Source organism: Bemisia tabaci, chromosome 4 (genome assembly GCF_918797505.1).
Source record: "Bemisia tabaci chromosome 4, PGI_BMITA_v3".
In the NCBI taxonomy this organism is placed as follows: Eukaryota; Metazoa; Arthropoda; class Insecta; order Hemiptera; family Aleyrodidae; genus Bemisia; species Bemisia tabaci.
Window position 1 is genome coordinate 27,532,119 of NC_092796.1, and position 72,089 is coordinate 27,604,207.

Genomic DNA, 72,089 nt, shown 5'->3' on the forward strand with positions numbered 1-72,089 from the left:
GTAAGGCGCAATGATACAACTATTCGTACTCTCCGGAATGCGGGAGGTATCACGCCACAATTGAAGGCGTTTTCAAGTCTGCCAAATTTCGATATGCCGCACCATGTACGGAGCATAAGATCGATCGAATGATTTACTCTTATGAAATTTCATTTTCTTACCTGCACCTAACTAGAGGAATAAACTTTCTTGCAATTGACCTCTAAATTCTTTTTTATAACTCTTCTTACTAAGTTGCCCCGCACTAACTTAATTTAAATGTAACCCACTTCATTTTTAAAAAAAATATGTGTTGACTTGATTTCATAAGTTTACACAAAATTCAAATATTATTTCTAAATTTATATTTTACAGCGATATATAAATATATATCTAAATAAAATTGAATAGATTAGGGATGGTCAATCATAGAGCAGATTCCTCTAGTTAGATTAAACCCATGGACGAAAATTGTTTTGGAAATTGGAAAATTAAGTAGCTTAAACAGTACTTACAGTAGGTTACGAATTGTAAAGCCATATATAAACTTTGACACAAGACATAGCTCACCTGGAACAGAAAATAAACATTGAATTATTTTAGTTTGAAGAAAAAATGTAACTATTTTCAAAAAAATATGAAAAAAGGTTTCGCTAATGCTTGCCTTGAAAAACGGAAATCAATTGACGATCCAGGTTAACATATTTTATTGAACATGGGTGACAATTAGATTCTGTAGCTGCAAGTTTAAACTAAAAATATCTTGGTCGTACATTTCCTACTAACCGAGTAACCTTGTTACCTCATCCTTTTTTCCGCTATTGATGAATGGAAATAGTTATGGAGATGTCTTTAATGCATTTCTCTAACATTTGCATTTCATGAAGCTACACTTTATACTGCTGTGCTAGGAAAAAACAGCGTATGAACATTCGAGAGTTGCCAAATTACCTCCAATAAAGTCTTCATCTCTGAGGAAAGTTAGTAATATTGTTTATCGACATTTTCAGAGACTTCAGATCAAATTACGAAAAATTGTCTGAAAAATTGGAGGGAAAATTTTCAAAAATGTTCCTGGATATTCATGATTTGACAAAGGGAATTTAGACACGACTGAAGACCCATATGGCGTTTTTCCTTAGTGCGGCAGTAAAGGAGCTTGTTTAACGCTTTTATATCCCGATGAAAACATTCATTCACGAACTACGTCACAAACAATGGATGGGGTGAGAATGGGAAAACTCTGACTGCGTAATGGGCAATGTGTCAGGAAGAAGTGCTTCGCATAATTTAAGGTAGTTTCCCCAATCTCTTTTCACCGATGCAAGGGTCTGACAAAATACAAATTTACGTAACCATATGTGGTTGCTGCACTTTCCAGATATTAGGAAGACAAATAGGGTCACCTGACTACCACTTATATTTTCTAACTCCTCGTACATCTCCAGCTGCCTTTCTCTTGACAGCTGAATTGCTCATTCGCAATGGAGCAGACCTAAATAACCCGCATTCAATTTCCCAAATGGGTTCATTTTCATTAGTACCATACCTAAGTATTTATATTCAAGATTCAAATTTTTTTTTTGGGCCTCCGTTATTGGCGCCGAAGCACGGTCACCAAGGTTCCCTGTGATGTTTCCTGTCGTGGAAATCATACATAGTGAAGATTAATGTGGGGGGGGGGGGGGGAGAAAAGGATTTGCATAGACTAATTGGACCTAAGAAATACGTCCAATTGTGCGGTTGATTTCGATACAATTAATGATTTGCACAGGCACGGTAAATGCGATTTTATTGTCACAAAGGCTGCTTTTAAAATGTAGCATTGAGCTGCATAAAATGTTTACATCCTCAGAAGTTCTTACCAACGTTGGAGTAATAGATATGGAAACTTGAAGTGAAACTATTTATTTGAGCAATAAAAAAACGCGACCAAATCAAAATTACTTGTTCCCTTTTTGATGCCAATCTATTTTCTATACTCTCGATGGATACATATTAGATAGTCAACACTTTGAAGCCATAATTTGTCTTATAAATAATAATGCATCATTGAGGTGAACCTGCAGTGATGCTACACCACTCACCGGTGCTCCGAATTTGCCATGATAGACGCAAACGCTTTGCATGCGCAAAGTGAACATTCTTCGTAGGCACAAATAATAGTTGCAGTGGCGTGGCGTGCTTTGCGATGTATAGATTGATCGACCATTTAAACCTATGGAAAAGTATCGATAAACAGGGTGTTCGCAGCGAACACCTTAATAATCGATTATCTACCACAGCCTCAAATGGGGAAATATCGATAGATCGCAAAGCACGCCATGCCACTGTAGTTGCTAATAAGCGTCACGATTACGGTAGCGGAAGCGTCTGCAATCACGTGTGTAGGCAACGCGCATTTCCTTTGAGCCCAAATAGTTGCATCCAAGCTTTACCGTTAAAAAGACTAAGCGCCTCAATATTTTCCATTCACGTTAACTAGCACTGATGTTCTATGGGGAACGTCAACTTAAATGCATTTCCATTTTGCAAAGTTGCAGATTTTTTCCCATATTTCGTTTTTAGAGAAGAAAATTAATGATTATCATTCCTTTAGATTTGTCTCTTTTTAACCTTCTAGATAATACGCTTTGAAAATTTCAAAAGAAGGCGGCCACGGAGTCACGGTTGAGGATGACGCCAAAGGTGTCGAAACTCCTCCTAAGTTTTAAGTACAGCGCAAGTGAGTTCAAATTTCGACCCTAAGTAAAAATCCGACTCGACTAAAACCCTGATAATCGATCGTTTTCCGTAGGTTTATATGGCAGAACATTAGATATATCGCAAATCACGCCAAGCCACTGTACTCTACATATCAGCAACCTAACGTATTGACATTGATCCTCGAATCAAGAACACTAACATTTGGTCAGCTCGATTTCGTCGGCGTTAAGGTCTAATCGATGTAATAACATTAATATTTCAATTAGTCCACTTAATGGAATGACGCCTAGCACTTATGAATGATTTACTGTTCCGATTGTACTGTATCCGGGGGCGAAAGCAAATCGTAAATTTTGAATAGCAACTTACCAGTGTCACCCGGATTAAGTGATGCCTTCACGGAGAATCTAGGTTTCTGAGCGTTGCAACGTTTACTCGAATACAGAGATGTTCCGCTGAGACGGACAGTTTTTGAAACTTTCAAAAAACCTTCAAAAGTCTTTGCGTTTCAGATTTCGTCGTTCTACGAACGAGTTTCATTAGTGAGTGGAAACAATTAGAGATTTTACTACAAGTCAGCAAAATTTTGAAAAGAAATTGCGCTGTCATTTTCGTGTAAAAAAAGTATTGTGTGAGTGCAATTACAACCACGGAATAGAAATACGATCACTCGTCTAGAAAATGACAATTTATATAATCAGAACCATGAAAGCTCAAAGCTCCGATGTATTTTTCAATTTCTGCCGCATGAACATTCAAGAGTTGCCAAATTTCCCTGATTAATCACGTACTTTTTAGGAAAGTTACCCGTATTTCTCCTTGAAAATTTCAGGTATTTTAGATCAAACTGCGAACAAAATTGTCTGTAAAATTTGAAGCAAAACATTCAAAAGTTAAGTCGGTTTTTATTGAGGAGAATCTGGCAACGCCTGAAAACTCTTAGGGCGTTTTCCCCCAGCACGGCAGAGATGTGCTTGGGGACTGAAGAACGGTGATGCAGTGAGGTGACGAAGCAGCACGGAAATTGGTGGCGATTAAAAGAAAATAAACGAAGGGCTGTCTGTCATTGGGCGATAATAATGATTCTTGGACACACTGAAAAAAAAAATCTCGGTGTATTTACTAAGAAAAGGGTAAAATTACCAAGAATTCAGGGTTCTATTTGATCCCACTTTTTTCTTGGTAAAATTACCATTTTTGGATTTGGTAATTTTACTGAGAAATCTCGGTAAAATTATTGAACTTTCTCGGTGATTTTACCTTGGTAAAAACGCCAATATTTTTTATCGACTGTGGTAGAATTACCGAGATAAAATGGCAAAGTTACCGGGAATTGATCACCAATAAAAGTGGTATTCTTACATGAAAAAAAAGTAAAATTACCGGTTTTTACGTAAGCTTACTAGTTTGTCTTGGTAAAATTACCAATAATTTGTAAAAAAAGTGAGATGGTAAAGGTACCAACGGACCTTGGTAAAAATGCCGAGAATTCTTTTTCAGTGCACATTTTCCGGCCGCACAATGGATCGAGTCAATTGGAGAGGTCGGACAAAATTTGGAATCTGCAAAAGCTTAATTCCGTTCATATCAAACTTTGAGGTTTTAAAAGTGGTTCGATTGGTTTCCACGTAAAATTTTCTTGTACAGGCAGCCCTCAAAATTTGAAACGTGACGAACTTAACATGAATATTTGCAGTTTTATAGTTAAAAATTTCGTGTTCGACCTCTCCGATTCGATTCGATCCATTGTGTGCCAATGAGGACTTTATACGCTCTCACAATTCGGAAGCGTTCGCGGATAATTGAATCTGTACCGTGGAACAATAGTCTGATCCTGCGCTTTTCCCCAACGCTTTGGAGAACTGATGCCAAAGCGGAGGAGAACTTAAATCACAGCATAATAATTTTTCTATACGGCCATTTATTTTTTAAAAACTCAAAAAAATGAAATGACAGCAAAATATTTCGATCTTTAAATCGATGGTGTAAGTCGGCAATCACATAACTCGGTTTGCGACGTCGCAGACTTCCTGTCATGTTTTATTTTTTAAACGGAAAACCACTCAACGACAATTCTTTAAAACTGCCGTGATTTTTCTTTTCTGTGCGAAGAAAATTCTGTGAAAACTTCAAGGAATGATGTCAATTTGTTCTCCTTTTGAAAAAATAACATAGAAGCGGAGATTTTCAGACACCGCAAACGAGTTATGTGTGTTTGCCGACTTACACCGTCGAAATGTTTCTAATCAATGAGCAAAGTGTAAAAACAAGTATCTCCATTGTAATGTTTCAAACTTTCGGCTCCTTTTTTTATTTTTTGGAGAGAAACAAGCTAATTTTGTACGGCAGCTCTCTCACCATAATACCACCCTTTCTTCGCAAACCGTTTGTTCCCCTTAAATCAACCCCGCAGCGTCATCAAATCTGATTATATTCTCTCCGTTACTGGTCATGACGTCAGAATGGGCTGCTGCTTAAACGCAGAAGGCCCCCAAGGCTCGCGTGGCTATCAATTCTCGAGCGCTGACGATGTTTAAGTGTTCTGAAAACCCAAGTCGTCCTGCCGAAATTTAACAAGAGTTGCCACATTTCAGAGGTTCCCATTAATTTTGGTGAGGTGAAGTGAAATTACTCATTTCCGAGACCAGATCGCATTCAACAGGGGGACTGGCTAGATTTCAATGTTTTCGACATTCTTTTACCTCTTTTTACTTTAAAAAAATATAAAATATTCATGTTCAATGACAAAATTCATAAGATCGGTTTTCTTTAAAATCAGCAATTCTTTAATAACAAAAACAACAACTACTACTACTTTTCTTTAAACAAAAACTTTTTGCTACATAGTCTTTTTTATGTCTGGAAAGAGATGAATATGCACGATTTTTACAGCACTGTAATTGAAGTTATTCCTTATTTTTGAGGCGATTCGACTCGATGCATTGATTGTGGGTGAAAATATCACACTTTCAACCGGGAACGGATCATGTATTTTAAATGGAATAAAAAAATGGATGGGTATAATATAATTTAATCAGCTATCTTATACGCTAAGTCAATTGAGAATTCATCAATTATCATTCAAAGCACTTCTCATTTAGAAGGAAGATTACGGACCACTGATATAAAATCCATGACATCGCTTTTGATAGGCTTCTACACAGAGGACTAGGATGTTATTTTCAATTTAAAAATAGGACTCACCAAAAGAACTCATTTTAAAGCAACAAGCGTTTATGGAACTATACAATTTCAAGTACTGGACTCTCATTAAAAATGCATTTCTCTCTGAGCTTCCGAGGGAAGTCTATTTCACTTGGTTACCCTCCAGCGTCAATAATACCTATTCCATGCATAATTGTAAATACAATGCCCACTCAATCGCAATGAAAATGATTTCAAGGCTCTGACTTTTAATTCATTTATTTTTTAACCGATGTGTATCTTACGTAGATTGTATTGAAAAATCCCTGCAGAGTGTAATCAGTGCGAAAAGTTGTCAACACTAAAAACTTGCGACATTGTCAACTCGGGAACCTGGATACCTTTTGCAATCAGGAACTACAATTCTGGCTCAACCGTAAGATCACTTGGACGTTTTTCTATCAAACGGAAATATGTGCAATTCCTAAAATATGGGAACCAATCAGAAACGGATTCACATTGTCTTGACTCTCAGTATAAAGGGACTCTAACTCTGATTATCTAGACAGAAAAGTTGAGCGTTCGACTCGAAGCGAAGTTTCATTTGAATGGGTAAGGTGGCAACGGAGGGAGTGTTTAGTTGACTCTCTTGCATTGTTAAAAACCATTAATTAACCATTAGTTTAAATCTAACTGCAATTATACGCGGCACAAAAGCTACCCGGCCTGAGGGGCGGCTAGGCGGCCCGCTGTTGAAAATAAATTCCTAGTTGACGCCCGCCGCCGCCCCGCGTACCGCCTTACTCAGTTGGACGCCTAATGGGCCTGAACAAGGAGAATTTATCACTGCAGTTAAAGTGGGTCTCCAGATGCACCCACGGTTAGGATATTTTCCGTCTTTGTACTGTCCGATTCCGCGTATTTTTTCAAGAAAACGAGCCACACGACATGCTGAGAAATCAACGACTACAATACTGCGTTGCTTAAGAAAAACGCTTTATGAACCTTCAGGCGTAGCCAAATTTCCTTCGACAAATTACTAATATAATAAATCACTAGTATAAATATAAGGGAAAATTTGTTAAGATTTCCCTTCCAATTTCTCAGATATTTTGTTCGTAATTTGATCTACAGTGTCTGAAAATTTCAAGGAAAAATATTCAGAAGTCTCCGCATAAATAAACATTTCATCGGAGAAAATTTGGCAACTCTCAAATGTTCATTCGGCGTTTTTCCTTAGCACGGCAACATGGAACAAACCAGAGCACAAGAATAGACGCGCGTTGTCGACGGCGCAGAGAAACAACTATTCGCGCTTGATGGATGTCCGTGTTGCGTCCGCACAATTTGAAGGCGCTATGGCGTGAGGCGTGAACTGGCAATGCTCTCCCGTTCTTTTATCCTTCCTCGACAGGGCTTGTTGCACAAGATATTTCTCCGCAATCTTGGGGGCTCTTAAGTGTTTAATAGGGCCAATAAATAAATCAAGACAACCCGAAACCTTAAAATGACTGAAGAAAAGAAGAAAAAAACATCGAATGGAAGTATTTTTTTTATTACCTCACTGTGATATTAATCCACATTAAAAGAATACTCTCCGCACTAGAGTCATGAATGTGACGAAAAAGGAATGCACACCTCATCAGCTCTCGGATAAAACAAAAATTATTTGATCTTCCTTTTTCTGCAGTTACATACAACTTTCCACACAAAAAAAGAAAAAAAAAAGGAGAAATGAAAAAAAAGTAAGGTCGTGACTATAAAATGGGATGAGATAATGTAGCCGTTGAAATTCCAGGAATCAGGGCTACAAACCATTCTACAACTCCACAAAGAGGTTTTTTCCATACTTTTGCTAAGCGAGGAAAAAATACGGCGGCAGACAACGCCAAAAGTAGGGCTCCATATCACGGGAGCCAAGAGCCCGATTACCACGCAGATCTGTAAAATAACTTCCGGAGGCGGTGGCGGCTCGGTTGAGGGGGAGGGGTGGGGGGGGAGGGTTTGAAACCAAATCCAAGCCTAGTCGTGGAGGTAAAGTTTGTAAGTCACTGACCTACATCCACGTTTGCGGCTGCGAGCTATTCGACGGAGGGAGAACCTGAGCTAAAATATTTTAGTGCTTTGCCAACTCGTATCCAGAGACAATATATTTTAGAGACCCCACACTAACGCCTGAAATCATAATCGTTCCTTATTAGCTCCCTTCTGTGGAAAGCCCACAGACCGTATTCGATAACGGTTCGATGAATCGTTTGGTTCAAAACAATAGAACATAACCTCAAATCAATCAGTAAGGATTTAAGTTGAAAAAGCTGAAAATGAGAAACTTCCCGACAATTTCACTTTGCATTGGCATTTGGTACATACTCAAAGGAATAAAAAATCTGTTACAAAAGACCCGTTCTCTCAGATTTCTGAATTTACTTTTGAGGCTATGTTTATGTTTTGAACAAATCGATACCGATACAATCTCACCCGTTTGATGTATCGAATACGATCTATGAGAACATTCCTGACAATTTCAAATTTAATTGTCATTTGGTAGGTACTCAAAAGAATTAAAAATCTACCATAAAAACCCCGTTTCCTTGGATACCTCAAAACCCCGTTTCCTTGGATACCTCAATCGAATTTTAGGCTATGTTTACATGTTGAACCAATCGATATCGACACAATGATGTATCTAATACGGTCCATATGGTTTACATTGTGACTGAGGAGGCTTTGAGGAGGATTTTATGCCAGCGTCATGAGAAGGACGGTTTTTCCCAGACTTGGAGTTATATTAAAGAGTGAAACACGGAAAAGGGACCCTGGCAGGAGTTTAAATGGTTTTATGCTACTACAACAAATACAAAATGTGGCAGAAAAAATTCCAGTTTCTACAAAAAAGTAGTTAAGGACCAAGCTGAAAATTTGCAAATTCCCAACATTTTCTCTATAACGCAATTTGTGATTTTTATAGTGACCAATCATTCTAATCCCTTGCGTGGCTCTATCTTCAAAGTTATACTCTAAAATGAACTACTAAAATTTGCGACGTTTTCAATTGGACCTCGTTTAGCAGAATGAAACCAAGCCACATATGCTACTGCCCATGACTGGGCGATTCAATTTTCTGCATGAAACCGGCGGTGCGAATTTTTGTGCGAATTTCAGTGAATTTGCTGCATAGTGCTAAGTAAATTTCCTTAAATTTTGAAAAAGAGTCCGCACAAATGTTTCCTTCTAGAAAATGAAAACGCGCAGTTGCATTTGGCAATAGCTTATAAGAGCCTTGGTTTCTTTCTGCTAAACGCGGTCCAATTAAGACATGCACGTCTTTTTAAAGATTTTCGGATGATGCGATGTGGCACGTCGATGATATGAACGCGAAACCAGAATATTGAGGAATATATTAAGATGTCAATATGAAAGCGCGTCATTCTATTTTCGTCGATTTTAAGATAGCTGCATACGTGCATAATATTGTGTGAGGATCAATGGCGTGGCATGCTTCACGATACATCGATTGATTTGTGATTCGAACTCATGGAAAAGGATCGATAGACAGGGTGTTCGCAATGAACATCTTAATATTCGATTCTTTACCATAGCTTCAAATGGGGAAATATCGATAATCGATTCTTCACGCCTCGCCACGGGTGAGGATGATGCTTTCTATTCGTGCTCAAAGGTTGAAAAAAAAATGGAGCTCTCGCACAATTCATTTGTTTAATACATTTTTTGGAATTTTTGATTTATCATTAGGAATATATTTTTCCTAAAAATTTTAGAAACTTTGGATCAAATCAACAACAAAAGTCTTGTTAGAAATGGGAAGAAAAATATTTACAAATTTTCCCGAAAATTCGTGAAGAAAACTTGACGACGCCTGAAGGCTCATACGGCGTTCTTCCTTAGCACTGCAGTACAGTCGGTTGTGCTGTTACGATTAAGTCTACTCCGAGGAAATTTTTGAGAGGCATTTAGACTAAATCTGTGGTTCAACCAAAATCTATGTCTGTCCTTGAAATGCTAACGGTATAGGTGTTGGCGCCGACGATATTTCATCTGTTGGCCGGACGAATAAATTTAAGCAAACTGGGTCGTTTCACATAAAGAGACGGAAGATGAATGATGCTGGCGGGACTGGGAATAGCCCCCGATCGATACATCAAAGTGCACGCGGGTAATTTACACTCAAGTGCGGGTGAAATAGAACACAAAGAATAATAATAAAAAAAAAAATCGACCGAAGAAATTAGGCATGAAATGCGGAACATAAATTAAAAAGGCCTACAATCAATGAAACGATGAGGTAAATACCGGAGGCGGCTCGTTAGCAACCCCAATCTTTGCGCTGTTGTCAGACCATTCTTTCCATTCTACAGAAATTCTGCAATACTGCCGTGCTAAGGAAGAACGCCGTATGAGTATTCAAGGGTTGCCAAATTTCTCTCAGCAAAATGTTTATTTTTGAGGAGAGTTATGAATATCTTTCCTTGAGATTTTCAGGAACTTTAGATGAAATTGCAAACTACATTATCTGGAAAATTGGAAGAAAAATATGTATAAGGGAAAAAACCTCAGAAAATTCGTGTTTTGGAAATGGAAATTTTGCAACGAACCTCTTCTTTCGGAAGAAAATTTCAGGAACTTTGAACTTCATGCAAAAAACGATCGCGGTAAGCGCCTGCAAAACTGTAGGAATACTTCAAGCATTACGCGGTCTGGTCTCGCTCTTCCACCACCGGGTTTCAGAATGAATGCGGCATTCGGTTGGCGCATGGCGTAGAGGACAAATTTTGCAAATTTTAGAAACTTCATACGGCATTTTTCCTTTGCACGGCAGAATATGTCAAAGGATCCTTTTATTCAACGACCGGAAAAAGAGTTTTAAAACTGGAAAGCCCATAAAAACTGGAAGCTGAGTTTCCGAAATTAGGGCATACAAGAAAGCTCCATGAACAGTTCGTGAGAGAAAACGCTTACAGAAGTCAAACTGAACGTGAAGTATAGCGGCTTGAAGTTAGCAGTTCAAAAAACACAGTTTCGAGAAAAACCTATTTAAAATTCTAATCTATGAAAGTTCTGAGTTATTTACTAAAGCGCATAGGGGAGGGTTCCAAAAGAAATTCGGGAAGAACACCTTTGAATATTTAGCCGAAATGTTCTTAAGTATGAGGCAGTCTTGAAGATTCCGTTTCAAAAATGTATATTTTTGTGAAAATAATTTGAATTTAATGTAATTTTACGCTTTTGTGATGTAAAAATGAGCTGAACGGCTTGGAACTGATTCTTTGGAACTGTGTATAGGCAAAGTTTTCCGTTGATAATTCAAAATTCAGTTTTTAGATTTAACTGCGGCCTACCTACGGAACCGTCCCACCCTAAAATGAAATACAAAAAAGATCAGTTTTATCTCATCTAGTTAAACTTCGACCTGTAATTAGCGGACTCATTCAGTGTTTTGGGGAGATGTTAGTCTGGCACGCTCGTATTCAAAATATGAATAATACAAGTTTTACATAGGGCCGTTGGAACTGAAGTAAACCAAAATTATAATCCGAGGTTAAAACGTCTAGCAAGTACTCAGACCGTCTGTTAAAGTTTCAGAGATATTTCAGATGATAGAACCGACCGTTACTGGGATAAACATGATATATTAAGTGTGCTAGCACCCATATATTTTGCTCAGATATAAATATTACACACTCATCCTAGGGAGAAAAATTTCCAAAAGCACTTGTAAGTACGTCTTGTCAGTAAAATCCTCACGAAATTTATTTAGTCAAGTAAAAACAGATCTCCTATTGTCCGAATGGGATTTTGGTTGCCAAGCAAGAATCCCATCAGGGCAACGGGAAGTCCAGTTGTCACAAAAACTAATCCAAAAAGGGAAAATTTTCTTCCGCGCGAGTTTAACGGTCGTTAATCCAACTTTGAACTTTGATTTTGCGAAAAATATTTGCCGGCACAAGTTGGCAGAGCTCGACTTTAAAGTACAAAGTCACCGCTGGCTTGGGAGCATGTCGCTCCCCACCATCGGCTCTCACCAGCCTCCCCGCCCCCTCTCCTCTCCCCCCCCCAAACACACCCGCCCTTTCTCGATTGTCTTGTTCCCCGCAGTTTTATGGAGGCTCATCAATCATCTCGTTTTTTTATCATGTTAAACTGATTAATTGACAGACGAGTTCTGCTGGGTGGAACATGCGCCCAAGTTCCCGAAATCGCGTTTTGAACCCACTTTAATAGTGGATTTTCGTCAATTTGCCGCAACCCAGAAGAAATATCGTGACTCTTTTTTTCTTCTTTTGCGTGCGGTTGGATCAACCATACTTCAGGCTCGTGCAACTTCTTTTATATGGCGCCTAAATCAGCCAACATGATTGAGAATTCGATACTTTCTTTTCGATGTAAGAGACTACCATTTTTGGAACAAGGACGTACCTGAATGGAGAATTTTAAGTACTTGTTTTGCGTCTGACATGAGGCAGGAATAGTACTTACTATTAATTACAAAGTGTTCTCAATTTGCCTGAATTCATCAGATATTATTGCAAGTTGCGATGCGCATTAAGCAGTCGATGCAGTTTAGTTGCCGACCAGCTACTGCCGTGCCGAGGAAAAACGTCGTATGAACCTTCAGGCGTTGCCAAATTTCCTATGATAAAATACGACTTTCCCGGTAAATCTATGAAGACTTTTCATCCAATTTTGTTCGCAATTTCGCCCAAAATTCCTGAAAATTTCGGGGGGAAACATTCATAAATTTCCTCAAAAATAAACATTTTAGTGAAGGAAATGTGGCGACTCTCGAATGTTCATAAGACGTTTTTCCTTAGCACGGCAGAACACTAACTATACTCTGCCATGACTCCAAGAGTCGAGTTTTGAATAGAGGCAAAACAAACGCAACCCACGCTGCTGTGGCCCCTTTCTCTATTTGGTTGTGGGACTGCTCGTCTAAATTCCACTGCATTAATTATAATATACGCGTCACTTATGAACGCTCCTCCACCCAATGTGCAGTCCAAGCTCGCTCACGTAAACTGAAGTTTTAATTACAGTGAAGAGTTATCCCATTACTCCCGCAAAAAATGAAAATGGTAACACTGAGAAGTTCGCTCGCACAACGAGGATGCAAAGTCGCATCGTCGTATTGTTGTCGGGTCGGGCAATTGAATGTTTTTTTTCTCTCTCTTTTTTTCTTTTTTTTCTATTTTTTCTTTTCTTCTTTTATGCGCTCAGCCGATAGGCAGCGCTTTTTGATTTCGACTTGCCTCTGAGTACTAGTATACTAGTGCTAATGCGTTTAAATGACGCACCAGCTCATCGATGTGTAGGCTTTTTTTTTGGGGGGGGGGGGGTGGTCCATTTTTAAAATAAATAAAGCTGTAAAAACTGTATTTTATGCTTTTAACGTAATGCGCAGGTAGTTTCGATCGTTTGTCTATAAGAAAATTTCTTAGCGGTAGAGTAATTCTTATCGAAATTGATCGTTGAGCTCAAATGAAGCCTAAAAAAAACGCGCCTGATGAGCTCAACGGTGAGCTCATTTTCGGGAAACAAAAATACGCGTTTACGGTTTCCTTGGTAACCTTTGTTTGCTATCAGCTGATGTTTTATTTCCATTTCCCAGCCAAGTCGACGGAGTTTATACGTCCTTTCTTCACTGAATACATTTACTAACACCTGAGCGCTTTTCTAATACGACGGTATTAGAACTTTCCCGCTTGTTTTTATTTTATTTTTTTATTATAGGTATTTTACAAACAAAAAACAAAAAACAAACAAACAAACAAAAATTGGCATTTTCATTGTTTTTAGCTCTAATCTCCCGTAAACATAGAGACAATGGAGCTAAAGCCAGTCCAGTAACGCTGCTGAGTATTTGGAAGCAGTGTGAGCGAGGACTTGCCAACATTATCGGAAGAGCTTTAGTTTATATATACTAGCTCGCCGAGGAAAGCTAAAGCTCGGAAACAGAGATCATCGGAAAAAAGTTGAAAGTTCCCAGCCAAATCACGACTTTACACTCCCTGGCGAACAAATGATAATGCAAAAACGCCATCTCTTCGTCCTACACGACAGGAGCCAATTACGTGGAAGAAAAATAATTACAAGCCCCTTGAAGAGTTGCCTCGCCTCGGAAAAAATACCCGATTTCTCATATACTCCTCACTACAAATGCGATCCTAACAACTTGGCAAGGCTGCCCCAGATCTAGTTCCTAAACTTGTCAGCCGGAGCTGGCTCTGCTAACGAGATAAAAACTTGGCGGAGGTGCCCTCTGAATATTCGGTTGTGCGATTGCCAGGTATTTTCGGAAAATCGCGGGATTTCCATTTTAAGCTGTTCGGACGTGACCGAATTTCCTCAGACAAATTGGCAAGGTCCGGGGATCAGTGTGTACAATATTGGCGCGCTTTGAGTTACGGCGTTCTCTCGCCGCGACGCGACGGAACTGTGTACGGGTGTTTTCCTCGGCGGAAACCCAGTTATCTTGAGTGAAAACTTTCGCGGAACATTCTTATTTTTTATATTTACCTGTCGCCGGGGCCCTTTAAAATTTTTATCGCGTCCTCTTTGCATTATTAACCTTTTGTGAAACTCGGTGGAAAAAGAAGAATTAAAGCCGGGTCGCGCGACGCATTTAACCCCGGATGGCGGCGGCGGGGGGTGGCAATTTCATTCAATGTTCTCTTTTCAAGTGCATTATGTGCGACGGCTCAGAGTTTCTGGTGTGAGAGCTTACAGCCGAGTTCCTTGATGTAGCACGCAAAATATCTTGTTATGCCAACTTTCCGGAATCAGCTCGCTTCGGATAAATTAAAAAGAGCAAAGTGCTCCGAGTCCAGGGAACAGTGATCTCTTACAAAATATATGCGTTTAAGTATGCTGCCGTGATAAGGAAAAACGCCGTATGAACCTCCAGGCATTGCCACATTTCTTTTGATAAAACACAAATTTCCTGGTAAACTTATGAATATTTTCTCTCCAATTTTTCAGACGATTTTGCTCGCAATTTCACCTACAGTTCCTGAAAATTTAAAGGAAAAATATTCATAGCTTTTCTCAAAAATGAACATTTTATCGAATGAAATTTGGCAACTCTAGAATGTTCATACGCCGTTCTTCCTTAGCACGGCAGTTTGCATCTATATTTTCTTTGTAATAGGATTTCACTCGGAGATGATTCTCGTCCTCTTGCAAAAAGATTTTTTTCCACAGAAGTCTAAGCAGATATTCAAGGGATAAACTTCTCAATCGTAGAAATCTAGAAAGCTTTAAAAACGATGAAAAATTTAAGGGGATTTTTTCCTCGCTCTTATTGCGAAACAATGAGTAATCTTAAACACTTCAGCGAAAAAGGTAGCCGAGATCATCCTCATGCTTTGCCTTTATACTTGGAGATATAAGGGCATTGTTAATTTTCTTTTTAAACCACGCGAGAAGGATACTTTTTAACGCGTATCTCTCCGTACCACCATCAGGCAACGTTGCTAAAATTGCCGCAGCACGGTGAAAGTTTTCCCATCGAATTTCGAGTGGAATCAAACTGACCAAAAGGGAGGGAAATTTTTCTAAATCTTGATTCCAGCACTTCACTGACACTATTAATTTATTTTGACTGGCAATACTTGAAATTATTCTCGTTTCTTCGCACAAGCGGAAAATATAAACTGTCTCTTACTTTAAAGTAGTTCATTTAAAATATTGATATTCTAAGTCACTGAAACTATTTTGTTTAAAATATCAGTAAGAAGACGATTATTTCTAATTTAAAAAATTAGTATTTTAGATTTAAATTATTTAGTGATTGCAACATTCAAGTTTTTTAATTGTTTACCTCGATAGTGTGTGTTCATATCTTGCATCAAGTCCATTTTAAACATTTAATGTAGTCTAGTGGGAAGAAGGGGGATAATCGGACTAATCGTTGCGTCATTTCTCTTTTAAACTGATCATGTGACGCTGAGATATTGACGATAATATGAATAGTATAACCGGGGTCTTTGTACCAATGGCATGGCCAAAGGCAAGGAAGCACAAGACTTCCGTGCTAAGGAAGAACGCCGTATGAACATTCGAGGGTTGCCAAATTTCATTTGATAAAATGTTCATTTTTGAGGAAAGCTATGAATATTTTTCCTTTAAATTTTCAGGAACTGTGATTAGGTGAAATTACGAGCAAAATCGTCTGAAAAATTTGAGAGAAAATATTCATAAGTTTACCAGGAAATTTGTGTTTTATCAAAGGAAATTTGGCAATGCCTGGAGGTTCATACGGCGTTTTTCCTTAGCACGGTAGAAGAGCACTCGCTACATTCCTTGGCCTCCAAAGAACAGCTTTTTAATATGTTCCACGAGGCTTATCATGAAATATTCAGATATACTCTTTCAGCAAAAAATATAAGCCATAAAATATTATCCTTTGGTGTGCAGCTCTTTCTCTGTACTTCCTGATTTTACACGAAGATCTAAAGATTCGATGTTTTTATTACGAGTTTGTTAGAGCCCGCACCGAAGAAAAATTCTCGGCGTTTTTACCAAGGTCCGTTGGTACCTTTACCATCTCACTTTTTTACCAATTATTGGTAATTTTACCAAGACAGGTAAGCTAACCTAATAACTGGTATTTTTACTAGTTTTTTTTTCAGGTAAGAATACCACTTTTATTGGTAATCAATTTCCAGTAACTTTGCCATTCCATCTCGGTAATTCTACCACAGTCGATAAAAAATAGTAAAATTACCGAGGAAGTGCAATAATTTTACGCGATTTCTCGGTAAAATTACCAACTCCATAAATGGTAATTTTACCAAGAAAAAACCGGAATCAAATAGAACCCTGAATTCTTGGTAATTTTACACTTTTCTCAGTAAATACACTGAGATTTTTTTTTCAGTGCGGTTTTGTATGCGGATGCACATTGCACTCGGCGTACGAGACTGAGATTAATCCTATTGGCGGAGGCTTCAGGGCTGAAACAGCTTGTGGGGCTGTCCAATTATGAACTAGCATCGATTAGTCGGCTCTTAGTGTAATTGAGTTTGTTTGAAACTCCTCTGAATTAATGCAAGAGATGGAGGCAGGGACATACTCGAGGAAACGGCATTTTTTCCAGTGGCGTGGCGTGCTTTTCGATAAATCGAATGATCTGCCATTTAAAGCTATAGTAAAGAATCGATTATTAAGGTGTTCGCTGCAAACACCCTGTTTATCGATCCTAAGCCATAGCTTTAAATGGCAAGTAAATCGATACATCGCAAAGCACGCCACGCCACTGATTTTTTCCCCGGCGAAAATTTTCCGGAAGACCGGAGCTAATTTTGGAATCGAAAAGGAGAGGAAAAACCATATTAAATAATTTCCAGCCGGCTTGGAATATTAAATTGGCCCGGCTGACTCGCAATATCTTCTTCATCTGACCTATTTCGACCTCTCTGAGGTAGGTTTACAAATGTTTATGCCTTTGTGGATCTTCCTTACGCGGGCAACATAGAATGAGCACCATTCATAGGAAGCGATTTCCTTTTGTCGGATAAGAGTAAAACAGCCAATGACGAAAGCGCGATAATTGCATTATACTCACATTTCCCTCTTGCGAATACCTCCCCCCCTTTTCTGAACCTTTTTCCAGTAAATCGTGTCCTATCCGTCTATCCTATCCGTGACTCGAACAATTCAAATTTTCACAAGAATGTACTCGTGCAATTATTCTGCCGTGCTAAGGAAAAACGCCGTATGAACATTCGAGAGCTGCCAAATTTCCCTCGATAAAATGTTTATTTTTGAGGGAGGTTATAAATATTTATCCTTTAAAGCATCAGAACTAGACACATACTTGGCCATGTGGTCTTTGCTTCAAAAACTATGTAAGGAAATGAAGATATCTGATTTCATAATCCACGAATCAATTTTGGAATTTGAGAAGGCCACCCATAATGCTGCCACTAAATTGTTCCCCAATATCATCATCCAATGCTGCAAATTCCCCCTGGGACAAAGTTGGTGGGGAAGAATGTACGCATTGCCGCTGCTGCAATACGCTTATTATTACAATCCGAAAAATGAGTAAGTAGTAACGAGTAAGGTAAGAAATAATTATTTCAATCTTTGTTCACTCATTTTTCTTAAATATGCCCTTAATTCTTCTCAACGTTGCCCTTTACTACAGACAATTCTTTGTGCGAAAATGATTTTGTGCGCAACGATAATCGGAAAAATTACCACAAATGCACTTTGTGCGGAAAAGATAGTCAGCCCTTAGTCGGATACCTGGATGTTTGCTGATTCCCGCCATAGATTCACCTTAATGGATACCCATCGAGACCTCAGCAACGTCATGTCTGAATGAGTCCGACGGACAACCGATGTACAAACAAGAATTCGGCAATTCGTAGCTACCCTCGCGAAAAGGCGCACCTCAACCTCCACTCGAGCAGCGTTTTACACATAAATCCCTGCTTCCTAGGTCTCATCCGGAAATGAAGATAGACCCTCTAGCCAGAGGAGTGAGGAATTGCGGCGTGTCGCCCTGAATGAAATTCAATCTGAGCCTCGCGCCACAAGCACAAGCGCAAGCTCGGCCACCCAGACTTAAAGTTCAATGGCTCCGCAACACCTAACAAGCGTCGAAAACACCCTGCTCCGTCCCCTTTTCGCGTCAGTCGGGACGATGGAGGGGGAGGTGGGGGGCGAGGAGGGGGGGGGCGAGGGGGGAGGGGGGCGAGGGGGGGGAAGGGGGTCGATCAGCGCCCGTTTCATAATCAATTTACCCGAAATTCGAGACGGCCATTGTCCTGCGGGATCGGCACTTGTGTAATACCATTAGAGGATGGTGTGTTTCCAAACCTGGACCTGGAGGGGAGGCCGCTCTGAATGCAAGAGGAATTGGGATTGTCCAACGAATTAATCTGTTGCAATGAAGCGATTTCAAGGCGTTTTAGGGTCGCGCAGCCTCGTATGACAACAGTTGTGGGGTCACTCAATTGTGTGTTGTCATAAAAACTTTACAAATGGAGCTTTCCGCTGGTAGCCCAAATTTGTGTTTCTTGACTCATTGCGGCAAAATTATAACCCTTCAAAAAATCTCCACTGTTTGCTTCCACACACGATGTCCTTTTTTGTGGAGGTCTCTAATTGAATCAGTGAGAACGAAAACACGCCAACTCTGTGACTTGAAAATGCTTAATTTTCATTAAAGACAGACAATTTTCACGACGGTCATTGAAGTTAGCGCATGTGTTCCAGCTTAGACCTTTACAGAATCCTTTAGTACTTGTTCTTCGAAACCAGCAATCTTCTTCTCCGACGAACTTCTTCACCTGCTGTGCAGTTTTGTGTGGGTCTTGATTATTTTCATTTTTTCGAGTTGATGTGTTTTCGTTCTCACTGAGTCAATTATAAAAACGAAGGGAAGAAGTGTTATTTTATGAAGAGACAATCTTCAAATTTTAGTAAGCGTATGCTCATTTTTCAGGTGTGTACGTTGTTCACCTTTAGAAAATGTATTGCACTTTACGAAATAACAGCGTGACATTTTTATCATCTTCAAAATTTCATTTCAATGCATTGTTCAATAAGAACAACTCATACAGTGGCGAAGCGTGAATGGTCGATTATCGATATTTCCTCATTTGGATTTACGGTAAAGAATCTATTATTAAGGTGTTTGTTGCGCACACCCTTTTCATAAATCCTTTTCCAAAGGTTTAAATGACAGATCAATCTGTATGTCACAAAGAACGCCGCGCCATTGAACTCGAATCTGTTCATAAAACTTCAAAATTGGACATATTTCTATCAAACGGAACTATGTGCATTATGACGTGAGTTCTGTTACGCATATATTCTTATGGGTCTCAGGGCTCATGTCTTAATGCACATAGTTCCGTTTGGCAGAAATACGTCCAATTGTCTCCCCTCCCTCCGCCGGGGTTAGGGGAGTATCCAGGGTAGTTAATTACCGACGATTTTCCGAAATCCGATACGGCACAGTGATTTTGTCATGTAACTCCGTGAATTATGAAAGGGGTTCAAATAAGCTAAAAATATTAACAAAAACAAATGTCTAGTCACCGCCGGTAGCCTACATTTTGTGTGGACTACTAGATATTTTTTGTTGGAATCCCAAGAGTGGAGATGTTGCATGTGTGAGGGATTTGCGATTTGACCATTGATTCTCATGTAAAAGTTCGCGAGAAACACGATGGTGCCACTGGGTTTCTCTGAAATCAACATCCAAGCTCAAAAAAAGCTCTCAGGTTGAGGCCAAAATGGAGGGGATATCCCACCCTACCCTGAGAGTCCACCTCTACATCAAGACAAACTCTCCATGCAAAGATGGGGAGCAAATACATTGACAGGTCTGCCACTTTATTTGGGGACTCAAAAACTGAAAACACGGCATCACTGCTAATGTATTTACTCCCTATCTTTGCATGGATAGTTTGTCTTGATGTAGATGTGGACTCTCAGAATAGCGTGGGACATCCCCTCCACTTTGGCCTCAACTTGAGAGCTTTTTTTGAGCTTGGGAGTTGATTTCAGAGAAAACCAGTGGCACCATCGTGTTTCTCGCGAACTTTTACATAAGAATCAACAGTCAAATCGCAAATTCCTCACACATGCAACATCTCCATTGTCCACGAGGAAATGTTGAATGCCCGAAAGCAGAAGCTTCCATCCGTGGCCAAGAGGCCAGTGGAGGGTTTCTTGTCTCCGATCTACCCGCAAGGGGAGGGAGAAGTAAAAAGTAGAGTCCCTTTATACCCAGAGTTACGACAACTCACTTTTGGTTGGGCTGAAAGTGGCCTTAAAAAAAATCCAATCCTGATTGGTTCTCGCTCATGGAGTCTCAAACGAGCGCACCAAGATGGCGGTGACTCGAATGCGGACAAAAATAATGAAAATATTACCTAATTGTGGTTTATCTAGAGTAAATTGTTATTTCCATCGGTCCAAAATGAAAATAGATTGAGAAATTATTCACAAACCAATCTCATTTTCTTTTTAATTGATAAATTTTGTTGATGATGTTGTTTTTGGATGACAGACATCGCAGGATTCCTTATCCTTATCCCTCAATATCGTTCGTTTGGGTGCACTCGTTTGTGCCTCAATGGCCAGCCAAGGCCGGCTGCCAGTCAGCTGATAATCGAGTTGTCTTAACTCTGGGTATAAATGGACTCTAGTAAAAAGAAGGGGTGGATGTGGGTGCTTACCTTTTCGAGGTATCCGTTGAGGGCCTGTCCGGTGGTCCACAGGACGGGGATGTTGAGGGACTGGGCGGCGAGGGTGACGCCGAAGCCGGAGTGCTCGGCGCCGAAGAGGAGGACCCCGAGGACGCTCTTGTTGCGCCAGACCTCGAGGAGGCTCTCCACCCAGGAGAGCTTGAGCGTCCGCGGGAGAGGCGAGAAGATCGGGAGGAGGCGCAGCTCGGAGGGGCTCCGCGACGCGTACGAGCTCAGGATCGGCCGCAGCATCTCCTCCATCGAGCCCCCACCCCCACCCGCCCACGGCTCCTCCTCCGTGTACACGATCCCCAAGTAGAGCTCTTCCCTGGAACAAACAATTCAATTGAATCAGTGAAAAACACACCATTCGAAAACACACCAACTCGGAAAAAAAATTGGTCAGGAAACATCTAAAACTGCGCAGCGGACGAAGAAGTTAGTTAAAGAAAAACCTTTTTGGTGCGTTGAATCCTTACCGAACAGAGTGGCGTAGCGTGCTTTACGATGAGTGTATCGAACATCGATTGATCTGCCGTTTAAACCTTGGGAAAAGGATCTACAGACAGGGTGTTCGCAACGAACACTTTTGTAGTCGATTCTTTACCATGGCTTCAAATGGGGGGAAAATCGATAATTGATCGTTCACGCCTCGGCACTGCTATCGAATGATCGATAAGTGAATCAGTGAGTTCGAAACACACCAACTCGGAAAAAAAATTGTTCAGGAAACACCTAAAACTGCGCAGCGGGCTAAGAAGTTAGTTTCAGAAATACTGAAAAAAAAATCTCGGTGTATTTACTAAGAAAAGGGTAAAATTACCAAGAATTCAGGGTGCTATTTGATCCCAGTTTTTTCTTGATAAAATTACCATTTATAGAATTGGTAATTTTACCGAGAAATCTCGGTAAAATTATTAAACTTTCTCGGTAATTATACTGGACCTTCGTAAAAACGCCAATATTTTTTATCGACTGTGGTCTTGTTGACGGCGCAGAGATACAACAATTCGTGCTTGATGGGTGTCCGTGTTGCGTCTGCAGAATTGAAGGCGCGAGGCGTGAACTCCCATTAATCCGCTCTGCACTGCCGATGTGGTGGTGCTGGGATTCGGGAAAAGTTAGAGAACGAGGCCGGATTACGTCTCGTCCAGCTTCGGCTGTGTTGCTAACGTACCCGTAGTCGGGGAACGAGTGTTTTCATTTTGAGTATGCATAAAACGCCACTGAAATCCGCGAGTGAAAATGAAACAGTGAGTTCGAAAACATACCAACTCGGAAAAAAAAAAAAATTGTTCAGGAAACACCTAAGACTGCGCAGCGGGCGAAGAAGTTAGTTTAAGAAAAACCTTTTTGGTGCCAAAGGACAAGTACTCAGAGACTTTGGAAAGCACCAAGTTGAAATCGATGCACAATGTTTGATGACAGAGAATTAAGCGTTTAAAAATTTCCGAGTTGGTGTGTTTTCGTTCTCACCGACTTTCAGATACTGATTTTTCATAGTCTGCCCTGATAAATTTATATTTTTCGACCTGAATAACGCTTGAATATCTATCTATATAACTTATCAATTAAGTCACAATTTCATGCACGATGTTCTGCTCGGCGTTCATGATCTCACGCACTCTTTCGTTCCTTACGCGATCTCTCCTCGAGATTCCGGCTGATCTTAATGTTTACACAAATTAAAAAGACATTTTAGATAAGAGCATCTCTCTGGCCAAGGTTATTGCCACAGCAAATTTTCCTCATGGTTTTGTGTATTTTTAAACGGAGCATTAGAACTAATGTTCCTTGATATTAACCGGCATGAAAGTATTAGGTCGAGGCACAGGGCCTTTATTAAGACACAGATCAATCATTCGTCAGAGCCTCGTAAATAAGTATTGACGCACGGCATAAAGTATCTGAGAGATCCTCGGTAGATAAGCCGGAAAATGGTACAGAGTGAGGCAAATCGACGGTTTCAACACTGCCGTGCTAAGGAAGAACGCCGCATGATTATCCGAGAGTTGCCAAATTTCCCTTGATAAAACATTTATTTACGACGATATTCATGCATATCTTTCCTTGAAATTATCAGGTATTTTAGATTAGATTGCGTGCAAAATTGTCTGAAAATTTCTGGGGAAAAATATTTGCAATTTTCCTAATTAAGTCGGTTTTTATCGAAGAGAACTTGGCAACGTCTAATGGCTCATACGGCGTTTTTCCTTAGCACGGTAGAACAGCTCACCCTTCACGTGCCGGCCAATGAGGAGCGAATAGAAGCATAAACCATTCGCATTCAAACTCGTAAAATGTGAGAGCTTTTATGACCAATCTATACCCACTAAGTTCCTCCGAGGAAGCTGTAGATGAAAATTGCTGATGCAAAGGGCGGGAAGAATATAGACATTTATTCACCATGAACCGCGGGGGCTTCTTGACCTGGAAATATTATTCCACCCAGTCCCAATTATCCATCGACTTCCTACCATCTCGATGCTCACTGTCGCAGATGAACTTTTTCCGATTTTTTTTTTTTCAACCGCTTTGAAACATTGAAATCTCTGTAAATGAAAACTATAGGGGTTGATATGTGCGAGTTATTGACGCGCCTTATCAACACGTTGTGTTGGAGTTCACTGCTTGTTTTACACTATTTCCCATATCAGAAAAAAAATATGAATAACACTGTGAAATTAGCTCTTTAAGCACATTCAGACGAAGCAATAAAACAATTGCATGAAAATTCTCCACTGGTTTGAAAAAACTGTTGATTGGTCTTCTTTTACCCTTTAGATGAACAAGCCGAGTTAAATTTACTCGAGCCTTGCTAAAAACACGTAACCCGTGGGTTATATGGGGCCGGTGCATATGAACTTAGATATTAGTGTACTAATACATACTCAAAAAAAAAAAAAGGATCAATCATCAAGTTAAGAAAAAAGAAAAGAACATCGAGTGTCAGCACAGCCAAAGATAGGAGAGCCGTATTCGAGCCTCGTTTTAAAACTGTTTTCCCGAATCAGAGCGACACCTTTCATTGGTAGCGAAGAGCGGAGCATTGCCAGTTCACGCCACACGCCATGGCGCCTTCAAATTCTGTGGACGCAACACGGACATCCATCAAGCGCGAATAGTTGTATCTCTGCGCCGTCGTCAACGCGCGTCTATTCTTGTGCTCTGGTTCCATGTTGCCGTGCAAGGGAAAAACGCCGTATGAACATTCGAGAGTTGCCAAATGTCCTTCAATGAAATGTATATTTTTGAGGAAAGATATGAATATTTCTCTTTGAAAATTTTCAGGCACTTTAGGTAAAATTGCGAAAAAAATTATCTGAAAAATTGGGAGGAGCCTACGAACATGCCACGTTTTTTTTAACTTTTCTCCCGAATCAGAGTGACACCTCATGCCAGCATGGAGTGAAGCATTGCGAGTCAATTCGATCCAACTTGAGACTTGTTGCACGAAGAAAAATCTTTTGGCATTTCCTTTTACTTAAGCCATTGATATTTTCCTTTGAAAATATCAGAAATTCAACCGCGCTTGTACTGTGTAACCCTGTAAATATGACTCTAATGAACTTATAAGAACACAAATTAAATTCCTAGTGTTGAAGATTGTTTAAAAATGCTTATGAAGTTATTCCAAGCAAAACGGGGGACGCATACCTTTACACAGGCGGATTCGAACACCTCAAATGGGAGGGGTGGATATTTTCTGAACCGCGGAGATGTCAGAATGAAATTTCGGAATATTAAAGCATCTAATAGTTGCTGTCAATTTTGTCGTGAATAATTACCGAATATAAGCTTCTTTCCTTCTCCATACCTCAGTTTCCTATTTCCTCTTCTTTTTTGTCTTCTTTCTCTCTTTTGTGGGTTAACACTGACGTATTACGCATCCTTTTAGAATGGTCGAATCGTGAATTGAGTAAAATTCACAGCTCTCACGTTGCTAAATGAATATAAAACTCAAAATTTTCAACAAACTGGCATTCTTGTTTTGTTTTGATCCTCAGTTTACACTTGACAAATCTTAGGTGCCTTGATACAATGTTTACCTTGCGTGCATATACATACATATTGTTGACTTTTTTATGGCTCAAAAGCGGTGTGAGTGAAATCTGGGGCAAAGTGCTGAGAAGTGCAGTTAAAATGTGTCGTCGAGCTTCGCAGCTTGTGCGAATCTGCGGCAATATTGAAACGCTTACTTTTTTAAAGCTGTTAAGCTTTCATGATGTCTCTTGAAAACTTTTCTCAACGTTGGAGGTGAGATGTAAGTTCTGAAAGAGTACCGAGCTATTAAGTTTGAACAATTTGTGTGCTTTCATGTCAATAAAGCTTCTACAATTTGAGAGACGGTTTCAATTTACAAGGTTTTGTTCACAGAATAAAGTAAGAGTTTTTACTGCATTCCTAATCGGTTTATTGTAGAAAGTTCCAGGAATTTAGATTGATCCGTCTTTCAAGGGTGTGGTAACAAACTAATTTTCTTTGTTATTGGTGTTTCAAATTCTCCCGACACGCATTTTTCGGTACGCAGAAAAACACGGAAAAATTAAAATGCTGATTTAACAATTTTTTGGTTAAAAAAAGTGTCCAATATGTATTGATGTAGACTTTACAATAACCATCCACGTGGTTAAATTAGCTCCCCTTGAGTGTTACATGTGCATTTGAAACATATTAGACATGTTTTTTAACAATTTAATTAAATCAGCAATCCTTTTTTTTTCGCGTGGTTAGGTACTTTTTGAGCGACCCGTATTGATTCTTTAACGTATGAACTCGTTTTTCCTGTGGAGGTATCTGGAGGGTCTCCGACAAAAAAATCTATGAATCGATGGCTACAGTCAAATAACGTGAGCCACAAATTGCAAAGTTTTAAATTTGTGTTCATATTTTAACTTTTCAAAATAAAACTAACCGACACTTCTTATTTAAATTTCCTATGAATTTTTCTTTTTCATCTACAAATATTCACAAGAAATTTCAAAGACCTCTTCTCGTGGGTTTTTTTTTGTAGAAAAATTAAACCAAATTTGATAGGTATTTGTAAAGGTCCCAAAGGGATTGCGGATTTTCCAACTTTATACATAGACAAAAGGGCTACGCTCACTGACCGCTTTGCGGTACAACCCCCCGAAGTGGTTCGTGTCTCAAGCGGAATGGTTACGCGTTCCTATTATCATTTCATATTACAGAGTTTGATATTCGGGATGACGTCATAGATCGCTGGAAGATCGTTCATCATACAGCAACCGCTTGTTTTAAGATTCTACACTTAGAAAATATTTCTGTTTAAATACCAAACCCGGATTCTCTAGAAGTCAATCACGCGAATCTCTTCAGAGCGACTGCGGGCATCTCTTCAAAGCAGTAGAAATACTACATTCAAATCAATAGAGATTTCATGTTGTTCCAAGGAAAAATTCCCACCGTGGCCCTTATGACAGGAGCTCCTGTTGATCCAACAGGAAATGTTCCTCAGCCTACTTCTAAGGTGACTCGATTAAAATGAAGTAGGTAGAAAGGTTTCATGGCACTTCTTGGCAATCAGCGTTACAATCAACAGTTTCATCGTGATTAAGAGCCAACTTTCTGACTACCGGACCGAAAACTCCAACTTCCTCCATGGCCTCCGATAGCTTTTACCGCGAAGTTGGCCGAGTTCTTTTATTAATTGGAAAGGTAGTAAACGAACCAATCACCTGCGGTATTATTACTCCGAGCGAGGGGTTAAAGCCGTGCGTTACGCTCCAATCACTTCTCATAGACCCACTTTAAGAATTGGCAAATGCTCATTCCGCTCGCTGAGGCCGGATTAATTTATTTTTTTGCGCGTTGTGCCAAAATTTTCGGCACTCTGACTTCGGATCCCGTTCCTTTTAATGCGCATTTAAACGCATCAGATTTAGAGAGATGAGGCTCTTGAGATTCTATCGAAAAACTGAGGAAAAGAGAGAAAGAAACTTCTGACGTAGAGACCGTTAAGTTGGAAATTTGTTCACATTGTTACCTAACTACTTTAGCTGAAAGTAAAATCTATAATAATCCAGATACGTGGCATGTGCCACTATCCGTGACACGTTTGTTCTCTTTCAGCCGAGGAACTTCAAAATATTAGCGTTTTTCAATGGTAAATGAATGTATTACGAAACGAGCTTTGACTCAGTTATAATTACTTTCACTGGAGGTGTGTCTCATACTGAAGGATCGTCCAGACCCTATTTGAACAAATCTCTAAGGGGCCCCAAAGAGGGGCACTTTTTGGCAGGTGAATTCTTCACTTTCCCCACATTCTTTCGCTAAACTAAAAGACTCTTTAAAAAAACCCAATGTACACTGTTAAAAATTAAGTAGCGCAATTCGGTGGTGGATTTTGTATTGCGCCCAAAGACCTCGGTTGATATGAATCCATTCTTACGGCCCTCGACTAACGAGCACACCCCTTCTTCCTCAGCTGTCTCTGGTTTCGTTCAGCAGAAATACATCCCGCGGGCTGATTGTTGAAATTGATTGACAAAGCTATCGACAGAGAAGACAGGGAGTGTGAAACGATCCAATTGGTTGAAGTGGGTGGCTCCTATATACTAAGGGAGAAAATGATGGACTAACTATGGGGTCCCTTGTGGGTTGCCGTTAGTTAGGGCCGTTTGTAAGATCTCTTGTCAACCTCTGGTCACCAAACCAGTGGTCAGACTCTGACCAGCAATCAATCTGCTACTCAGCCTAACTACTGGTTTGCGAGAAAGAACAAAGGCTGACCGGGACTTGACCTGAAGAAAACCGGGAGTCATACACACCCTACCTCTGGTCAAGTTCTGGTCAGCTCCAAACTACCACTTTGACAAGCACCTGACCAGAGGTCTTTCAATCGGCCCTTAGTCTATCACCTGCCTTCTTTGTCCATTGCAACCACCCGCTCCCACCATTAGGATCCTTCCATATCCCTTTTGTCTTCTTTGTCTATTGCTTTGTCTATGAACGTCAACAATGAGCGCGGAGTTTGCGTGGTGTTATTTGGATTTGGCGTTGCTTACCTGCTACTTTTCAGTTTCCTCGCGTTGACGGCATCCGCCTCGGCTTCCGGCAGTGAGAGGGAGGGGAAAAAGTTGAACAAAAACAAAACTAGGACCGAGTATTTGATACAGGGGCATAGGTAGAAAAAATATAACATATCTAAAAAAACCCGAGACTCGAAGGTGCGAAACGAATGAGATGCCCCGAGAGGGCGGACGGCGGTTCAACGTGGCAACGTCGCGGCGTGGCGTGGTCACGTGGTGATCCTCGGCGACCTCTATCCGAATTCTATGTTGTGTCGCTCCATAGCCTCTCCTCTTCCGACATGCGAACTTGCAGCTCTGCCCGACGACAAAACCCGCACGACAAAATCCCTCTGGCGGCGCCGGAGGCGTCAAGACGTCATCACCATCAGCTCCTCGTCAACTTTTATCACAGCTCCGGGGCGGCCCGCATTCCCCCGGACCCTCGGATTTCCGCCCAAGAGATCGCCGGCTGGAAGACGGAGAAACGCTCAAAACGCATGAGCGGCGAATGGGGAAGAGCGCGGATGAGCGAGTCCCGCCGACGGAGCCGCTTTAAACTTGGATTCCGTCCGCATCTCGGGGAAAAAACGGATTGATTTTCGAAATGGAAAACACGACGCAGCGGACGGAAAAACGAATTATGATGCGGGGGTGGAGTGGGCGGGGAGGGAGGGATGAAGGTTACGGCGCCGCCGAGGCGATGAGAATCAGGAGGGCCAGAGATAATCCGCACGAATCACAGGGATCACTGCACATCTGCAACAGAGAAAAAAACGCCCGGTTTCAGCGAGGATTGATAAATCGAGCAAACACTGAAAAACAGAGGTCAGCTCAAAAGTTGTCTGCAGCCTCGGGATCCGCAAGGACCCCGCCGCACACCCGAGGGAAACTCACGATTAGACGACTCAAAATTGGACAGCGTTAAATAGAAAGGAACCAAGCCACATCAGCTATTGCCAAATTTAATCGGGTAATTTCATTTTTTACATGAAAACGGTTGTGCGGATTTTTGTGCAAATTTCAGTGAATTTTTTTAAAACATACAAGGCAAGATACAAGGCAAATTCCTTAAATTTTTCAAAGGAATCTGCACAGACGTTCTCTCGTAAAAAATGAAATTTCCATGTTAAATTTGGCAAAAGCTGATGTGGCTTGGTTCCTTTCTGCTTGACGCGGTACAATTCCACTTCACTTTCCAATAAAGAACTACGATTTCTGGCTTAGTTAAAAAAAAAAACCTATGTATTATTACTTTCCCATAATATGTCGCAGGCAGTCAGCAATCGCCAACAATTTGCAAGCTGCGTACTTCTCAATTCGTCAAATCGCAACTACAGTAACATCGATATAGTAAAGGTTTCTTCAGCCAAGAAATTCAAGACACGGCCTCAGCTTCGAACGCCTTCAAATCCAGCGATACTCTCCGCTTTGCTACGGAGTTAGTTTAGTTGCTTAACCAAACCAAACCCAACGCCGATTATTGATTACATCTCACGAACTTGCGAGTGCGCTTGCTGGTACCGTGCATTCAAGAGGATGACGTATGTTTGAATTCAAAGCATAATAATCACTACTTCCTATCTCGTTTTTTCACTTTAAACTTTTTTAATTTGTTGATTCAACACGAATAGATTGCAATTTGCCGGCGATTTCTGATTGTCTGCGACATATGCATATGTGTTTTTACGGATGAGCCAGAGATTGAAGTTCCCAATTGCAAAATGTAGTCCAGCTGAAGAAATATACCACTAGACATGGTAAACAGTATTAAACATTCTCACATCTCTATCCTTTTCAAAATTTTATGTATAACACGATTTACGCGACAAAAATTACTGATGATAACTCTAAATCAAAGTACCAAATTATTTTTTAGCATTAGTTACGAAAACTTTGAACATTACAATCACATGAAAATTCAGAGTTCACTTGAATCAAATTGTGCACCGCAACTACAACGGTTTTGGCAGGCTTCCCAATCAGTAGTGATCATTCCCCTCATGTGTTAATCCAAGTGTAAACAACGTGTATCGTGGAAAATACCCGGGATAATGCAACTAAACAACACAGAAAACGGGTAATCAAGGCTAAAAACAACCAACACAAGGCCTCCGACGTTTCGGGGTCGTTTCAAATACCTCCTCGACCAGGAAACAAAAATATATCATGCATTTTTATTAATAAAAAATCTACGCAGATACTGCGTAGATTCTTTGACACTGCAAGGGATAAACCTTACAATTATTGAACTAATAGCCTCGATGATTGGAGCCTCATTTGGAGGGGCAATTTCCACGCGTGCATTTCCTGTATGGTGCAACTTGAGAGGGTGCCCGCGGCCTGCGCCCCCTCGTCCCGCCCTCCCATATTTTGAACGGTCTCCGAGACTCCAAGGAGGAGGGAGGAGGAAGGGAAGAGAGGGGGCTCATTGATATTCCAAGTTGAGTGAGCATCAACATCCCTCCCGTCCCTCCACCGAGCGGGGCCAGCGGGACGGGGCCCGGGGGTTTCCATTGTCTCGAGCTAAAAACTCGCCAAGAGTACGGGGAGGCACAGCGCAGAGCCGCGGCCGACGCGCCGCTGACGTAATCTGGGTCAAGATGTGCCATGCGGCAAATGCACGTCTCGCGAAACACCGTTGCCGCCTCACTGTTGTCACACTCTCGTCCTGGGATGATTGATCTACAAGACATTAAAGTACAGCGCGAGTACATTCATTTCGAGGCGTTTAGGGATGGGAACACGTTTCCATTGAAAGTTCTGAAAAAATACTTGTGCACTAGTTGGATTGCATTTTGCAAAAAGGAACCAGGAGCATTGCCATGTTGCTAAGATTCTGCGACTTCACCCTTAGCAATAAAACTACTGTAATCATGCAAAAATATGAAATTTACATGGTAAAATTGGTATAAATTTACAGTTTTTAGTGTGTGAAACAGAAGATATTTATAGATGACTAGGTTTTTCTTCCAAGACAAGAGAAGTTGCACAATCTTAGCAACATTGCAATGCTCTTGGTTCCTTTTTGCAGAATGCAGTCCAGTTTGAGGTAGCTAAATGGATTGCATTTTGCAAAAAGGAACCAGGAGCATTGCAGCGTTGCTAAGATTGAGCAACTTCTTTTGTCTTGTAAGAGAAACATGATTATTTATTATCAGCCTCTATTTTACTCACTAAAAACTGTAAATTTGAGGAAAAAATTATTCTGTAATTCATATTTTTTCATGGTTTCAGTAATTTCATCGCAAAGGATGAAAATGCACAATCTTAGCATCATTGCAATTCTTCTGGTTCCTTTTTGCAAAATGCAATCTAAATATCCATGACCGGATAGCAAAACCTCGTGTCTCTGTTTGTCAAATTAGTTCTTATCGTTCTTTGTTCTTTCTTTGGAAAACTAGTCAGCGTATTTTCTTGAAAACTGGCTTGATTTCCCTTATCTTTAAGCAGAATGTTCTGTATGATTCTTTAGCTGAAAAAATGACTTGTTGCTGATGAAAAACATAAAGAAGGAACAGGATTGGAACATCGATTTGGAGATCCGTGGTTTTGTACCTCGGCTATTGATATGTTAGATAAAATGCACACAAAATGGAACAGCTAAGATTACCTAGAATCAGCCTAAATACATTAGTTGACGTCTTCTTGGTACGTTCATTATATATAGGTAAAATATTAATAAGGAAACATATTGCAATGTTTAATATTATGTCCTGTCAAAAGATCCATTTGACGGCAGTCTTAAAGTTAATAGCTTGTTCTTTGAAACTACACAATGTGTAGCCTAGGTACGAGCGTTATCCAAGAAGGAAGTTCCCCCATGCAAAACCGACAAGGCCATAGCATGGAGGTTTCTTCGATGTTTGTCTTCCGTCGCGTTGGTAAGGCGCAATGATACAACTATTCGTACTCTCCGGAATGCGGGACGTATCATATTTCAATTGAAGGCGTTTTCAAATCTGCCAAGTTTCGATAACGGGACTGTCATGCCGCATCTAGTTCGGAGCAAAAGATCGATGGAATGACGGATCTTATGATATGAGTTGATACAACATTACTGCACAGGCACACATATCCTTGTTTCAAATTTTGTGTGCGGTTCTGCCATGATAAGGAAAAAAGCCGTATAATAATCTTGTTCTTGCCAAATTTACCCATATGAAACATTCATTTTTGAGGTTTATGAATATCTCTGCGTATTTCTCAATATTCATGAGGAGTCTTTTACCTTGCGAACTAGTAAAGATGTATCGAATCTATGGAAAGACGTACATGAGACCTACTTTCAGATCCTAATTTCAGGAATGAGTCTAGAGATTTGTGAGAAACCGCTTGCTTATCGTTTGGAACGCCTGCGGATCACACTTAAGTTTCCAGACTTTTCCCTTAAAACCAAGATCGCTTTTTGAGCCTGGCTTCCACCATCAAAATAGACAATCGGTGCGACAGTTGATTTTTGTCGACCAAAAGAAGCGCGTCTCAGTTTTGATGAACAAAAATCGCGAGCAGTGTATCAGAAGACATATATTATTCGATACTCTGTTCGCGGTTTATGTTGATTGAAATGTAGCGGCGCCTCGTATAAAGGTGGACAAAATTACACACACGTATGTATCTATGCCTCATTTTAGAATAATTTTTGCAAGTGGATTTGCTCGACTTCATTAAGCAGATCGGCAGAGACGCTTTGCCGAGGTCAAGAACTAAATTCATTGATTCGAAAGAAACTTTTTTCTATCATGATGAACTTTAAAACCAAGGGAGGTCTGCTTGCTTTTGGACTCCATGCTCAAGCGAAGAAGCGAGAAGTTCAGCGATGAGCATGGAGTCCAAAATCTTGGACGAGATGAGCAGGCAAGTATATCAAGGATGAGCATGGAGTCCAATATCTTAGACGCGATGCTACATAATCGGAAAATAGCACCCAACTTTATTTCCGTGTTCAAGGGCGATTCCCGCGGGAATTAATTTCATGAAAAACCGACACCCTAGTGTTTACACAGGCATCTCGCGCTCGCCTTGTGTTTTTCTCTCCGTAAAAAAATCCTCATAACTTTCGACAACTCGACATCGGTGGATATCAGGGTCTCTCTGACGTAAAGGCGTATCTCAATTTCCACGTGAGTCCTGTTCTCCATTTAACCCCATACTTACCGGGGCTCATACGGGAATCCCGATACGTCCTTCCGTCAGAGGAGCAACGATGTGGGTGACGAGGATGGTAACCGGTGACCGGAGACTCATTTATCAAGGACCGTAGGGGCCAGTCTTCGCCGTGGGGGGGGGGGGGGGGGGGGCGTCCGTCGTCACGCTGCTCAGTTGCTTAGTAACTCGCTTACAAACTCGCGTGTGATTGATTGTAACAACTTAAGACCCAATAGTGCACAACCGTATAAAACCGCGTTGTCAAATGATGGTGTGCGTGGAGCCGGTTGCGGCGGATCCAGGCGCGTTTTCCGACAGAAAACAAAATCCACGCCAGCGGATCGACTTAATCGAGTAATGGACCGCGTATAGATCGTATTCGATACATCAAACAGGTGAGATTGTTTCCATATCGATTGGTTCAAAACATAAACATAGCCTCAAAAGTCAAGTGCACTGGGAAAAAAACACACATTGGATCTAGAGTCCAGACTTTTGAAAACATTGACAAGAAAAAGGACTCTTGATTCAATCACAATGGCGTGGCGTGCTTTGCGATATATCGATTGTTATGCCGTTGAAACCTATGGAAAATGATCGATAAACAGGGTGTTTGCAGCGAACACCTTAATAATCGATTCTTTATCATAGGTTTAAATGGCATAACAATCGATAAATCGCAATTCACGCCACTCCACCCACTGTTCAATCAGATTTAAGCTTAAATCAAGAACCAAGCCTCTTAATTTGAGCGGATTTCCTTTTGATTAAAGCTTAAATCTGATGGAATCAAGAGTCCTTTTTCTTGTCAATGTTTTCAAGAGTCTAGACTCTACATCCAATGTGTTTTTTCTCCAGTGTGGGTAATCCGACGGAACGGGTTTTTTGTGATAGATTTTTGATTCGTATGAGTATACTAATTGGCCAAAGGTAGTAAAATTGCTACGAAATTTCTCATTTCTAGCTTTTCTGACAAATATCCTAAAATTAGGGTTAGAGGTCATGTTCTATTGTTTTGAACCAAACGATACATCGAACCACTATCAAATACGATCCACAACAGAGAGGAACCGAGCCACACCAGCTATCAATAAATTTAACTGGGCTATTCAACATTTTACGAAAGGACGTCTGTGCAGATTCCTACGAAAATTTTAAGGGACTTTGCCGCATACTATGCAGAAAATTCACTGTTTGCACAAAAATTCGTAAAACCGTTTTCATGGAAAAATGAAACTGCTCAATTAAATTTGGCAGTAGCTGATTTGGCTTGATTCCTCTCTGCTTAACGCGGTTTAAATATCATTCCCAACAATCCAGGCGCAGGGGGTTGGGAGATTGCGGACGTAACTGTTTCAGGGAAAAATTACCAACATAAAAAAGTAAATAAACAAAATAAGTAATAACGTAATGAACTCCTGATGTCAGTTGTCCGACAATTCGATATTTTTTCCCTCGGAAGCTCCAAATTAGGGGCAATATCTCCTAAACTTATATTACGAGAAGAGAGTAGACTTTTTTTGAGGAAAATGGAGTTAGTATCCGGGATACGTGGAGCAAAGATGATACAATGGGCCCCTAGACAAGGTACGAATTTCAGCATTCTGATACATGTTTCTTCACCAAAATTTCACGTAAAATACGATACGCACAACGAAAATTTCCGAAATCAACTCCTTACGAAGATATTTAATGATTCTTGATGCGTGAATTCAAACCACCCGCTCATGAAAACTCAATGCTCTACGTGCTTCACATCGCGCGCTAAACGTTATCATCACAGCCTCTGCGGTATAAAAATCTGGCGACCTCAATCTTGACGCTTTGGCTCAGCTATAGCAAATTGCTTATAGTTTGAACAACACATGGTGGGAAATGAACATTGCTCGATGGAGAAGATTGCCGAAACCGTTGTAGTGCGCGATTTGACTCACGTGGAGCTTTGAGTTTCTTGTGGGCGGGCAGTTCAAATTTCTTGTAACCAATGTGAAATAAAATCATTAATATCTTCGTTAGGAGTTGGTTTCAGTAATTTTCATTGCGCGAGTCGTGTTCTACGTGAAATTCTGGTTAAGAAACTTGTATCAGAATCCTTTAACTCGTACCTGTCTAGTAGTCCATTCAGGGCAAACAACGAGTGCATAAGCTATACCAGAAACTCGATTTTTTTATTATCACGCGCGAATGAGGTAAAATATTCAGATTTTGTAGCTATTTACTCAGAACCTGATCTACTTGAAGGGGCATGTAAATTAATTTCGTGGCAATCCCGGAACTAAGATTATCATTACTACAAAAACCTGGCTCAAGGATGACTTTCACGAAAGCAAAGCGTGGACTTGAAAAAGTTAAAGCACCGCTTACGTGGATAGACGGTGGGAGCAACAGATACATTGGAGGCCTGCTCAATATTTCCGCTCGTATGAATGGGAACAAGAGTCACTTTGATAATTACGTGTTTTATAATTTGATATAGTGTTTCATGCTTTGAAGTCTTCCCGCTGAGTGAAGCAGGTCGGTTTCAGAACGCTTCCGAGGGAGTAACTCGCCAGGGCTCGCTTCGCAACACGGAATCAAAAATTAAATATCTCCGCTGGTTCGTGTAACGAGGAGCACTCCGTCGTTTTTTCGTTGTTTAAGAGTTTCTCAGGAAATTTAGTCAGTTTATTCCACACAAAAAGGACATATCCTCATGCATGGTGGTTGGTGGTTACACAAAATAGTTCGAATGTTTGCATGGTTTTTTTTTTTTTTCTGTTAGATAATTTTAACGAGTCAGACCGAATCCACCTTACAAAATTTCCTATGGCCAAATAGGACGGATTCAATTGGAATTCGCATAATTTCATCTTATGTGATTTTAACCAAAACTCTGAATACAATTCGGACTTGAATTTTTGTGAATTTATTTAATGTGACCGAGGGGAATATTACTAACAAAATAATACAAGAAAAGAAATAAGGTGACGCGAAAGTTGGGCTGAGTCTGGTCGAGTCCAAACCACTGTCTCTCTTGTTTTATTTCCAAACAACAAAACAAGCGACGTTGTGCCTTAAAACTGTCTACGTACCTCGATGTTTGCAAAAAAAACATACTACTGAAATTGTGGGGTGAATCATATTTAAATTTATGTTAAAAAAATTGAAACATAGAGTAAATTGGACTTCATTTCGCAATTAGGAACTACAATTTCTAACTCATCCGTAAAAAAACACTTATGTGCAAACTAATGATACATGCGTTGTCTCTAAACTGAGCCAGAAATTGTAAGTCCTAATCGCAAAATGGAGCAAAATTAAGCAAAGTGTTATGCAGTTGGACAGAGTTAGATGAGTGAAAACCGAATGCGTAGTGCTTCTATTGTTATAATTCATGATTTACATTCTCTTAAGGCCCATGATGCACGCACGATTTACGTGCTTTGTGATTAATTTTGATTTAATTAATTTCTGCATAGTTCTTTGTTTTTTTTTAAAAAAAAAACAAAAAGAAAAAAAAAAGAATATACATCGAAATGACCTACGGCAGCTAATGATCAAACTTAAGTCGATGAATCTTTGAGGCTGTCATTCCTCGCCCCTTTTTTAGTAGGGAACATGGATATTCGGACGCATTTCAATCAAACGAAACTACGTGCATTAAGACATGAGCCCTGAGACCTATAAGAATATATGCATAACAGGGCTCACGTCATAATGCACATAGTTCCGTTTGTCAGAAATACATCCGTTTTTCGGTGAATGTGGCGTTGTGGTGACTTTGAGCCCTCAATGAAACGAAGCCAAAGACACTGTGAAAATCCATCGAAGAGAAATATGGTTCAGATTCAATCGGTGGAAGCAAACAGAACGGATAACTTATTACGAAATGACCGAAGAGAAGCGGGTCTTAGATCACGGACCTTTAATCTTTTCCTATGACACTTCCACCGAGTGATCCATTTCCGAAATGATCCAGTGGCAGCAGTGACAACATCCAAATCCTTTATTGACAAACCTGTCATTCAGAGGACTATCCGGTTAGTCAAATGTAGGGAGAGGTCAATGCGATGCCACTGTGGTTTCCGATACTCCTCATCTTTCAATTAAAAAGACTTTTCGACGGTGAAACTACCAGACCACGTATCTCGGTTTGCGACGTTGCAGACTGCCTGCCATACTTCATTCTTCAGATGGAAAATTACTCAACTTCAATGCTTGAGAAATTCTGTGATTTTTCTTCCCTGCCCGAAGAAAACTCTATGAAAACTGCGAGGAATAATATTGATTTGTTCTTTTCAAAAGAGTAAAATGGTAGTAGAGATTTTTAAACACCGCAAACGAGATACGTGCTTTGGTTGTATCACAGTCGATTTGCATTTTAACAAGGTGGTGAAATGGTGCTGGATCCACACCATTTCGCGGGGAAAACAGAGCCAGAAGTTCCAAAAATTTCAATTGAGGCGAAAACATATTTGAGCTCTAATGAGCACCAGTCTATGACCGGGGAGGGGGGGGGGGGGGGTTCCAGCTCAGGCAGCTTGCGTTGGAATATTAAGTTGAGGTCAGGCAGAGATCTATAAAAGTTTGTGTCTTTTTAGACCTCATCAGTAGATCGATTTTTTTTCTTGTTTGTGATTTAATATAACACTCACACTCCTTTCAACTTTAACTCCTTCCTCTCTCAATTTTAACCGATCACTCATCCCTTAAAACATGTGCACGCGTGTATTGTAGGTACCGCAACTATGATTCAGATTGATTTCAACGGCTCGACCTATTTTCTTTTTCTCGTGTTTCCTATTCCTGCGATTGTATATATTTGAATATCAAGCGAGAAAAGCGATTTTTCATACAATTCTGCACTTATTATGCATTATTTGACCAAAGGACTTGATTCGTTCTCGAGTTACAGCTAATCCCGAACCACTTTTGAAACAACCTCTCAAGAGTATGACTCTACTGCCTCAAATTCTTGAGTCATTATGTACCCCTGGTTACATAATACTGACAGAACGTCTGTTCTTGTTGATTTTAGATCCCATTATCATTGTTGTCAATGCTGTATGATTCTCGTCGAGGGGGGGGGGGGGGGGGGGTGCGGAGTTGATTACCCACCCAAATTGGTGGGTCATTAATTTCGCAGCTCTCAGCCCTCGCTCTCTCTCTTTCCGAGCCGGTATGTTTATACCTCGCGCTTCTTGGGACATCAATCTCGACGCTCGGATGCTAAATTCAACGAAAAACTCTCCAGTTTCCTTCTGATTTTCATCAGAAAATTCCAGAGATTTTAGAAACTTTGCAACCATGTTTCCATATCCTTAGACTAAGTTACTTCTCTCCAGCTTTGGCTTCATTGCCGATTATATGGAAGGGAGCCTGCACGGGAAATGTATTTTACACAAAGTGTTTGGTCTGAGGAACAGGGGAGAAGGAGGTGTGAGTAAGGAAATTTTGATTGAGATTTTTATCTTGTGTTATATCCTAGCTTAATAAAAAATGCAACTGATCTCTCTGGCAAAATTTTGTTTAAAATCGTTGAGAGCATAATCAAAAACCAATTAATGTGATTAGAAAAAGAAGAATCTTGGTATACTATACACTTTTATTGCAAGTTATTTATTTACACGTCTTGAATGGTCGCATGCTGATGACCGTTTTAGCCTCTCAGGGCCATCTTCGAAGCAATAGGACAAATCGAAAAGAAAATAAAAACTACATGCTGGTATCAAACAGATGAACAAGCAAAAGAAAAAGAAATTTTAACTATATAACTGGCAGATGAAACGAATTAGCATATAAAAAACAGTGGTCAGGCATCTTCCATACGTTAAGAATACGCTACTACTCTACCAAATATATTTGAATACAACAACTAATTGCTAATATTGGCCCACACTTTGCAATTAGAAACTGGTATCTTCTGGCATCTTATTTTTGTAAAATTACTTTTTTTTTAACTTTTTCCAATCTGACTTGTATTGAGCCTTTGTTACTATTTGTGGCTAATGTACTAATCTTTGCAAACAAACAAATTTTCGCAGAATCTCTTCCAAGAGAGAAAGCGAACTTTCAAAGAATATTCTTAAAGAGCAAACAATACCGTAAAGTTTTGTCAAAAAACGATGATCGGTATGCTTCAAGAAATCAAAACATCACAGGAAATTGGCAACAACACAGGCAGAACAAGATACGTGCTTCGGTAGTTCCACCGTCGACGAGTCGTAGCACCACGCCTAGGCTGCGTTGAATCCTTATCGAACAGTGGCGTAGCGTGTTTTACGATAGGTGTATCGAATATCGATTGATTCGCCATTTAAACCGTGGGGAAAGGATCTACGAACAGGATGTTCGCAACGAACACTTTTGTAGTCGATTCTTTACCACAGCATCAAATGGGAGAAAATCGATAATTGATTGTTCACGCTTCGGCACTGCTATCGAATGATCGATAAGTATCGTCGCTAGTTTAGGAATTAATCGATTGTCAACCAAGTCAATAATCAACCCGCCGCGAAAAGCGTGTGTTGTTCCACGATTTGATCGTATCATTTGACGTTAGCTGTCAATTTCCGGGCCTAATGAGAACTCTAGATTTCTTGCCGACAGCCAATTTGAAAACTTTTCCCGGCAGAGCTTGGGTAGCAGTGGCGTGGCGTGAATTGCGATACATCGATTGTTATGCCATTCAAACCTATGGTAAAGAATCGATTATTAAAGTGTTCGCTGCGAACACCATGTTTATCGATCCTTTTCCATAGGTTTAAATGGCATAACAATCGATATATCGCAAAGCACGCCACGCCACTGTTGGGTAGGTTAACGGGATTCGTTTCAGAAAACTTGCTGGGATGCTCATAGAAAACAATGATTTCTCGCTCTCAACCCCAACCTCCGTCGAACTTACTTTCCTAGGGAAACGGTACTGCACCGTCACCAATCAAGACTCTATCCAAAACTTAATTTTGGCCCCGTGTTTATGTGAATAAATCGAAACTTTCCCAGGAGTTCTTAGAAATACTGGAAAAATCGGTGCCTAGGCTGCCGTGCCAGAGGTTCAGTTACACGATCAAATTGAGCCATCACACTGAAGCTCTGATTGGTGGAAAAAGACCTGAGGTGAGGATGGGACCAATGAGAGTCCCAATTTGATGGCTCAATTTGATCGTGTAACTGGGCCTTAAGAAAAAACGCTGGATGAGCCTTCAGGCGTGGCCAAATCTTCTTCGGTAAATCAAGACATTTTGGTAAAATTTGTTAATGTTTTTATTCCGATTTTTCAGATAATTTTTTTTGTAATTTAATGTAAGGTGTCTGAAAATTCCAAAGAAAAATTTTCATAGTTTTTCAGAAATAAATACATTCTGAGAGACAATTTGGCAACACTTGAATGCTCTTACGGTGTTTTTCCGGCCGCACGGCAGTAGCCGGGGAGTGAACGAATTGATGCCACTGAAATCACGACGCGTATCAACGTAGTTACATCGACGGGGGGAAATCAATTATTTCGGGAAATCTCTTACATTTTTTCGCATGGGGCTATAATTACTCTAAAAATGAATCGTCAATCACTTACTCAAATGACTATGACGACTATATAACGTAATAGGGAAAGCTTCATTTACCAAATGCTGTGAATGTCGATATCGTCGCTACCCAGACGAACCGCAACTCCATTTAAGGTTGCAAAATTCATGCAAATAATTAATTTGTATACCAAAATGTAACGGTGCGCTTTTCGTCTAAAACTCCGCCGATTTTCACTTGCAATCGAAAGACGAATCAATGACTTTTTTAGTTGAAATTCCCGACAGTTTCCAAGTGGAGCCAGTGGAAAAGCCACGTGGAGATAAAATCGCGTTCTTTCGTCTCGGACCGCGTTCCCTATATACGTTCCTACTGCTGGTTCTCATCCAAATCAACCTTGAGAGAATCTGCAACACGAGGTACTTCCAGATTCTTGCTCACGGAGTGTGATTCTCGGTGCAAGGAAATCTGGCAGTCAGGATCAGTGGCTGGAAATTAATTAAGTAACTTCAGGAATGCGGACCAGAGTGAGGGGAGCGCATTTGTCAAGCGTTCTCTTTTGCGGCGCGCTGCAAGCAATCGTGGTTGTTGCCATTTTACGGGGATGAATACCATTCACTGAATAGAAATCTCGGGGAGCTAGCCGACTTTTAACGGGACCATGGAGAATGGTTAGGGTGATTTCCATCGAAGGAGCAACCGGCGCATTCTGTTTCGGAGTTTACGACGCTCCAGTGACTTTGGTCGGAGCGCACAGTCAAAAAAGCCATTAAGAAAGCTCAGAAATAACTTTTTCGACGGAAATTACGAAACCTCGATGTTTATTCCGTCACATTATAAATTTTAAGGAGTACTTTTGCAGGAAATTTTTTTGGACTTTCACATTGCTCTCGAACTTCCATGGTTTATATTACATTTAAGCTTTTAATGTTTCAAAATTTTGTCTGACTTCTCCCATTAACGCGTTTCACTGTGCGCCGTATTGAGGCCACGCAGAAGTTTCGAACTCACCGAGTCGGTCACATTCCGGAAGCTTCCCTCTCGGTTCACAATCGGAGTGAAGAAGAATTCCGGACCGTTAAATTGCTCCTGTCCATTTGTGTGATTTGCTATCGTCGAGGAAAAAACGTTGGTCCACACTGTTAAAAATCAATTATTTACTCTGAGTGAATAGCCGGCGTGAAAAAAAAAAACCCAGCGTGAATTTCGGGCCGCACTCTGAGTGAATAGATCAGAGCGTGAATATCACCAACGACGGACGAATTAGTTGAGCTTTCTCAAGTAGCGTGTATTCAGAGGTTCCTGATGTGTGCGTCGAATAGCAAAGTAGTAACGCAATCGTCTATCACCGCCGCGATTCGAGTTCAAATCCATGCTGTGGCAATTCTATTTTACATTTGCCTGTCAGATTTTCACTCCGGCCGGAGCGCAAAATTCGCACCGAAATCATTTCGCCCCGCTCCATGCACTCAGAGTAACTGGTGATCAAAATAGCAACTAAGTAAGCGTGAATTTCGCGCCGGAATTTTTAACATTGCACGAAACTTGATAGTATTTGAAGCGTATCGAAGGTGAAACTATGCGAAAAAGCTTGGAGTTGAAGGCGCTCAGACTTTCTTCGTGGTAAAACCTGAACGCAACGATTCGAGCTCGAGGGATGTCCGTGTTGCCTGCACACGATATTGCAGGCACTCTGGTTATCTTAATCGCGACCCTTGTCTCCAACTATAGTGCTCAAGGGGTGTCTGCGTTACATTTTCAGGGTAGAAACGCAACAACGCGGATCTCATTTGCGATTTTCAAAAATCTCCACTCCCATCTTATTTATCATGAGGGAACAAACCAACAATATAACTCGAAAGTTTTACAGAGAGAAGAATAATCAGAGAAGTTTTTGAGAGATAAATCTGAGTATGTTTTTATAAATCATGACATAATCATGGTCATTATTTGGAGCGTCCGAAACAGAGGTGAGCGTTTTTGCAGTTACACCGTCGTCACTAAAATATCAAAAAGGCAGAAGTGCGCTCAAAGAGACGTCTCGTTTTACCGCTCTAGCAAAGGTCTTTGATTGACTCTTTGCTTTCTTACATAACCTGGTAGCTTTATGTGGGTGAAAATTGAAGGGCGGATTCAAACGAAAGTCTGATGGCTCATAATCATTTGAGTTTAACTGTGCGGGCTCGACTGCAAAAATAACAAAGCAAAACCGACAAGGCCAGCGTGGAGGCTTCTTTGGTGTGAATCCTCCGTCGCATTGGCAAGGCGCAATGATACAACTATTTGTACTCTCCGGAATGCGGGAGGTATCACACTTCAATTGAAGGCGTTTTCAAATCTGCCAAGTTTCGATAACGGGACTGTCATGCCGCATCTCGTTCGGAGCAAAAGATCGATGGAATGATGATCTTAGGAGTCTCCACAAAGAATATGAAAGATGGGTGCATATACAAAAATTCAGATTTTGAAATTAAGGGAGTCAAAAAGTTTCAGTAGTTGATACATGTATGAATATTTAGTATTACATGTATCTAGTATATTGAAACTTTTTGGCGGAAATAAAAGCTCCGAGCTGTGTACCATTATATTAAAGCGGCGGTCCATCAAAGCCGAAATTTAATTAAAACTTTTACTAGTCGTCGTTTTAATACAGCACCGGGCAGAGAGTGTTATTTTTTCGTCATCTTTCCAACGATGCATCATGAGGCACCTCGGCTCAGTTATTTAAAAACTACCCACATTTGAAAGACTCTGCTTCCCTTATTGGGCTCTCCATTGATCTGAGGAAGCCCGTTGGTCTGAAAGCACTGCCTGAGGTTTGTTGATTTATGTTGCCGAGTACCAAAAAGAAAAACATCTTTAACTTTTGTAGGAAAGAAAAGAGAAAAAGAAATATTACTGGTGGAACAATGACGGTCGTCGGAAAGATCCACGAGTGAATCAATGAGCGAATGAGAAGACGGATTAGTGAGTTACCTTATAACAGCTTTCAAACATTTCAAAATTCCTAGAACCTCCTCCCAAAAAATGAAATTTTCAAACACTTGTATGATAACAGTAGACCCGGAAGGCAACATACTAATCAAGGCCGCTAAGATCGAAACGGCTCAGAATATTCTTAGGGTAGGTGAATAAAAACGTTAGTTTGTTAAACTTAGGATAAAATGAAATTAGTTTAGGAGGAACTAAGTAGCCTGCTTCTAACTTGTCCTAAAATCCGGCATTTATTATGGGGGCAGGGAGAGAAAAAGGTCCTACAATAGATTTCCATCTATTTAGTATGAATAGAAAATACCATTGGTAGGACTTTTTTCGACTTGAAGTATAATGAATGAACCGTTGATACAACATGCTAAAAATTACTTATGAGAATATTACGTTGAATGTATTTAAAAGCATAACGCGTAATTCTTAACTGGGAACTCCTTCTGTATTTTCGACCGCCCTTTACTGAGAAATGAGGAAAAGGTGTTCTTAATGGCCTCCTCCAAAGCGAAGCTCCCTTAATTTTTCCCTCGTTCGGGGGGATTTCTCGCTCCAGCGCTGTACAAGCTGCGCTTTCCAAGTCGACCCCTTTCTGGCACGTACAGATTTATATCACGTATGTAAATGCAGTCGGTCCGTTTTGGGAGCAGTGCATCGCCTAAAGTTGAACGTTGCCACTTCGTAACGGAGCTATAAGTGTTTTTGAGATAGGTTGAAACCTACTGATATGTGTTATCGAAGAGAGCTGTGAGTTAGAGAACGATTTTTTTTCCCCAGAAAATTAGCCCAATCCCTGCTATGATAACCAAATTCGTGACTTGCTAATATTATATTGTTACCAACATGGTCGGTTTTGGAGTACGATGAACCCAACGCCGGGCGTTACAGTACGAAGGTATCTTAAGTATCTAAAGTATAGCTGTTTACGCTATACGCACCAATTTTCCAAAACGTGCTTCTCCAAAAAAGAAAAGTTCAATTTTTCCAAAAAATTGGTACGTTATACAAATGAACTCAAGTTAATTCCATATCTAGTAGATAGGCGTTCACCGATAAACGTATATTGCGTGTCTGAAAAATTTTCCCCGGTGAGTTGCATGATGACGAGATTTTTCCGATCAAACGACATAATCTGCCCAAGTCTTCATACATAAAACTAATCCATTTTTTTGCACCTGAGAGGTTGGGAATAACACTTCATCCATCGCAGATGTCTGATATGGGTCTACATCAATTTATATTTTGCTCCTAAATAAAAAACGAACCGTTGCTTTTTTCCATTACTCACCAATTTTCCTGGGGAAAAAATGAATTTTTAAGAGACATGCATCGTTATTGGCTTCTTACAAAGGAAAATTAATGTGTGATGGAACAAAATCAAGGTCATTTTTGTTTTTATCGGCATAAGAAGGATGAGTGGCATATTTGCTTGGCGACATGCAAAAACCCACACAATAATTTATTATCAATGAATGTTCCGAAAAAATCAAGGGGTACTATATTGACTTCCGATAAGTTATGAATTGTCTCAACCGTTTAAAAAAGCTTCGGATTTCTGACTGACTAAAACATTTCATCCCTTATTCGAAGAATCGACTCATCAAAATCCTGACGACCGTCTAATGATGTGTGTAAATGACTCTATGCAAATACCTATGTCGCCAACATCTGTATCGGATGTCCATATTCACTCCACGCGGAAAAAAAGAGGTAGGGGTTGTTGGATGATACGAACATTTCCAATCAAAAGTAGTACCCCAAAAAATTAGGGGCAATATCATCGAGCAAATTGGGGTAGTACCACAAATTAAGGATAACCCCTTAACACTTTTCTCTATGAAAGTTGTTACGTTGGCACGGATTCCGAAATTTGAAAATTCGAGCGGCTAGCGTCATTTGTTGCGTGCGCTCGTACTTACTCGGTATTTTCAATTTTATCCTCATAAATTTCAGACGGGGAAAATTTTAAATAGTTATAAGTTGACACGTTGGCACGGATTCCGAAATTTGAAAAATCGAGCGGCTAGCGTCATTTGTTGCGTGCGCTCGTACTTACTCGGTATTTTCAATTTTATCCCCATAAATATGAGACGAGGAAAATGTGAAATAGTTATACTTTGCGGGTGACGCCGTCTGTCTCCCGGGCGCGCTCGCTCTCGCGTCCACTCACGCGCAAAAAAATGGCAGATTCTCGATTTTCAGTCATAGATACGGCCGAACGGACGTCAAAAGTAAATTATTACTGTCGTGGATTCATCACGCATGGGAAAAAGTGACGTTAAATGGTCTGACGTTTAGGTATGTCACACTTTTCTCGAGTCCGCTTCTAGACATAACACATGAAATACCAAACCCATCGCATGTGATCGACCTAAATCATAGATAGCTGTCTCACATAGATAGCCTATGATGTCTCGTCTCACAGTGAGCGGCGCACAGTGGATTGAGTCGACCAGAGAGGTTGGACATGAAAGTTCTGACTAGAAGTGCAAATCTTAATGTTTATTACGTCACATTTTAAATTTCAAGGGGTGATCCTAGGAGAAAATTTCACTAAGAAACCAATAGAACCCCTTTTAGAACCTCAAAGATTTGTATAAACGGAGTCATAAGCGTTTAAAGGTTCCAAATTTTGTCCGATCTCTCCTGTTGACTCGATTCACAGTGCGGCGGGTCTACGTGTGATTTTTTTTTATTATTTTCCTAATGAACCCTCTCAGTTCTCATGGTTCAAAATTGCAGTCAGGCGAAGGAATAAAATATTAAAACGGTTGGTACTTTTTTTTTTGGCTTTTTTAATTTATTTTTTTTCTTCTGTTTCTGAAGAGGAGAGGAAAATTACATCGACTAGACAGCTCATTAAGTACACTTTTACGCAGCACAGAAATGAATATTTATAGTGAGGATCTACGTCGAGCACTCCTATGACCCGAAAAAATAAAAATCGATACGTTTCAATGTGAATTACCATCAAGATTTTGTTTGTATATCTGTATTGAGAGATTTGCTTCTGTAATATATAAATGGAGAGTAAAAGTAAAATGATTAATTAAATTAAAGTAATGATGTTTCACGCTTAATTTTCTGATAAACAAAAGAAAGAGAATTCCAAAATTTCTGGTCTCTTCAATGATGTGTACTACCTGATGTTACTTTGTGTCTTAATACCTTTGTAAGTTTAGATCATGTAGATAGATACGATGCATATAGTTCTTGCACTGGCTACGATATTTTTGAAAGACAATTTGCTTGAATGAAAAAATATAGAAAATATTTTTACCCCCGGATTCGGAAAATTGTTGATGAAAATTACCGGCGCGATTGCCAGTCTTGAAAACGGTCCATTTCACACGTTTTTATCGTATTTAATGATGCAAATGAACGCTTAAAACTTTCATCTAATTTTTTATGGGTGCTAGAAAGTTTTTAACATCGAAAATTGAAACTCAATATTTTTTACTATGAGCCGTTTTTTTCGTTGTACTGAACAATTACAGTGTCAATTGTGAGGCACATTTTGCCGTGCACTACGCCACATTATTACGTACATTTTCTGGGTAGATTTATAGTGTGCGATTCAGGGCTCATTTGGACGTATTTCTGCCAAACGGAACTACGTGCATTATGACGTGAGCCCCGTTATGCATACATTCTTATTGGTCCCAGGGCTCATGTCTTTATGCACGTAGTTCCATTTGGCAGAAATACGTTCATTTTACCACACGACTCGACATCTATGAGCTCTCGTATAAATTCGCGACACGTGTGTTCTGTCGAGCTTGCGCGATTGCGCCAGGTGCATTAAAATTCCCTCCACGAGAAAAATTGAATAAATATCTTTTTAACGCTCCGCTAAAAGATTTGCAAGAAATGCAGGCTTGAACTGTCCCGCGAGGCACGGAAAATAGAGGTCATAGCTCTTCCTAGCCACCATCACGGTGCAATGTTAAAAACTGCGCTAAGGTTTGGTTAACTCTTATCTGTGACGTGGCGGGGGAGTTCCAGACCCTCTGGACACCCCCCCCCCCCTCCCACGGCCGAAAAATTTCCCATCTAACGCCAATGACTCTAATTTTAATATATTAATTTATACGATTTAACCGCGGGAAAAAGATTCTGGAGTACCGGTCAACAAGTTCACTTGTAATATGAAGACCTGTAAAAACACTTTGAAATAACTCTCGAAGCCCGCCCTTTGTGAATAGCACTAATTGCACCGCGTTTAACAGAAAGGAACCAAGCCTCATCAGCTATTGCCAGATTTAACTGGGAAATTTGATTTATTACGAGAGAACGTTTGAATTTTGTGCTTATTCTTTTGAAAATTTTCAGGAACTCGCTTCGTAGTAAGGAGGATATTCACTGAAATTTGCACGTGAATCCGCACAACCGTTTTCATGTAAAACATTAAATTGCCCAATTGAATTTGGCAATAGCGGATGGGGCTTGGTTCCTTTCTGTTTAACGCGGTCCAATTGAAAGGCAAAACTATTTGAAATATTTATCCAGGATGTAATTTTGAAGCTGTCTCAAAATTATAGCCTTTGTCAAATTCTTTCCACGGATACCTGTTTATCTGGTATTGTGATTCTCAAAAATCCTTAAGAAATGTCCTTAGGAAAAGAGATTCCCGGTTTCCGGAACGGATTACCTGATTTGTCCTTGAATTTTCATTCCTTGATGAATCCCGGTACGCCCTGGTTGTTTCCAGTCCTAGACACCATGATTTATGAACTCAGTGGAGTTCATTATTCTGAGTTTTTTTTACCCATTTTTGACACGGCCTTGGGGGCTCAATATAAAGATAGTTTAAATCTGATACTCACGAGAATATTCGAGCATCCCTTGTGCTTGATAATGGATATTGCTGAAATTGTGAAAAACAATTCAATTTACCTGAAACAGAATAAATAAAATGTGTCAGAAGAATTGAGGTGTGAATTGATTTGTAGAATTTTGGGTAGAAATAAAGGGACTTAATTGCTTACGGCGACACACTCCCCAATTGCATTGTCACATTTCATCAAATTATTCGTTCAAGCAATCACATAACTCGGTAAATTGCGTGATGCTATGTGATGTTGCTTGTGTCTTAAAATGATGCAACTATTCGGCCCTCAAGGCTGCGATAGGAAATATCTTTCCCCAATGAAGACGTTTCTTGTGTCTCGTCATTTTTCATCAATAACTATTTCAAGCAACTGCATTATAATCTACGAGCTGCTACACTGTTGATTGGGTTTTTTAATGATGCAACTATTCGACCTCCGCGGCCACGCCAGGAAGTATCTGTCTACGTGAAGGCGTTTCTTATGCGTCGTCGCTTTTCTTGACCAATCTCATTCCCTGATTTTCAGGAGCACATTTCTTGACAGGAAACCGAAGTTTGTCCCCAATTTCCAGGTAATTTCATTGGGAAAAATCATAGAAATCTCTAGTTAGAGTTATTATTATCGACTTGTTTTTCATCTCTCTGCCGTTTCTTTGGTGCATTGCATTCAAATTTTTAATTCGAAAAGTGTTCCTAATGTTTATATGTTACCTGGTCAATGATTGGCTTCTCTGACATCATTCATATGATTTGATTATTCAAAAAAGTCATTCAAGAGGTCAGTAAGTGCGACTTAGATGCAATAACACAAACCTAAATAAAAATCGGTGCTTCAAAGTTCCGCAAACTTTGAAATGGTCTTCAAGCGGCAGAAGAGAAGATTTCCAGGTTTTAGAATAGATGAGTCCCTGATTTTCTTTCAAGCTCTTCAATCCCTGATAAATCCCAATTTTCACCGGTCTTATAGACACCGTCGGGCTGATTGTTGATGATTATAGACAAAGCAATAGACAAAGAACCCATTGGGGTATGGCGCAATCCTATTGGTTGAAATGGGTGGTTCTTATGGACTAAGCGATAAAATTATAGACAGACTAAAGAGTCTCTCAGGGGTTGTCGTTAGTTATAGTCAATTACCTACCCCCTTTTTCCATTGCAACCACCCGCTTCCTCAAATAGGATTCCCCGATATCCGTTTTGTCTTCTTTGTCTATCCAATGTCAACAATCAGCCTACTAATCTTAAAAGGACGTATTTCTACCAAACAGACCTATGTGGAGGTGAGAAATATGGGGTGTGCTCGTCGAAGCTGCACAAGAAGCAATGTAAAAGTGGGCGTGATTCCTTTTGAAGAATTTGAAAAGCGGTATATTACATTCTATCAAACAGACCTATGTGCCAACTGAATGCGGGATTCATGAGCCGCGAGGATGGGACGAGAGCGATGTGGACAGGGCTCATGAGTTAAAGCGCACTACGGGGAGCACGAGCAGCAGCATCGACGGCATCCATTTCCGTTGACGTCACTGGCGCTTTATATTTCTCACTCACTCTTACGGCCAGAGAACTGTCAAGCACACCCCATATTTCTCACCTCCACATAGGTCTGTTTGGTAGAAATACGTCCAAATAAAGTAACTCTTCTAGCAATGTTAATTATCGACCAAGTCATTGGACAATGATACCACATTCCAGGCGCTGACGAAGCCCCCATCGGGACTTTTTACGGGACTTAAAGCCCCGAGCCCGGCTACGAAGCTTTTTACGACGACCTTTAAACTCCGAAGCCCACGACTGGGAAGCCGCGAACTCGCAAGCTTTTATAGCGCGCCTTATCGGCAACATATCTCCATTCTCCTAACGTAAAGGTGCGGCTTCATTTTCACACGAGCCCTAGAAATCAACGAGTTATATGGGCAACAGGACTCACGTCTGTACGCACTTACGCCCTTACGCCAGAAAAGAAACGATATTTCATTTTAGTGCTTTTTAACTTCACTCTCGGTCAGTGGCGTGGCGTGAATTGCGATATATCGATTGTTATGCCATTTAAACCTATGGAAATGGATCGATAAATGAGGTGTTCGCAGCGAACACCTTAATAATCGATTCTTTGCCATAGGTTTAAATGGCATAACAATCGATATATCGCAATTCACGCCACGCCACTGCTCTCGGTGGCGAGCTCGCACTCGTAGTCCGGAGAGATAGTCTCTTGACTTGGAGCCGGGGGTCTCCCCTTTTTATTGAGCGTACATAGTCGCGAGGCCGCACTTTAATGTATTGACGCATCTAAATCCAACATTAACACTTAAGCTCCTTAAAAGTGATTTTCTCCGCCGCGGCGCTGCACACGTTTGCACGGACTTATATTCTGCTCCGGGCAGAGGACAGACCATGCGAGGGTTTATCACTCGACCGCGTATCCCGTCCCTTTTTTGCCGTCATGCGATGTGAATAGTGACCTCTTCTCGAGGATTCCCTCACAAGTCAAAAGGAACTCTCGCTAATGGGAATGGATCGCCTTTAGCGGAAAGGAACCAACGCGATTGCCGTGTTGTAAAAAATTTTGCTTATTCATAATTATCTGGAGACTCTTCCGGAATAGCATAGAATGTTTCGACTTCCCATCAAAAAATTGTTAATTTTGAAGGAAAATATGTGCGTAAATTTTAATACTGTACATATATTTAGTATTTTTAGTAGAATAAGTGAGGTTGCGCGATTTTGGAAACACTGTCATCGCGCTGGTTCTTTTTTGCTAAATCCAGTCCACATATTTTAGAACTAATGCTTCTACAATTAAAGTAGGAGCTCAAAATAAGTGCAGTATGAATCAATATACACAGACAGGGCAAATATATTTTAAGGACCCCCCGCCAACTATCCGAGGAATTTTATTTATTAGGGTTTTTTTTTTTTTGGTTACGTGAGAACTGTCAATAGTAATTTGATGGATCAATCGTGGAGGTTCATGAAGTGTGGAACGTCAAAACGCAAACTTTCTCACAGGCTGATGGAAAAAGTTTCAATTTGACAAAAAAAAATCCCGACATCAATGATTGTTGCGTGCGGTACACTGGAGCAAAGATTAAACGGTTGCCATTCCTGGAAAAAAAAAATCATTGAATTTTTTCGTAACTCACTACGTAATGAGTCATGCATGATGTGTCATTACGGTGGTTCGAGCCACGTGTGTTGACTTGGTTTCACGGACTTGTTGACTTTCTTCTTCTTCAAAATGCGTTCCGAAAATGAGTATAGCGTGCATCTGATTGCAATTTTTATAAAAAAGAGAAGGAAAAGGCGGAGGCCGGAGATAACAGGGTGCTTCAGAAATCCATCCAAAGGAATACAGAGAGAGTCTGTCGAACTTTTCAACGATTTTCTTTCATTCAAATTTTTGTTTTTTCATTCAAATTTTTGTTTTATCATTTTTACTTTGGCGCACAAGATGGTCAGTCATAAAATTCCCAAAGAAACGCCCAGATCCAGATACAATATAGATTTTGCTAAACAACAAAGCTGCATAAAAAAATTTGGGAAACAATTCAGAAAAGGTTTGTAAAAGGAACCAAGAGTATTCCGTGTCACTATGATTGTGCAACTTTTTCCCCTTGCAAATGTAAACTGATGATCTAAACAAGTTTTGTGTTTACTCCCAATCTAAAACTATAAAGGAGAGGCCCCAATTTTGTACCCAATGTTTCAGCGACTTCCCGAAGGCGGATTTCCTTGAAACTTTGTACGCATGTGCGGTTCGTGCTGAAGGGGTGCAATTCGTCGTCCGATTTTCGAAATTTTGATTCTAAGGGTTGAAAACACGCTAAAATAGGGTGACCCGTGTGTTAGAGCGGTGTTGCGCGATCGATCGTCGTCGTCTGGTCGTCGTGGTTTCCCTTCTTTTATTGCGTCTCGATCAGCTGTTTTTTCTGTCTAATTTTGGAGATTCCGAACCGGAGCAGTGTTGCCAAAATCACGAAATCTGTAATTTCACGAAATTGTTCGTTCTCGGTCACCTGATGACTCGGCTGCCCGAGGCGTTCGTCGTCATGGATATTCGTCGTTTATGAAGAATTCCGATTTTTTCGTACAGTGCGCGTCGTCTTTTGAATTTTGTTAATATTTGTCGTGTATGAAGAATCTCGAATTTTTAGTAAAGTGCGCGTATTCGTTTTAATATTGAGAATGGATCGGAGTCGAAAACGTGGGCGTCCGGCGAAGCGTGGCAATGTTTCTCGCAATTTATCCGCGCGACGCAAAGTGCGGCATGATGGCTATCTCAGTGAGATAGATAATGTACGACGTAGGGGTGAACAAGGAAATGACCTCAATTCATTTCGGCAGAGCACTGATAATATTATCGAAAATGATTATCCGGAAAATAATTTCGGACTTTTAAATGTGAAGTGCCAGTATTGTGATGGAAAAATTATTGAAATTTTAGTTTTCCATCGAGAAGCTGGTCATCATAAAACTTAAATTCTCAATGATTTTTCGTATTCGATAGCAGAAAATTTGGTTCAAAATTTAAAGTCGTAAATTTGGATTGTTTCTCATGGAAGAGATGATTTAAGAACGGAAATTTTGAAACACCGCAACGGAGATACGTGGTTTCGCACTTCAGTCGTGCGATACGGACATCCATCAAGTTTAAAAAAATGCATCAAGTCCCCGTCACCGCCGACCAACGCGTTTGTCGATCGAATCAACTACATAGGTAGTATGAGCAGGGGGTCTAAACGCCTTCAATTTTTTGAACGCAATACGGACATCCGTCGAGGTTGTATAGTTGTATCAAGGCGCCGTAGCAAGCGCGTCCCATTGTTTATCGTTACATACGAATATAAGTTGAGAGAGGCCAGTCATAATGCCTTCAATTTTATACATACATATTTTTGGGCAAAATGAGAGACGACGTTTCTTCTTTGCGACGTTGCAGACGTTCTTAGAAATTTTATTTTTCTTTCGAGAAGCTGATCAACATAAAACTTAAATTCTCCATGATTTTTCGTATGCGATTGCAGAAGATTTGGTTCAAAATTTATTGTCGTAAATTTGGATTGTTTCTCATGGAAGGGATGAATTAGGAACGGGAAATTTTGAAACACCGCAATGGAGATACGTGGTTTCGCACTTCAGTCGTGCGATACGGACATCCATCAAGTTTAAAAAAATGCATCAAGTCCCCGTCACCGCCGACCAACGCGTTTGTCGATCGAATCAACTACAGGTAGTATGAGCAGGGGGTCAAAACGCCTTCAATTTTTTGAACGCAATACAGACATCCGTCGAGGTTATATAGTTGTATCAAGGCGCCGTAGCAAACGCGTCCCATTGTTTATCGTTACATACGAATATAAGTTGAGAGAGGCCAGTCATAATGCCTTCAATTTTATACATACATATTTTTGGGCAAAATGAGAGACGACGTTTCTTCTTTTGCGACGTTGCAGACTTCCTTAGAAATTTTATTTTTCTTTCGAGAAGCTGGTCAACATAAAACTTAAATTCTCCATGATTTTTCGTATTCAATAGCAGAAGATTTGGTTCAAAATTATATGAGCTTCGGAAGCAGACAGAGATGCAAAAGCCATACAACTGTTGTACCTCAAAATGTTGGTCATGAAAATAGGTTTGGAGAAGAGGTCGCGAAGTTGGTCTTCGATTCCAGGCTCGGCAAGTCTGAGAAGACCATTATGACAGCATCTGTTAAAATGGCCGTTCACCTCCTCTTTTTTGAAATGCAAGGCATCACAATACTGGTACTTCACATTAAAAGTCCGAAATTATTTTCCGGAATAATTTAATTTTTCCAGATTATAAATTTAAATTGTTATTAAATGATGATAAATTCAAAATTCCAATTCCAATTTCCAAAATTTCAGAGCATGTTATATCTTCTTTCAAAATTTATTGTCAATTCAAGTTGCTATTCAATTAAAATAAATAACTTGACTACTTTTTTAGGTCTAGCGCAAGATCTCAAAATGTCTGTCACACTCATGATTTTATATTTTTTAAGTTTATTCTTTTGTATGATTTTTCATTTAATGTTTTTAGTGTAGAGCAACATCTCAAAATTTGCCTTTTTTATTTATTGAAATTAATAAATACATCTTCTTACAACAGTTATTTATTTTTTAATTTCAAGACTGCTGGGTCTATAAATTACTACCATATTTACAAAATTGATACTCGCAAACATGTTTTTTGTTTTTGCTGATGGGTACAACAACAGCCCCCACATGTAAAAATATTTTGTAGCTTCTGAATAATTATATTAAAAAATATAAATATGGGCATAATAGGTATAGTAAAATATATTAATACAAAAGTTATTGTTATAACATGGTGTAATTTCATTAATGACGGTTTATCACCGTGCGAAGCACGGGCTGGTTGCTTAGTACACTATAATTTCAAGACGAAAATTACCTTGGTCATTTTAATTTTTCGCGTAATTTCAGTAATTTTGTTGCAAAGAATGTAAGTAGCACAATCTTAGCAACATTGGATTGTTCTTGGCTCCTTTTTGCAAAATGTAATCCAAATGATGACATAATAAGTAGACTGAAGCTGATAGATTTAAACTTCTTTGTTGGGAAGGCATGACGCATGAGCAATCTCTTGGAGAACTACTGTTCAGTTCAGGGAAATTTACTGACTTGGAAGGCTCTCCGATACAAAATGGGAAATTTTCTGGTTTCAAATGATTCTAGACAATAATTTTCCAAAAGCCGCAAGGGAGTTATTTGATAACGTGATTTGAATTTTAAATCACGTTCACTGCTTAAACGTTATACTCTTTTGGATAAATTGAACGCAAACCTAATCCTAGATAGCGCACGTGCTCAAAACGTATATCCAACCGTTTTCCTCGATACTCTGTTTATAGTAGGGCGGATAAGCATAACAATCGTGCATTTCTGGAAGAAAGCATGAAACTTTCAGGATATCATCTTTACCTATAGAAGGTTCAATTTCGCAAGTGAGCCCAAAATTCTGAGGCCATGGGGGCCGGGGGGGCAGGGGGCCCTGATTTCGCTATGTTTTGCCGAATTTTCGCGTTGGATCATCGTGAGAACGCCGTTAACAATGTAAAATGTGATCAAAACCTGTGTAAACGTCATTGATAGGTTCTCTCAAACAGTATCCTAAAATGCTAGCACTGTCCGATCCCGGAGCACCCCTCAAAATGCCTAAAATTCAAAATGGCGCCCATAATAAGGCCTCCGGAATATCGGTATTTTCACTTGTGCATATCCTGTCATGTGAGGTATCGTTTTCCATGTAATTTTGGTCGCAGATTTCATATTTGAAGTCAAAACAACCCCCCGGTCAAAATTGGTGCCCCCAATCCAAGATGGCGTCCAGATTTGAAAGGCAGGAGGGTGCATTTTTTAAACTTTTACGCGATAAGGCAAGTGATATGTCATTTCCTATGTAATTTTGGTCGTAGATTTCATTACTGAAGTCAAAACAGTCCTCCGGTCAAAATTGGTGCCTCAAATCCAAGATGGTGGCCAAATTTTAAAGGCAGGAGGGTGCATTTTTTCAAATTTTTACGTGATAAGGCAAGTGATATGTCATTTCCTATGTAATTTTGGTCGTACATTTCATTATTGAAGTCAAAAAAGCCCCCCGGTCAAAATTGGTGCCCGAAGTCTAAGATGTCGGCCAAATTTGAAAGGCAGGAGTGTGAATTTTTATGAGAAAAATAATCACGTGAGATGACAAGAGAGGTAGGTATCAATTCATACGCATTTTTAGTCAACAAAACGAATCTAAATGAAATGTAAAAAAAATCTTTTACACAAAAATGAAACGAGATAATCAAGATGATTGCCATCATGGCTGACAAGTGAAAAATGATGAGCCACTAATAGTGAGGTGTCTTGCTGGTGACTGCACAAAAACTCTGAACTCAATTTCAGATGCCCTAGACTCAGGGGATGAGCAAGTAATAAGTACCGAAAATAATTTAGAAAACTTTCAGTCGGTTTCAGTTGGTGGGTCTCTACTCCATCGAGTGCGATCGAAGCATAGGCATACTTACGAATCCATTGCACAAACCTATGTTCCATCAAATTGATGAGCAGACACCAATGTTTCTTTGCGTTTTCAAAGTGATGTTAAACGCGCAAAATCCGAGATGATAGCTGTTCTTGCATGCGTTTACTGGTTGCCATTCAACCCCTCACATCCATAAAATGGGAACAGCAACTTATTCTGTACGCTTTTATGTGATCCTTACCTGCAAGAATCTAAAGAAAGGTTCTTGGAACCTAATCAAAACCATGAACGGATATAAAGAACTGGAAAAGAGTAAATCGATGGTGAAACTGCTTATACAGGGTGATCCAAAAGTCCCTTCCACCCCCTCTAACTTTTTACCTAATTAAGATAAAGATTTGAAACTTGGGGAATATTCCTAGGTCAAAGGGAACTACTTTTTGGCCCCCCTAAAATTTTCAGGGGGCCCCCCTTGGGGGGGCAACGGCCCCCAACTTTTAATTTTCAAATGGGAAGACCCCCTTTGTGATAGCTCGTTCGAAAGAGCATAAAAAAAGAAAACTTTTCGCGCAAACCCGAAGTCAATATCTCAAACCGTTTCAAAATGGCGGCCGGTTAAAGTTCAAAATGGCCGAAAATTCACACCGGTTATTTGTCGATGGATTTGCGCGAAAATCGGTATGTAGGGGTATTTTGACACGAGAAAAACGAATTTGACGTTAGATTTTCAAAAAAAATCAAAATTTCCAAAATGGCCGCCGGTTGAAGTTTAAAATGGCCGAAAATTGTCACCTCGTTTTTTTCCTGATGGATTTGCCTAAAAAATGGAATTTGAGAGTATTTTGGCATAAGATAAACAAATTTGAACTTAGATTTCTAAAAAAATCAATTTTTGGTCATTTTGAACTTTAACCGGCGGCCATTTTGGAAATTTCGGTTTTTTTGAAAATCTAACGTCAAATTCGTTTTTCTCGTGTCAAAATACCCCTACATTCCGATTTTCGCGCAAATCCATCGACAAATAACCGGTGTGAATTTTCGGCCATTTTGAACTTTAACCGGCCGCCATTTTGAAACGGTTTGAGATATTGACTTCGGGTTTGCGCGAAAAGTTTTCTTTTTTTATGCTCTTTCGAACGAGCTATCACAAAGGGGGTCTTCCCATTTGAAAATTAAAAGTTGGGGGCCGTTGCCCCCCCAAGGGGGGCCCCCCTGAAAATTTTAGGGGGGCCAAAAAGTAGCTCCCGTTGACCTAGGACTATCCCCCAAGTTTCAAATCTTTATCTCAATTAGGTAAAAAGTTAGAGGGGGTGGAAGGGACTTTTGGATCACCCTGTATACTATTTCGGGTTGCGGTGTTGCAGACTTCTTGTCATACTTCCGTTCCTTCATTAAAAAATACTGGAGTCATTTCTTGAAAACTTTGCTTGTTTTCACTCTCTATGTGAGGAATATTCTGTAAAAATGTCAAGCCATGATGTTGGTTTGGTCCCCTTTCAAAAAATAAAATAGGAGCGAATATTTTGAAATCCTGCAACCAAGATACGCACTTTTGCTGTTTCACCGTCGAAATATTACTCCTCAATGGTAGCCAAAAAAATGTGACTTTCGAAGACCTCCGTCATCATATATCGAAGGAAAATTTTCCAGCTTTCAAAGTCTTCATTCAATTAGAGAAATTACCCTCGATATCATCAGCAATGAAGTAAGCAACATTAATTTAGGAGCTACTTTTATACTCAACTGTGGATGGGATGAAGTGATCTGGATGCTTGTCTTTGGGGATGGATGAATAAAAACAAGGAGCTTCATCCTATTTTAAGTGACTTGCCTCCAGCTTCCGGAATCCCCGCTTAAAATTATCCGGTGTAATTGTAAGAAAGGGAGTGACACCATGCTGTACCACCAAGAAAATCATATTTTCGTTCTTAGACTCATGCAGAAGTTCTTAAGACTCCAACTGAAAAAACTTACAGAACCGTAGGAGGAAGATCCTGAAGAGCCTCACTGGGAATGTGAATCAGCATGTGTTGATTAGGATTTTCTCCTATACTGACTGGAGAGGGTACGGCAGGTGCGTCGCGTGAAATGTCCTTATCTTTATTGAGAAATTATATGGGCTTAAAAATGAATAAAATAGCTCATTATAGATGCTCCTGTTAACATCATTCCTACCGTGGACGGCCAAACTGATCACCCTCTTAATTATCTCGTATCATTTTGTGTAAAATATTTTTTTTTACATTTCATTTAGATTCGTTTTGTTGACTAAAAATGCGTATGAATTGATACCTACCTCTCTTGTCATCTCACGTGATTATTTTTCTCCTAAAAATTCACACTCCTGCCTTTCAAATTTGGCCGACATCTTAGCCTTCGGGCACAAATTTTGACCGGGGGGCTTTTTTGACTTCAATAATGAAATGTACGACCAAAATTACATAGGAAATGACATATCACTTGCCTTATCACGTAAAAATTTGAAAAAATGCACCCTCCTGCCTTTAAAATTTGGCCACCATCTTGGATTTGAGGCACCAATTTTGACCGGAGGACTGTTTTGACTTCAGTAATGAAATCTACGACCAAAATTACATAGGAAATGACATATCACTTGCCTTATCGCGTAAAAATTTAAAAAATGCACCCTCCTGCCTTTCAAATCTGGACGCCATCTTGGATTGGGGGCACCAATTTTGACCGGGGGGTTGTTTTGACTTCAAATATGAAATCTGCGACCAAAATTACATGGAAAACGATACCTCACATGACAGGATATGCACAAGTGAAAATACCGATATTCCGGAGGCCTTATTATGGGCGCCATTTTGAATTTTAGGCATTTTGAGGGGTGCTCCGGGATCGGACAGTGCTAGCATTTTAGGATACTGTTTGAGAGAACCTATCAATGACGTTTACACAGGTTTTGATCACATTTTACATTGTTAACGGCGTTCTCACGATGATCCAACGCGAAAATTCGGCAAAACATAGCGAAATCAGGGCCCCCTGCCCCCCCGGCCCCCATGGCCTCAGAATTTTGGGCTCACTTGCGAAATTGAACCTTCTATAGGTAAAGATGATATCCTGAAAGTTTCATGCTTTCTTCCAGAAATGCACGATTCTGGGAACTTTTCCCCCTTATCCGCCCTACTATTAACAGACATTGTGGGGCATACCGTGCGAATGAAACTGAGATTGAAAAGTTCACGTCTAAAATGATAGGTATGAAATCTCATTTAAAACTTTTTTAATCTAAAACGCATATCCACGATTTGAGAGGTTATAAATACACCAGCATGGACGATCGACCTTGTCAGTTTACTATGGAACGAGTGTAAAATGATCATCGTAAATGTGTGCGTTTATTTTATGGTAATATCCTCATCTTCAGTTACTGTGTGATTTTGGTTTAGTAGTTCCTTTTCAAATATCTTCGGATCTAAAAGTATTGTCGGAAGCTATGTGCATTCCCCTCGACTTTCCTTTGTATTCCTTGTTTTTACACCTTCAGCAAGATCTACTTTAACGTGATTGCTTTTTGCTGCCACATTCGAGCGGTTGTACTATATATTTTCATAATTGACATAATTCGATGGTTTTTTCCCAAAAAAGCTTAACGCCTAGTGTTTTTAACATCATCCATCATTTTGACCTCCGTAATATTGTAATTTCTTACGTTGAAAGTAGGCACGACATAACCGATGATAATACTTATTGCAAACATCTTCCTTTGCCCAAATACTTCCCCGCAACTTTGGCTATTCCTGTCGATTTCTAGGAGCTTTAAACTTTCTAAAACACTCTTATGAATGAGAGGAAGTTGGATTTTTTTTCTAAAGAAAGAGGCGCGTAGAATCGTTGGTGCAGACTCCCAGGGTCCATCAAGGGTATTCAGGATTTTAATTATGCTTGTTTTCATATTACTTCACTTATTTAATATGGTATATTTATATGGATTTATGTCAATTATTGTATCAATAAAGATAGGTCCTTCTCCTTTTCACTTTTAGTTGATTTCAATTTTTTGGTAAACTTATTTGGGTAATTTGGGTTGTGGTTAATTGGGTTGGGTGATCGCTTTCGTTGGGCGAGTCCGGATTCCGTACCGCGAGGACTCCGGAATTGCGTCCGGCGGGACTCTCCGAACTGCGTCCCAGATCGCGTCTATTTAATTCTGAAGAAAAAGGTGTAAATGACAACGTTTCTCACCTCTTTCTCATATTGATACCAATGTCCGGAAAGTAGAATGAAATAAATAGGAATAGAGCGGTGAATGGTAGAGTTAGGTTGACATGAAGTTCCCACTTTACGAAAACCGTTTGGCGAATGGAAATCAAGAGAGACTCGTCATATAAACTTTAAAACAAATAATCCAGGGTGTAAAAGGCCCTTTCGTCACGGTAGTTTCACTTAAAAAATTGCCTTTTTACTGGCAAAAAATGTCTGCTGCTGCTGTTGGTTTTTTTTTTACAGAGTTGCTGACTTTTTGTCTCGTCAAATCGTAATCGTCAAGTTTTTTTTGTGATTTTTTTTCGTATCAGATTCAATAATTTCGCCATCGATACTAACTCTTAAAAAACACCGGCAATTTTTCACTGAACATGCTCGATCATCATCGATTGACATCGCCTTTCATAAGCGGTGTTGCCACCTTCCCAAAATATGTGCTGGGCGCAATTCGCATACACTGGAAAAAAAAGTCTGCTACGGTCAAGCCGTCTCGGAATCTTGAGAAAAAATCAGCTTGATTCAAGAATTTTTATCTTAAAACAAGCAATTTATTGCTAAATTCAAGATTCGAGATTATTAATTGCAGCTACCTTATAGCTTGAATCACCTGCTAGCTTGATTTAAGCAGCACAAAAATCTTGAGTCAAACCTGCTGAGTCTTGCATCAAGCCACCATGGCTGCTAATTCTAAGAAGTTGATTATTGATTCAAGATAATGTATACTCGATTCAAGATTCCTGGTTTCAAGCATGACACGAATCTTGGAAATAGCTGAAAAAATTAGACTTAAATTACGTTTGCAGCCAACTTCTTGAATTAAGTTTCCATTGGATTGTAACCACTCCGCCTTCATTTTCGCACGGGCATTAAGTTACACATTCCTACATTCTCAAGTCATTCCAGGAGATCTCCAAAAGCCGCGCATTTTAACAGTGCTGCAAACCGAGAACAAAACTTGCGGCAACGCACGACGACTTCAACATGATCCATATTGAAGAATCAGTAACGTTTTATCCCTACGTTACGGAATTTTATGAAAAATGAATAAAACTTTCAGTATTTAGTATTGGATCCGAGCATTAAACGAAAAATAATTAAGATTCCGCCGGGTAGCTAATTTCAAGCAGCACGGCCATGCTTTTTTCAAGCTATACGTTTCTTGGCGGCAAAGATTAAAGATTAAGATTTAAGATTCAAGATTTTTTCCAGCTTGCTTCAAGCTGCGATTTTGATTTGTTTCAAGCTACTTTTTTTCCAGTGTAAGAGCTCGGGACGCAATTCGGAATGGCCAGGGTCGCAATTCGGATACAGCCCTCTCCGTTAAGCCCTTCAGAGAACGGGGGGGGGGGGAGGAGGGGGGATTTAAGGTAAAATATTCTAACTACCCTAGGTTTTAATAGATTCAACCGATTAACTACATCTCGAAGTCATATGGAAGTTCTTGGTAAGGGATTTTACTGATCACACGAAAAGTCTACCTCCGATAATTTTTGACGCAAAAAACATATTCTACGTTTTTATGGGATCCAAAAATTTACTTATTTTAGGTTTTTTTGAATGTTCGGATTGCTCGCAGTACAATGAGTACCAGCTGCGGTGAAAGCCTCTCTTCCAAATTCTAAAAAAGCGTTATGACGGAACCTCGAGAAATGTTTAGTTTCAAACTTATAACCGAGCTGTTACGTGATACACCATCATGCGCCTTTTCCTCTTCGCCTCCCACCAAAACATATCCCGTAGTTGATAACGCCAATAAAAGGCTGTAACCTCTCCCACGTAACCATTTTTCGACTCATAATCCGTCTCACTAATGAGAGAAAATGTCCCCCCCCCCCCCCAAAAACAAAAAAAAACAAAAACAAAACAAGGCCAAGTACACAGTGGATTGCTCCTATTAAAATTAAGTACTTTTATTTATTTTTTTAAAGGGAGGAGGAAGAGTAGAAGAGGCAAGTGGGATTTTATTTTATCATGCTTCAAATAAAGAGAGTTCAAAACGCTACTTTAAGCAATGGGCCTGTTGCATGCAAGAGATACAGACGTATGAATAGACTTTTTAGAGGTAAAATGACACGAAAGTTACGATGGTCACATTAAAAAAGTCTGAAATACACTCCTTACTGCGCAATTTGCGTTGTTAGGAACGCGCTTTTTCAAATTCCCCGCGTCTGGGGGCAGTTTTCTAACGGAAACAAGTAACGGCAACTCGCGGCTATTTCCGGTCAACTGAAACTGACAACATAACCTGAAAATCGGAGATCGTGATATCGTGAGATGAAATGTAGAAGGATTGCGTTGGATACTTAAAAGTTGATTAACTTAGTTACCGCGCAAAGCGTATATGGACCACTATGAGAGATCACGTTAGGTTTGTAAACAAACTGAAGGAAAAAATAACAACAACAACAACGACTCGGCAGCTTCCGGAAATCACCGAGCCCGCCGTTTGCTCGTTTCCGGTGATTAGAAAACTGCCCCCAGACGCGGGGAATTTGAAAAAGCGCGTTCCTAACAACGCAAATTGCGCAGTAAGGAGTGTATTTCAGACTTTTTTAATGTGACCATCGTAATTTTCGTGTCATTTAACCTCTAAAAAGTCTATTCGCGCGGCTGTATCTCTTGTATGCAACAGGCCCATTGCCAAAAGTTCGAGCAACGATAAATTATTTGTATCCTTCCGGCGAAAAAGGCAGCAGAATATCCTTAAACATTTTTAATAATCGTTTTAGTTCAGAATACCTGATAAAAATAAATGATCAAGACAATTGCAGATCATTAAATCTTCAAACGTTGAGAAAGCTAGGCAGATCAGCCAGAGGTGCTACACAACGATTATTGACTTCCACTGAGGCATGCTCAATTATCATAATTACGATGAGCATAAACCATTTTCCTTTCTCAACATAAACGAACCGGGTTATGATCATGAGATTGAAAATTCCAAACCAAGCATCCATATCATCAGTCCATATCAGCAGGATATCAGAAGCTTTCCGTGTTCACTATTGATTCAAGCGATTCATGTGAAGGAAGAGCAGGTTGTTTTTTTTTTTTTTTTTTTTTTTTTTTTTTATCTAAATTAATACTTATGTACTTAATAATACTAATAATATAAAATCTAAAATAAAGCTTATCCGTCATTTTATCTTTTATCCGTCATTTCTATGACAAAATATTTTGTAAAGCATAGTTGAGGAGAGCAAAGTTTTTCTCTTTAAAACCTATAGAATACCAAACAAATAACTAATAGTCTGTTCTCATATGTACATCCGTGTGCAACTTTCTGAAAAAAGTTGGCGAGTGGTATCAATCTCTTCGTTATGATGTCTAGAATCAGAATTTGGATGGTGATAACCTTGAAAATCGTGCAGGAAGCGCCTAAAGCCCAAAAACAAAATGGCGGCCGCTCGGTAGGCCTTATTTTTGAAAATTCCGTATTATGGCATGTGAGGTATCGATTCCTATGTTTTTTGGGTCGTAAAATCCGAATATGATGTTTAAAATACCCTCCGATCAAAAAAAATGTCGCAAATCCAACATGGCGGCTGAAAATACCCACCCGGCGCGAAAATCGCTGAGTTCTCATTTGGCCGTCTAGTAAGGCGGCCAATGATTGTATTGTGTGGTCCCAGGTTTCAAAACAGAGTTACAACTCACTGTACGGCCCATAAAAAAAAACCAAAATCCAATATGGCGGCCAAAATGGCCGCCGATCGAAACCTGTATTTTTGGTATCGGCGTATGGCGTCGAGTGGGGTATCGTTTCTGATGTATTTTGGGTCGCACATTACGAATATGAAGTCAAAAATTACTCTTGGCCAATATTGAAGCTCGTAAATTCATCATGGCGGCTAAAATGGCAGGCATGGATAGAATAAAAGCAATTACACACAGCGGTAGTCCTGATTTAATACATTTGTGGGGCCTCTCAAACCAAATTCAAAGTTAAAATTCATCTGATCACACGTATACGCCTTTGCCATCCACTTTGACACTATAAATGGCTGCTACAATAGCCGATCTTAAATGATAAAATAACCACGTAAAATGTGGATGTCGAGGTAAGTAGTGAAACCATGCATCCTCGGGACGGCTATCAAATTTTAGGGTGTACTTACCTTTTGCGAAGTTTCTTATCGGAGTATCCAGGAGAATTTGTCTGCAAAGTCTGCTAATCGGCCGCGAATAAAAATAAAAGTACAAAATACTCACAAAAGTCTAAAACTGGACCCGACAAGCGAGTAAGACTTAACACTGTTAGAAGATTTTATGTGTGTTTGGGCAAATAAATAATAAGCAAAGTAGATGAATCATGTTTTTCGATGTATTTCCTTCAATGATTACAAAAATGTATTTTCAATTTAAAAGTTGTGTTATATAGATTTTGCCTCAAATTACCCAAAATCATTAAATACCTTCACATATTACCATGCCATACCGTCTTACCTTACAATATTACCATGCCATACAATATTACCTTACCATAGTACCATGCCACACTATATGACCATGCCATACCCTAGTACCTTACCAATTACCATGTTACCTTGCCAATTTTTCCTTAACATATTAACATTTTAAGTATAGAAGCTCTGAGAAAATATCTTGAGTTCTGATTGATTTACTCATCACAACTGTCGCTGGATTCATCAATGGCCTCTTCGTCTTCTCCCTCATCATCGGAGGATTCTATGTTGTCACAATTTGAAGCATCACCTTCACATTTGCACATTTCTGTGCATTTTAACCCTTGTGACCTACAGACGCAAGGTAAAGTGCAGCGCTTTTTAACACAGTTGCATCGGCAAAGTTCCCAGACCAAGTCTGGAATGCAAGGAATAGTTGAGGTTATCGGCTCATATTTGTCCTCAACTTTTTGCCATCCAAAATTGATAGGTGAAGGGGTTTCAGGGAATTGAACCAGATCCTGATTCCAAACTAAAGCTTGTAAGTGTGCTCTCAGAAGAGCTGGATTTAAGGCTGCTTTTGTGGGAGGCAGATTTTCATCTTGGCATTGCTTTTTGGAGAACAGCCACCATCTTACATCGCCTATATCTGTTAATGTGGTCTTTGGAAGGTACAGCTGACAAACACATTTCTCTAGCTGTGCTCTAACGTCTTCAGGTAGGAGCGATGTTTTCCCAAGCTGTACTAATGCTTCCAATAATTCATTATCTGCGGACTGAAAGGTTTTCCACCATTTTGGTTTCCCCTTATGTGCAAAGGATCCTGTAATGTCAGCGCCTGACAGCGCATGCAAGCCTACAAGAGCAGATGCTTTAAGAGGTCCAAGGGCGTTGTAAATTGGAAGTAGGTCAATAAACTTTTTCATACCCTGCCCTATAAACATTCCAACTTCAGCGGTGAGCATGGGGATGCGTCGCAAAGCTAAAATTACCACATCTGTATCAGGTGAATATATGTGTGTGCTAATTACTCCTTTTGTAGCGACAAAAACACCGTGTAGAATCATTTTTGTGTCAGCTTCCTCTTGCGTTGTTTGAAGGCACTGCACATCGGTGCCATCCGAAGATTGCACGTTGTTTCTCCAACTCACAATAAATTTCAACTTCTTAATCTTTGCTGACTTCAAAATTTGAATAGAAAGGAAGTTAGTCAAATCATCCTTCGTTTTGTCATGGGCCAGAAGTTTTCCCATTGAAATAGATGCAATTTTCATGTCTGCTGATATTTTGTAATGAATTGGTTCATTACCTTGCTGACGGCGTACTCTTGTGTCATTTTTCAGAGAATTAGCTTGGTAAGTATCAAAAACAATATGAGTTTCATCGTAACAGCTGAATTTTTTAATCAACCAGTTGGAAAAATCCTTTGCGAGATCCTCGCACGTCTTGAGCCCTGCTGGCTTGAAGTAGCAGTGTAAAAGAGCCATACCGTATTATGGCTGCTTTTTTTCCACTCAAGTCTGGCGATTCATTAGTGACTGATGAGGAATTTCCTTCATCTGCTTGTTGTATTGAAGTTCCTAATAGAGATTCCAAAATGGACAGGAGTTTCGATTTATTTGTGCAGTGAAGCATTCTGCCGTCGGGACCAAATAATGATTTAGGCAACGCGGAGAACTCGTATGTGCTGATGTTAAATTTTACATCGACATCAGGCCGACGTCGCGATGCAATTAACAATCTTGAAATTAAAGAAAAATCCGTTTTCATGACAATTAGACGGTCTTTGTGGCATACCTTTATCTTTTTTGATGCCGATGCAAATGAATTATCTTTAATTTTTGTCATACGAGACCCAAACGGAGTGGTTTTTTTTTCAATTCTTTCAGAAAAAAATTGTTTCTCAGCAGTTTTGCCAATTTCTGCAACATTATTGACAAAATTGCAGACCTCTTTCGGAAAAACGCGATTCGTGAGAATATGGGTTAGCTCTGAATTCTTGCACTGGAAAGGATTCGTCGTATTCTCAAATTCTGCTTTAATCTTTAGGACGTTTTCATCCTGGCGCTTTTGAATTTTTGTAGAAAGCTCGTGATGCTTCGACGAAAGTTGATTTTCTCTCCCTAGTAACTTTTCCGTCTCGCTCGCAATTCTATCTAATTCAGGATACACAAGGAAAAATCTGTTTCGAGCATGACGAAAAAAAAACATGATTTTTCAGTCATTATATCTAGTTTGCACGCCTAACAGAGTGCTTCCTAGATTCAAGACTGCTTTAAGAGCAGTCATTCATTGTGTCAAAATGGATGGCAAAGGCGTATACGTGTGATCAGATGAATTTTAACTTTGAATTTGGTTTGAGAGGCCCCACAAATGTATTAAATCAGGACTACCGCTGTGTGTAATTGCTTTTATTCTATCCATGCCTGCCATTTTAGCCGCCATGATGAATTTACGAGCTTCAATATTGGCCAAGAGTAATTTTTGACTTCATATTCGTAATGTGCGACCCAAAATACATCAGAAACGATACCCCACTCGACGCCATACGCCGATACCAAAAATACAGGTTTCGATCGGCGGCCATTTTGGCCGCCATATTGGATTTTGGTTTTTTTTATGGGCCGTACAGTGAGTTGTAACTCTGTTTTGAAACCTGGGACCACACAATACAATCATTGGCCGCCTTACTAGACGGCCAAATGAGAACTCAGCGATTTTCGCGCCGGGTGGGTATTTTCAGCCGCCATGTTGGATTTGCGACATTTTTTTTGATCGGAGGGTATTTTAAACATCATATTCGGATTTTACGACCCAAAAAACATAGGAATCGATACCTCACATGCCATAATACGGAATTTTCAAAAATAAGGCCTACCGAGCGGCCGCCATTTTGTTTTTGGGCTTTAGGCGCTTCCTGCACGATTTTCAAGGTTATCACCATCCAAATTCTGATTCTAGACATCATAACGAAGAGATTGATACCACTCGCCAACTTTTTTCAGAAAGTTGCACACGGGACTGGATTTTTGTACATATGAGAACAGACTATAAAGGGAGATTGGTTTCTCCCCTTATTTTTCAGCTTCTTTCTGTGAAGAGCGGACTCACGCATAGAGACTCGACTCACCTCTCGGGTGCTGCGGTAACGGACATTTTGAATTCTGCTCAGGTATTCATTTCAGTGCATAGTTAAGACTTTCGTTAAAAAAGGCAATCGGATTAATCGAAAAATGAAATCTACTGTGAATTCTCCTCGCCAATTTCAGGAGTCAAGGAAATTAAATTGTGATGTACACTCTTATTTAACATTGGTTTTTGTGCGTAAGTGTGGTTTGTTCTCTGGTAAAAAAAAAAAAAAAAATTGAACGCAAACATGTCTTTCGCTTTGGTGCGTCTAAAGACATAAAGACGGAGTGCTCGTACCTAAAAGCACGGGGGAAAAGTGAAGCCAGGTTTGGCGCTGGGCGCTTGTGTGAGGGTGTAAATGAACGCGGGAATCCATGGGCGGGAAACGGAAATTTGATTTGAACTTCCTCTTGATTTTTCCACATTTCTTCTTCTAAACGTGTTTTAAATGCCTAAAACGAATGTATTTAGAAAGGGACGGTGAATTTTTACAATACACCTACTTTTGCTCGGTATCAGGCAGTAATCTCAGATAAAGTTAATTTTTCTGTTGCTCATGATGGTCCTACTGGTTCAAACAGGCCGATACAGTCCTTGATGACCGTTACTCCCAAATACGGTTAATCGGTCGATGACAGACCAAAAATAACCTAACGTTAAAAAAATATATGTGGGTAAGTGAATTTGCGCAAAAATCAACCTAGAATACTTTGTTTGCGCAATTTTATTCAGTTCTCGCCATGCATTTGAATTTCAAACTTGTCCCGATTTTACCGCCAATCCTCTAGCCAATAGTGAAGGTGGTTGAAAAGTAGATTCATTTTTACCTTTTAGCGCTCCGTTTGTATGTCTTTAGGTGTGTCCCGTGGCGCAATGCGATACCTAACCGCCGCTATATCCTATTAAACCAAAAGCCCTCGAAAATCTCGGACGTGCAACATTTGGACTGCATTTTGCAATTTGGAACTATAGATTCTAGCCCGGTTTAAAAACAACGTACGTGCCGTTAGTTTCCACATGCACATAAGTGTTTTTTCAGATGAGCCAAGATTTATAGTTCCATATTGCAAAATGCAGTCCATTTATGATTCAATCCCATCCCTCTACCCTCTCATTGGGCACCGGCACCCTCCGCGCCCAGTGTCGATTCTTGAAAGTCGGTAGCACCGTTTTTCCACTTCCTCCATTAATGTACTTGAAACAATGGATACTTAGTGAGGCAACTTCCCCAACCAACAATCGATATTTATAAAGAAGTTAAATGAAGGAAAAGGGCAGCAGGCCCGCCACAAGGGGGGGGGGGATACTGGGTTCTTGGTACCGGGGCCCGGGCCCTGGAGGGGCCCGTGACGCAGGTGACAAACCACTACGAATTCATGTGTAACCCTTGTCTCGTAGGGAAAAGTGAAAAAATTACCCTAAAAATTCCGCAAAAGGTGAATAAAGTTTCAAAAACACGCTAGGGCACTATAAAATTTTTCTTACTTTTTTAGAGATTTTCAAGATTTTGAGTATATGTAGAATGATATTTTTAGTAACTGTGTTTCATTTTCTTCCGTTGTCGGATGCTAAGAGGCTCCTTTCTGGGCATCCTCGACTTCAATGGCTTAACTCCCTTGCTATAGACGTACGAAAGGGGAGTCCAGGGGGGCCCGGTTCCCCATAGAATTGAAAATTATCATCTGCCCCCTCAAAAAAAAATTTATAGATGTTTTGAATGCAACAATTCGAAAGTTTTGGTGCTGGAAGTAAACAAAAAGGCGTAATTATTCTGCAGAAATTGCAATTGATGGAAAATCTCCATCACAAGAGCTTCATAATGCGTCCAAATAGATTTAAAATTTCAAAAATTTCCCGGGGGAGGCCCCCCCCCCCCCCCCCTGTGCTAGGGGCCCGGGCCAGAAAATTGGTACCAGGGCCCGAGATGGGATGTGGCGGGCCTGAAGGGCAGTGATGCTGACTTAAAAATTGCTTTAGATCCAGGACATCCTTGGGCAACCAGCCGGCCGATTATTGACACTGATAGACAAAGCGATAGGGATCCTATTAGTTGAAATGGTTGGGTCCTATAGACTAAGGAGGAAAATGATGGACTGTCAGTTCTTTGGTGGGTTGCCGTTAGTTAGTCCATCACTGGAGTCCCTTTATACTGAGAGTCAAGACAATGTGAATCCATTTCTGATTGGTTCCCGTATGTTAGGCCTTCGCAGTGTCACAAACGGGAATAAAGATTACATTTTCACCGATTGCAAAGATTATAATCTGGAATGGACCAGGGAATTACGGGTTCGGCAAGGAACAAACGGAATGAGAGAAGGAACGGAGGAAGGAAAATGAGAATGGGCCGATCACAGATTACGAAAAACGTTCATTTCTGTAATCTTGATTCCCGTTTGTGACTCCATGAGGGGGTGTTGTCTTGACTCTCAGTATAAAGGGACTCTAGTCCATCACCTACCTCCTATGTCCATTGCCACCGCCCGCTTCCATCAATAGGATCCCTCCGAATCCCTTTTGTCGATTTTGTCTATAGCTTTGTCTATCAGTTTCAATAATCGGCCCGCAGGCTTCTTTTGGACTAAAAAGTTGGAAAAAGAGTTGGATTAAAGAGTATCAAGTAGAGTATAGTCGTTTATCGTGAGCTGTTTCTTGCGTTTAATTAGAGATATAAGTATAAAAACTTGGAAAATTGCATAGAAGTATTGCAGAAACTTTCAGTTTCATAGGGATATTGCTTTCCTGATATTATAACAAGGAATATATTCCATTCATACTTTTCATTGATAATGGGTCTGTTGCACGCAAGAGATACTGCCAACTGAATATATTTTCCAAGGGTGGGCTGATAGAAAATACGGAAGAGATACCGAGATTCGCGTTTTCGGCACTAAGCGACACTTTCTCACGAGATAAACGCACTTTTGCAATTAGTGTTTCAAATCTGTTGTAGGCAGATTTTGATCATTTAAAGACTGAAAAAAGAGTTTCACGCTTGCAAATCCTTATTAGAAGCTTTGGTTTGATCTTATGCGGCCGGATCAGGCATGGTATATGATTGGAAAATGAAATTTGATCACGAGATACGCATTTCTGCAATGGGCCTGTTGCAAACTTTTGCTAGAGCAAAAATAAGAGTTGTTTCTTATAGGTAATGCCTCAAAAATCACGATGAGCGCATCGGCAAAGTCTGAAATGCACTCATAACTTCACAGTCTGCGTGGGAAATTTGCGGTTTTTTGAGCTTCCCGCTTCAAAAGCGATACTACGGCTTAGGTGAACATTTTGTAAGAGGAGTCGTTCCATCGTCGGCAATACTCATCATGGCCGACGCCAATCCGCCAAAACACGTGTGATGGGACGAGATAATACCTGAACTGGATTAGACCAGATAACAATCGGCGTGTTTACGTTCATATTTTCCTCGCCCGCCTTAATTGACCTTGAACTCTCCTCGAATTACGCGCGGAACTGCGCGCAAGTGTCGGCCATGATGAATATCGCCGACGATGGAGCGACTCCTCTAACAAAATGTTCACCTGTGCCGTAGTATCGTTTTTGAAGCGGGAAGCTTAAAAAAACGCAAATTTCTTACGCAGATTGTGAAGTTATGAGTGCATTTCGGACTTTGCCGATGCGCTCATCGTGATTTTTGAGGCATTATCTATAAGAAACAACTCTTATTTTTGCTCTAGCAAAAGTTTGCAACAGGCCCATTAGAATTTTGAACCTGCTCTTGATCGTTAAT

At 40.1% G+C, this 72,089-nt stretch overlaps 1 protein-coding gene across 1 annotated transcript; it reads right to left on the minus strand.

The window, feature by feature from the left end:
• Positions 1-20,990: 20,990 nt before the first annotated feature.
• LOC140224389 (uncharacterized) lies at positions 20,991-28,890 on the minus strand. Its single transcript, XM_072299084.1, has 2 exons — positions 28,088-28,890; positions 20,991-21,384 (listed from the first exon to the last, which is right to left on the minus strand). Exons 1-2 carry the CDS (start codon positions 28,222-28,224, stop codon positions 20,991-20,993), a joined length of 531 nt encoding a protein of 176 aa, XP_072155185.1. The 5' UTR covers positions 28,225-28,890.
• Between the last annotated feature and the right edge of the window lie 43,199 nt (positions 28,891-72,089).

Excerpts from the sequence above, each read along its gene's own strand:
- LOC140224389 (XM_072299084.1), bottom strand. The coding sequence starts at position 28,224 with ATGTTATATTTTTTCTACCTATGCCCCTGTATCAAATACTCGGTCCTA. Across the intron at positions 21,385-28,087 it reads AGGAAACTGAAAAGTAGCAG|GGAAGAGCTCTACTTGGGGA; the intron begins GTAAGCAACGCC and ends TGTTTGTTCCAG.